We start from the raw sequence: 72,089 nt of genomic DNA, 5'->3' as shown, positions 1-72,089 counted from the left end.
GTTCCCTTTAAAGCTGACTATGAATTCATAAGAAGCATGAATATCAGATTTAGAGGCGATCTGACCGTCCAATTGATATAGACCCATAACAAAGTCCAAAAAGGGCAAACGTTGTGGCTCGTACATGTAAGATGACACCAATATAAATGGGTAGTGGACCTGATTGACTCGCCAGTTGGATGAATGGCTCTGATGGTGGGATTGGACCGCAAATCATCATTGGATTGACAATAATTGACACCCAAAGGCCATCTGTCATCTGATATGGCCTACCTGAATATAGGATCTACCTCATTCTTTGGACTGGGCCCTATTTTAGGCTGAAAAAATAGATGAACGAAGCAGATTGGATCATAAACCATTGTAGACCCCACTTTTGTGTGGTGTGTGTCCACCATGTGTGTCCACCCGCTGAGCACCAGATTGAGAACTTGGTCAAACCAGGTGCTGACCGTGCCCGCTCAAAAAAGAGAAAACTCTCTCTTTCGAAAATTTCCCGCCCGCGAGCGGCTTGCGGACAACGTCCGTTTTTTTCACGAGATGGCCCACCGTTGGCCATTGATCAGATGATCTGGACCGTCCATCTTAAAAAACGGGAGTTTAAACCGAACCCCCAGAGTTTCACATGATGATTCATACGTGCAGCCGCACAAACACAGGCGCAGTTAGGCCGCGTGCAACCACTTTCCGAAAATGGAAATTTTCATTTTTCTCTCTTTCCACGCTGGCGATCCGCGTGCAATGGCTCCTGCAACATCTCGACCCTCCACTTGGCGAAATCTCAACCCTTGGTTTTAGGGTAGCAACCCCCGCTAGCTCTTCTTTCCCTTAACTTGAAAAGGTAGAAGAGATCTCGTATTAAGTGAGCTGCCATGATCTCAACCGTTCCCACGGGGTTCTCTGACCAAATCCTAGCCACCCAAATGTATCAGATCATAAGATTAATGATTCATTGATAATCCGCCATTAAGGGTGGGGTTATCTTCCTCATTGAGCTGGTGGGACCCATCTTCTTGCATGGACCCCACTTTGATTATCTGAAACATTTAAAGGGAGGGTCTGGTGACCAGAAATCCCTCCGTGTAGTTGGATCACGTCCATACATATGAGTTCTATTGATTATTGTAGTGTGAAGGCTCGAGATTAATCTAATTAACTTCTAACCTTGTAACTAATTCAAGATTTGTTGCCAGCCCTTCTAGATGTTGAGAGGCTATAAATAACTCTCTTTCTTTTAGGGCAACCATCCAAAAGGAAAGAAAGAAAAGAAAAACGAGAGAGAGATTGAGTCGGGGCCGCCGCATCTGGAAAACTCTCCAAGTTGTGAGTTGGTTTCTGTCTAGCAACCCTACTGGACAGCTTAAAAGGAGAAGAAAGGAGAAGATTGGTGAGTTGTTGTCCAGTCGGATCTGCACGTTGGTGTCGCATTGTGTTACTGCTCGACCTAATCGAGTCGAGCGCGACTCAGGCGCTGCTAGCCCAGGATTTCTGCTGGAGCTACAGCAAGAAAGAAAGAAGAAAGAGAAGCAAGAGAAGGAGAAAGAAAAAAAAAGAAGAAGAAAAGAGAGAGAGGAAAGCGAATAGGAAGAGGAAGATAGAGAAAATAAGAAAGGGGTGCCATTTTCTTCTTGTCGCTGACTTATTGCCGCACCAGCTCGACTCGGTCAAGTTGTAGGGTGGAGCTGCTGGTCCTTGTAGCAGAAGAAAAGAAGAGAGTAGGAGAGAGAACAGAGAAGGGGAGTTGGTCCCTTCCTTAGATTGTTGTCGCATTAAGTTGGAGCAACTCGAGCAGAGTTGCTGCCATTCTCTCGAGCTCTGCCTGAGTTTGGACATTGCTGGTCTAGGTCCAGCTAGGTTTCCAGCAAGAAAAAGGGAGAGAGAGAGAGAGAGAGAGAGAGAGAGAGAGAGAGAGAGAGAGAGAGAGAGAGAAGGAGAGGAAGAGAGAAAGAGGAGTTGGGTTTGGGGGTTGTCGAGTCGACTTGGCTGAAACTGAGTCCAGCCGAGTCAAGTTGGGCTTGAGCCTAGTCTAGACATTTCTAGTGAAAATAGAAGGAAATCATAAGAAAAGAAAGAAAGAAAGGAAAAGAGGGGAGAGAGATAGGGTGGTCATTGCACTTGCCGAGTCAACTCGGGCGAGTTGTCGAGCTGAGCTTGGGCTACGTTGAATAGACCGCACCTCAAGGTGAGTTAAAACCTTGTATATTAGCCTCCTAGAAGAATGTTATTTATTAAATCCTTATTTTACGATAATTATTTATTTTTCTTATTATCACCTAGTTTCTCTGTCACCTTGGATTCAAGCTAGTGGAGGTGATCTGAGTTGAACTCATTTCAATCAAAATTTGAGGTGAAGACTTACCCTTTGAGCTTCCCACTTAAATTCATTAATCATATATGATGCCTTAATCCTTCCCATTTAGTATCCCCTAAGTTACTTGAGTGAGTTACTAAACTTATTATGAGAATATGTGAATATGTTAATATGTTACGCACTTGATTCCTGTATTAGATAATGAATATATCTCTTTAATTATAGCAAGCATAAATGATCGATGATAACATGCTATCTTTAGTTGGACATGGTTAATTAACTATGTGTTTGCCATTTGTGATTGAGTGATATAAAGAATGAAATTCGTCATGAACTCACCATCTTGCGGTCCATATTTGACTTACGTGACTTGGATCGCACATCTACCTTATATGGCTTAGATCACACTTTACCTTATATGGCTTGGATCGCATATTTTCCTTACATGGCTTGGACCGCATATTTGCCCTTGTGACTTTGATAGATTATTGGTGCCCTTTTATGGCTTGTTGTTTTCCTAGTTATCTTGCGGTGTTCATGTACGATATAATTTTTGGGTGGTCTAGAGTTTGTATGTTGCTTATCTCTTCATCTTGTGGTGTTCAGTCGTGCTGTGATTTTCGGGTGGAGCAGGTGTTCGCTTAATGATTTTCTAGCCATCTTGTGGTGTTCATATATGATATGATTTTCGAGTGAAGTAGATGTTTGTATGTTGTTCTCTCTTCATCTTTCGGTATTCAGTTGTATTGTGATTTCCGGGTGGAGTGGGTGTTTGCTTAGCGATTTCCTAGCCATTTTGCGGTGTTCACATACGATATGATTTTTGAGTGAAGTAGAGGTTTAAAGCTTGATTTTCTAGACATTTTATGGAGTTTGTAAGATTGATTATTTGACTATTTAGACACATCCCCTTTCATTGCGATTTCTATTACATTTCCTTAATGTTGAGATTATGTTAACTAACTTATTTTTGAATATATGATTATAATTTTGAATTGCATTGTTTAATATGTCTCTTCTCATATATTACGATTTATGTTGGATTATGAATGATGAGTGTGTAATCTTAGAGGGTGCTCCTCCTTCGATAGCCATTGACGCTATCAAATCATATCAGTTGATGTAGGTGTAGAGCGAGTCGATGCTGTTCACTAGGTTGCTAGAGCAGATCGAGTAGCATGGGAGCTAGATGGGGTCTCTACGGCCCATATTGAGCTCCACCGTTAGATGATAAATTTCTATTTTTTAATTAATGAACTTTGCTATTTGAGGGTTGTATAAGTTCTGTGTGGGCGTTACATTTGGATTTTTATTATAGTTAGAATGTTTTTAAACAATGCATGGTTTACTCTAACTGCGTTGCTGTTAACTCTGATTAATGATAAGTGGTTCAAATTTACACTGAATTTTATAGGCTAACACTTGAGTTTTTGGAGAACGAGTCATATACTCGGGTTCCAAAAATCGGGGTGTTACAGCAATGAAATGGTTACTTTGATACATTCGAGGTAGCAGGACTACGTCTTATCTTTTGAGAAATAAGGGGCCAAATTAGCAAGGTATGTGGATTTTGATTATGTGAGTAGTGTAGACAGTAGAAGGTTAACTTTCGGTTACTCATTTGTGCTAGCGGGTGGAGTGATCAGTTGGATGTCGAAGCTTCAGTCTGTGGTGGCTCTTTCCACGATCGAAGCTGAGTATATGGTAGTGACAAAGGCATTCAAGGGAGGTGTTTGGTTGAGGAAGATGATAAATCAGTTGGGGCTTTAGCAGGATGCCGTGTTGGTTAATTGTGACAGTGAAAGCACGATCAATTCGGTTAAAAATTCTATTTATCAATCACGTATTAACACATTGATGTTCGTCACTATTTTATCCAACAATGCTTGAGGAAGGAGGCATAACTTTGGAGAAGATTCATAAAATTCGGCGGACATGCTGACTAAGGTGGTTCCCTCAAAGAAGTTCAAGTTATGTGCAACTTCTCTGGGCTTAGCGAAGGCATAAACGGAAGACGGAGTATGCACGAAAAGCGATGGTGGAGCTATGATCCAAGGCATAAGTAGAAATGAGGAAAAAATGAGCTATGAAGATTGGCGAATGAAGACATGGTGGGAATTGTTGATTGGTGTCTTAAATATGTATATCAACAGGTCTGTCGATGACAACTCGATGCCATTGAAGGCTGCTCAATGCCATCAAAAAAATTCAAAATTTTCACAATTGGTTGCTAGATACTTTAGGTGTCCTGCTCGATGCCATCGAGAAAATTCAGAAAATTTATGTTTAGTCACTGAAACGTTTTGGTGTTTAGTTCGATGACATCAAAGAGGTTCGATATCATTGAAGGTTGTTTGATGCCATCGAAGTGACATCGAATGATTGCGCAGAGTTGCATAAGCGTGGGATTTATTTTCTATTTCGATTGTGATTCTCGTAGAGGCTATATATATGGGTGTAATCGGGAATAGGGGGTATCAAAGAGCTTTCTAATTCGTTCCTATGGTTTTAAGGGTGTAGTTTGAGGAGTTTCGATGCTTGTTCGAATCAGGCAATCTCTATCTCTTATAATATTCTACTTTCATAGTGTATATCTATCGCTTTATGCCATGGTTTTTTCTCGGAACGATTTTTTTTTCACATTAAATTTAGAGTGTTTGTAATTGAACTTAATTATGTGACTGGAATACTTTACTTGATTCATTTTTATGTGCCACCGCGAAACATGGATGACATGTATAATATATATATATATCACCGTGGGCCCCATAGAGTTTACTTAGAACGCTTTAACATACCAAGTTACTCAATACACAATTTGCTTCCATGTGGGTTGGGCTAAGTTATGATCTGTACTAGAAGTCACGGGAGAGTCCGCTCTTCCATTGTTCACACTGAATGCGGACTGTTGGCATATCTTTTCTAATCCTTCCGATGTTTTGTACAGGTGGGACCTGTGTAATCATTTTACCATTTTAAGTTTTCCCAAATTTAGCTACAATGTTGGGTCCACTAGTGCATGGCTTGGATCTCCTGTGGACTAGCCAAGTTGGCTAGCATGCCGCATGTATTTGTCAAAGCCCATGCAGATTTTCCTTTTGCAGGAATTTCTTGTCACTGAAAACTAGATAAGGCCCACTGTAATGCTGGTAAGAAATCTGAACGATCCATTTTTCCAGATCATATCAGGACATGGGTTAAAAAATGAGGCAGATCCCAATCTTGAATGGGCCGCATGACAAAAACAGTAAAGACACCAAAATTTTGGATTAGACAAATATTTGTGTGTTTTCAGTTCATCTTAATAAGAATAGGAATGACCTTATGAACGATATGGACGACATAAGAACATCATGGTGGATCCAAGAAGGTTTCAATGGTGGGCATTTCCTGACGTGTGGCTCACTTGAGTTATTGAAATGGCTAAAAATGCTTACGTCCTAACATGATCCTAAAAAACAGATGGATGGGGTATCTCACAAAAATTATGGTAGCCCTACTAACATCACAAAATTGGTTAGGCTTTGAGAATGACATCTAAATAGTGGAGATCCCTCTAACCATTAGCTAGAATATAACACATATGTTCCATGTTTTTTATTTTGAGATTCAAACAAACAAAACGCTACACATGTGAGCGATGGCTTATATTTAGTTTACATGCGCAATTAGAACATGTTGGACGTGCAGAGTCACACTTGACTGTATGCTGATTAAATGCTTGCACCCCTCGCGTTGAGATGGACCGATGAAAACTAGATCCGAAAATCCAACCTTCCTTTCAACCATCAATTATAACAACAATAAGGCGATTTATAGAAGGATAGAAGTTAATCGTTCTTGATGGATAATTTTGCCTTACTTTTAGAACTTTTCATTCACTGATAATTATTGCCAATGTATTTCTCAAAAGAATAAAGATAAACAAATAAAACAAAAAGCGGTTAAAATAATGCTAATTTAATTAATTTGTAGATGATGCTCATTATAATTAACAAAGTAAAAAAAAATAACTAGAGAATAAAATATATGAATACCTGAAACTGTCGAATGAACAAACGGTTCAGGTGGATGGTTAGCTGGATGTGATTAAAATATTTGACCTCTCGAGTAAGAACTTGGTTGATCAAAATCCAACAACAGAAGGTTGTGGATGATTATGCTAATCTTATGATACTGTAGTGTTTGCACCGGACAATAGCGGTGTATGCTAAGATAAATGTAAATATATATGTAAAGAATATAGATTGTATTTGGTGTGAGGCCTTAAGCTCTTAATTGCATTCTCCTTTTATAGGCTTTGGGAGGAGGTGAAACCCTCGCTGGGTTTCTTTGATAGTCTAGGATCCTTCGTAGCTACGGCTTGTAGTCTTCCCATAGGGAGTTCTGTAAATATGAAACCATTGGTATGATCTCTACTTTTACGTAAATGCTCATCTAGATCAGATCTTAAGGACGTCTAAATCTAGCTCGATCAGAGCCATCTCCCTTCCACCTATTATGTCCTTGAATATTTATGGATTTAATAGGACTGGATCCATCAAATCTTGATCTGGCCCTTATCCATTGGTTCCAATCCGCTCAGATATTTGTATAATCTTCGAATCTTTGGAATCTTCGTAATCGTTGCGAGAGCTTCGAACATCTTTAGGAAGATCTCCCATTTTGAAAAGATTATGAGAGACGGCCTTACCGAACACATCCATATCTGTAATAGGATCCTTGCCTCAGTACGTCTTTTATAAACGTGTCACATACATTGCCTCAGTCACATGCCTTAAGGCTATGTATCATTTATCGCTTCATTCCTCAATTGGCACGTGTATGGTTCTGTGCCACTACATTAATGATGAAAGGTGTATCGCCGAAGAAAATGTGGTAAAACATATATTCAAGTGCGAGTACAATTCTGCCAACATTAAACCCATAGTGTTGACATGTGGCAACTTCTTATTGGTCTACGTCGGTATATCGAAATAAGTGTAAACAATTTCCATGTGTGAAGACATTGCAATTGTATTTTTCTTCCTAGAAATATGGGTCCAGGCTAGAGAGCACGCAGACTAGGTATTGTCGGAACCTAGACTAAGGACATGGATTGTCAGTGCTGCTAAGTACAGGAAGTTCTATGTGGGCCCCAAAAGATCACATATTGAGTAAATTAACTTTGTAGGGCCCACCATGAGTTATGTGTCTTATCCACTTAGTCAGTTGTTTTACCAACTTATTTTAGAGTATGATCCCAAAATCCAGCATATCCAAAGCTCAAGTGAACCACACCATAAGAGCCAGGGAATACAACACTTACTATCCAAATCTTGATGGGGCCACAAAGGTTTTGGATAAGCTGATATTTGTGTTTTCCCTTCATTCATGTCTATGTGACCTTATGAATAAATTAGATGACAAATAAATATCATCGCAGTCCTAGGAAGGTTTCAACTATGGATATCACTGTCCCCACTGTTTTATATGGTGGGGTCCACTTGAGCTTTGGATATGCTTGGATTTTGGATTCAACCCCTAAAGTGAGCCATATATATTCATAGTGGGCCAAACAAAGTTTACTCACTTCCATTCCGCTTCCCCGTGACAAATCCAATCTGTCCATCACTTTTGCAAGATCTGACGCAGGGGAGGACGTGAGGTCAAGCACCGTCTTCCTCAGGGGGATGATTGTTCCGAATCCACGAAACTTCTCTAGACTCCTCACAGAGACTTCTTGAATCACGAGAAAGAAAGCAAGCAAAAGAGAAAATAAAGTCTATAAAATTCGAAATTGATTGATGAATGAAATAAATGAGTTCACAACCCTTTAAATAGGGATACCAAGCAATGAGAGAGAAATGAAAAACAAACTATAACTAAAACTCCTAGAATTTGCAACTTATTATTTATAGATGGTCGTGATGTCTACTAGTGTGCAAGGTTTTCGGCCAAAAATAGTAAGTGTCATATTTGGCTTTACCAAGCTGTTCTCCTAATTATTCTAAGCTCTTTTCACGTTGGGCGCAACTCCTAAAGCCTAATGGCTGAAGAGTTATAATCAAACTAAAACTTGCTATTTATAGTAAAAAGGGAATTAAAATAGGGAACCAACCATCAACCCGGTGGTATTTCACAAATCCGGATTGCACAAGGCTAAAGTAGCTCGTTCTACCCCAAAATCATATATTTTATGCTCGATAACTCATTCCGAATTGTGAGATACGCCCAATTTAAAGTCTGATGGTCTGGATCACTTCTGTCGTCGACCGGGCCTTTTCTGATCCATCTTGGTCATGAAACTGTCCGCGACCTGCTCTAGATTAAGATCATAAGAGGTCAAAAATTTAAAAATCAAGCAAATCCAAAACTCTACGTGCCACACCACAAGAAACAATAGAAATTGATCCACACCATTGGAAACTTTGTGGGGCCAAAGAAGTTTTTTGTTAGAATGATATTTGTGCTACACTTTATCCCAGTGATAATAACCTTATTAACAGTTTGTATGGCATATACCAACATGGTTAGCTCTGGGAAGGTTTCAACCGTGGATATTTCCATTCCCACTATTTCTTGTGGTGAGGCCCACATGAGTTTTGGATCTGTTACTCCTGTCGTACCGTGGTCTTTCAAAACTGATGGACAGGGTGGATTTATCAGGGGCATCTTTGTGGCCCCACATGACATTTGGCCATGGAACTTCTTGTGCGGTAGAGGCAGTCTGTGTCTCCAGGCCGAAGTCTTTCAGCCCTGACATGGTGAGATTTGACCGGACGGTGAGGTCGCCCAGCCGGAAAGGAAGCGAATTGGCTGGTATACCAGCCACCACCGATGTGGCTAGTGTGTCGACGTCACCAAGTTTTATGGGTTCCATCATGAGGTACGAGTTATATCTAAACCGTCCATCCACTTGTGGACCAAGTTCTCTGGTGTGTTGACGCCACCAAATTATATGGTCTCCACGAAATGACCACAAAATTATATGGTCTCCACAAAATGACCACGAAATGATTTATGCATTATGTAGGCACCCACCATCCTAATGCAGTTTGGACGTTAAAGTAGACCACCAAAGAAAGTAGTGGATATACAGTTTGCCATTGAATACTTCTTAGAGTAGTTGTACCGTATTCCTTAATATCTTTATAAACCTAATTGGAAATGATACATATTATAGCAAGCAAAAGATACATGGGTTAAAGAAGGATGCTTGGAGTATTTTTTTTAATGGAATTTATCACAGCTGAGAGAGCGGCTGATAGTCATTCAGGAGGTCGATTAAGCGACTGAGTGAAATGCGGTCCAGTTAGCAAGAGGCCTCGAGCAGTTACTGGGACGTGACAGTTTAGAAGAAAGTCTCCATAAGTCATGTAGTACTAAAACAATTCTAACAATTGTCAAAACATGAGAAGCATCTAGAAGACCAGTAGTACTAATACCATTATAGCAACCGTCAGAATGTGGGAAGTATCCAAATGGTTGGGTTAAGGCTATAAATAACAAATGAATTCAACAAAGCAAATCATCTCATACCAACCCAATTAAACCTAATATATGTTTCCATTATACTTTTAATTACCCGTCATTTACATTCTTTAGTGTAATCACTCTATAAGTCAATTACATTTCTTAGTGTAATGTTTTACTTTTTGCATGTTGTTTACATTCCATAGTGTAATATGTAGTGTTAATCCAATAGCTGATAATCTTAGTTGTAATTTGGGTCTACGTTCATACGCTGGATTCAGTTCTCCATTTAGGAATGTGTTGGCTACTCTTTATGACCAATTGTAAGGTTTCCTTTCTTGTTTTTTTTTTTTAAAAAAAAAAATTTATTTACCTGTATTGAAAAGTCCTTTCGTACAGAAGGCAAATGTATAACCCATCATTAGAGGAGGATGAACTTTACCCTCTAAATATTACCTGACCCTTTTTACATACTATGCGAGTGGCTAAATAGGTGACCGATCTCATTCAATCTTGATTATATACTACGTATCTGCTTATCACAGCGCTTGGGGTCATAGATGTTAGGTTTGAATTGAGAAGCAAATTCAATTTTGGCACGCCCATGCTTGTCACGTGACAGAAACTAGAAATTGAGCACTAACAAGGTTTTTGGCACACTCGATGGGACATTAAAGTACTTGATTGCCATACATATACACTGTGCACTGACTATGAAGAAGCAATCAATAGGTTTTGGCATGCCCATTGAGACTATCACTATAAAAAAAACTACTTGGTTGTCAAAAATATTCAGTTTGCACCGACAATTCAGAAACCCAACAGGTTTTTAGCATGCTCGGTGGGACACTAAACTATTTGGTTGCCATAAATATACTTGTGCACCAGCTGTGCAGCGAACATCAACGAGTTTTGGGCACCCCTGGTGGGACCCTGTTTCTAATTTATCGGCGCAATGTTGCCAATTGAAAATATGAATAGAAAAAGTAATCAAATTGCTAGGGTCAAATTCTCCACACCAACCACACCAACCTTTTACCGAGGATGTGCTGTTTTCAAGTGACCCTAAAGTTTTAAATTTGAATAGTAGTTGGATACTCAGTACCAGAAATCAAGAAGGAGCCTCAACCTCTCGAACCGTTTCTCCGGAAGAGATAAGGGTCGCACTCCGAGATGTACACCTAAGTATTCAGCATGTTCAAGAATATTTGGGAACTCAAGTCGAGTAATTCCGTATTCAAACTGAGAACATTAACAGATACATGCCGACAAGCTAGACTAATGCCATGCATCGATTGATGTCTATGATAGCTGAAAGAACGCCTACAGTAACACAATATAATGTCGAGGGAAGTTCTATCAATAATGTGATTCAACCGCCACCTATGCCTCCCCTGCAGCGAAACTCGCCGACCATTCTAATTTAAGAAGTACGGGATGCTCCACTACCCACTGAATTCAGGCGACAAGAGCGAGAGGCCAGGAATTTTGTTCCTGAGGTTCAGAACTAGGGTTTACTGGGATGACAAAATTTTCAGCAATTCCCTAGGAACCTTTTATTCCATGAGGGAAAAAATCGAGTAGGTCTTCATCCACCATCGATGGTTGAACCTCAACAAGTGGATTGCGACCAAATCATGTAGATGGTTTAAGAGGTAGCAGGCCAAGTACTCGATTGTAATACCATCCTTATCTACAATAAGCCATATCCCAAATGGATTGACCGATAACACCCATTGGATCAGAACACCCTTCTCGCTGCAATATAGGATTGGAGGAATGTTTCACCACCCGCCGAGTTCAGGCGACCAAAGTGGGAGTTCAGGAATTTTCTCACTGAAGAAGGAAACCAAAATATACCTGTGGGACAACCCTTCTGTGGGAATCCACCGTATCATGGAAGACAAAACTAGGTAGGCCCTAAATCACCTCCAATGGCTGAATCACGCCATTTGAACTGCAACCAAATTATTTAAATGGTTTAGAAAGTATCAGGCTAAGTTCTCGGCCGTATTACTACCTCGGCCAACCATAAGCCCAATTTGAATGGATTGGCTGACAGTCTCCATTGTCACAATTGATTTTTTTTTTTCAATCAAAATGGTCGAGTTTGATCAAAATAATGAAATTTGCCGTTTTTCGATCATGATGACTGAGTTCGATCAAGATGACTGAATTTGCCATTTCTGGATCATTATGTCTAAGTTCAACCAAGACGACCGAATTTTTCATTTCTTGGTCAAGATGGCCAAGTTCAACTAGGACGGTTGAATTTACTGTTTTAAGATCAAGATTGTCGAATTTGACTAGAATGGCCAAATTTACCATTTTTTGGCCAAGTCAGCCGACTTTGATGTTTTTTCGATCAAGATGGTCGAGTTCCACCTAGATGGCCGAAATTTATATTTTTACACGATTGAGTAATCACATTTATTACACCAAACAATGAATTAACAACGCATTCACCTTTTACCAAATGTGAAGTAATGTTGAGGGCAATATTGTACTGTATTACTGACCGTTATTGGGAAACCCAATTAGAAATGAATAAGGAAAAGATATTGTAGGCTAAAGATTTTCAAGGATGTTTGGGGTGCTTTTTACGGAATAACGATTAACAGGATAACAAGACATGTAGCAATGAGATAAATTCAAAAGCAGACTAAGTAGCTGATAGTCATCCAGGAGGCAAATCAAGCAGTCAATAGTCATTCAAGAGGTCGATCAAGTGATTAATAGTCATTCAGGAGCCCGATCAAGTGGTCGAGTGTCATCTAGGAGGTCGACCAAGTGGCCAAGTCAACAAAGAGGCCTGAAGCAATTACTAGGATATGTGACAAGTTTAGAAAGAAGTCTTTAAAAGGTCATGTAGTGTTGAAACAGTTACAACAACTATTAAAACATGGCAAGCATCCAAATGGCCGGGTTAAGACTATAAATAGCAAAGGAAATTGTCTCTTACCAACCCAATCAAACCCTACCAACCCAATCAAACCTAATATATCTTTCGATTATCCATCAATTACATTCATTGGTATAATCATTTTACATTTCTGCAAGTCAATCACATTTATTAGTGTTATCCTTTACTTTTTGCCAGTTGTTTACATTCCATAGTATAACTCGTAGCGTTAATCAAGTAGCTGATAATTTTAACTATAATTTGGGTCTACACTCGTATGTTGGATTCAATGTTCCATTTAAGAAGATATTTTGTAGCTGCTCTTTGCAACCAACTATGAGGTTTTCTTTTCTATCTTTCTTTTATCTGTATTAAAAAGTCCTTTTATACGGAAGGTAAATGTGTAACCCATCATCAGAGGATGAACCCTACCTTCTGAATATCGCCTAATCGTTTTTACATATTGTTCGAGTGGCTAAATTGACGACCGATCTCATTCAATCTCGGTCATATACTATGTATCTGCATATCTCGGCACTTAGGGTCATAGTCGTACGGTTTGAATTGAGCCACAAATTCAATTCTAGCACACTCACACTTGTTACATGATATAAACTGAAAATCAAGTACCAACAAGGGACATAGGCTTTTTAGATAAATATGATATTTGCTTTTTCCCCTCATCCATATTTGCATGGCCTCGTGAACAGATTGGATGACAAATAAACATTATGGTTGCCTTGGGAAGGTTTCAACGGTCCCCACTACTTTTTTGGGGCAGGGGCAATTAGGATTTGGATGTCTAATTTTTGATCGTTCATGGCTTAAAAATGATCTTGCAGTATGGATCGACGTCAAAGCACCACTAAGGTCGGTGTGTGGCACACCACGCAATCCACTTCCAACGCAGCTCGGGTAGTACCCTTGCCTGTCCAGAAAGGTTAAGCCTACGAGGAGCCACCCTGATATATGGCTTTTATCCATATCGTCCAATCATGTTACATGTCATTTTTAGGTTATAATCCCAAAAATTGCATATCCAAAACCCAAGTGAACCACATATCAGGAATTAGCCTGCCTTAAAAACGTCTTGGGACCAAGTTTCAGATGAAGCTGATATTTGTGTTTTACTTCCGTTTTACCTCCGACGGGTCTATATGACCAATGAAATTGAAAATAAATATTATGGTGGTGGAAACGGATTGCGTACCGAGTAACTCACTAAGCTTATGGTACTGAGTAAACTCAGTGAGGTTTACTATGATTTTTTTTATTTTATCCACTCCGTCCATCCATTTTATCAGATAATTTTATGGGTTCAACTTAGAAATAAAGTATATCCAAAGATCAAATGGACCACACCACAGGAAACAGTGTGAATTGAACTTCCACCTTTAAAAAATTGTCAGGGTAACAGAAGTTTTAGATCAGATTATATTTATTTTTTCCCTTCATCCATATTTGTATGATCTTATGAACAGGTTAGATGACAAATATACCTCACTTTGGGGCCTAACAAGGTTTCAATTGCGGAAATCATTATTCCTACTTTTTCCCGTGGTATGATCCACTTGAGCTTTATATATGTTTCAATTTTGACCCATTAAATGAGCTGCAAAAACAGATGAACGGCATGGATAAACCAAATAAATTCATAATGGGGCCAACTGAGTTTACTCAGTACGGTAAGAGTGTACTGAGTGACTCGGTACACATTCCGATTTCCATGGTGAAATCGGATTGCGTACTGAGTATCGTACTGAGTAAACTCTGTTGGGCCCACTGTGAGTGTATGTAGCTTATCCACACCGTCCATCCACTTTTCAAGCTCATTTTAGGGGTTGATACAAAAATTGAAGCTTATCCAAAGCTCAAGTGGACCATACTACAGGAAACAGTGGAAATAATGATTTCCACCGTTGAAACATTGCTAGACCCTGCAGTGATGTTTATTTGTCATCCAACCTTCTCATAAGATCACAAAAACATGGATGAATGTAAAAAAACAAATATAAGGTTGATCCAAAACTTCTATAGCCCTCAAGAAATTGTCTACGGTAGACATTCTATTCACATGGTTTCAAGTGGTGTGGTCCGTTTTAACTTTTATTTACTTTATTTTTGGGTTAAGCCCTAAAATCATCTGCTAAAATGTATGGACGGATTGGATAACATACATAAAGCATAGTGGACCCCACAGAATTTACTCAGTACGCTTAACGTACTGAGTTGCTCAGTACGCAATCCGTCTCCTTCCATGGCGGGCAGTAGGAAGGTTTCAGTGGACATCGCTAGCTCCTGCGGGTGTGGACCACTTGAGTATGAGACCTGGCTCAGTTTTTTTGGCTCCTAGCCTAAAATAAAATGGCAAATTAGACGGACGGTGTGTATAAAAGCCAATGACCCCTTAAATTCCAGCCAGTCCTGAGCTTGGAGCAGTCGGAACAGTACCCAATCCGGCATACGAGTATCAAACACGATTCCATCTCCAACCGTAACATACGAGCCAATCAAATAAATCCATCCATGTCACGGCATAGAGGTTGATAAAGGCAAAGTGCAGCACCCAATTCACATCCATCCATCGTACGTGTACCACTAATGTGGTACAAATGATTGATGCTTGGCATTTTCTCTATCATACCGATGACTACGTGCATGTCAGTTCAATTCGTCCACACCGTCGGCCACATCATGGATGATACGTGGAGCCAGATCTTATTGGCAGGTCAATCTTTTATATATATATAATATTTTAGTAGTCCAATAAAAAACCAACCAAACGCAGATATTTTTAGCTGAGGTGGACTTAGATATCGTTTGCACTGCCTAGTGTACATAAAATATTGATTTTGTTTTACTTATTATTTTGTTTCAAAATTTTCCACGAATGTAAGACAACAAAGGAAAGACTAAAATAAAATATTTCTTACATTTATATTAACTAATTCTATGTGCATCTCCACCTAACCGGCAATGAAAGGAAATTAACTTGATGGTCACGTGGGCTCCAGTGATTGATCACAATTTCCAAAGAATATCTTAGCCTTTTGAAATCGTTCTGTGAAAAACGTTGAGACTCTGTACAGTGTAATTTTAATTATAGATCTCTATTTATATTTATCATGGATTTTTTTATATAAAGAACTTATTTGCTTGAGTATCATGTGTGATGTGTCATGTGTTGGGATTGTGGCTGTAGAATCACACAGATCTAGATTTAAGATAGCAATACAATGTCACTAAACATATATACAAGAGAACACACAGATTTAACGTAAAAAATTCTTGTGGAAAAAAAATCACTGTACAAAGTGACAGAATTCCACTATGAAAGCATCAATTACAAAGAGAGAGGACTTACCTAATTCGAACAACCTCGAATCTCACCCTTGCTATACCCTTTGATAACCCTAGAACCCTTTAGAATATCTTTAGGAAGCCTTAAAATAATTTAGAATAGCTCTAGACGCCCCTATTTATAGTTTAGGAAACTTCACTTTCGCACTCTTGTAAAAATTGCATCAGATTTTCACAATCCACAAAAGATCCGAACTCGAATCTGCGTAACTTCGACTAGTCGAGCCGAGGCCTCGACTGGTCGAGGGACCCCCTCAACTGGTCAAGCAGCCCGGACACCAAAAAACCCAAGTCACTGGACTTTGAGTCGAACAACCCTCGACTAGTCGAGTGACCCACTCAACCGATCGAGCCAGGCTCTCGACTAGTCAAGCAACGCAGATTTAAGGCATCTGTCAACATCATGTTCTACCAGAGTATCAAAAAGAGTTGGTGCAACACTTGCATGGTACGATTATCCACATGCACGCATGCAGAACCTATACATGTTGCATACAAGTAGCTCAATCTGTACAATTGCAACGGTGGGCCCAAATGCAGATGGGGCGCGCATAGTAAAAAAGTTGCCCTGAAAGGACAGTTCTAGTATCTGATTGGTTTATGACAAATGGATGGTTCAAGTGAATATTGTCAAATGTCTGTTGATCTAAGTTTAGGATGATCAAATCAGTCTGGTATTGGGCCTATGTCCCATCGAAAGTTGTATAGACGATCTAGACGGTTCAATTTGAAATGCGTTCAGCCATGTATACAATTTTAAGATGGTCCCACACAATCTGAGAGAGTTCTCAAATAAAAGTGCAGTTTTATTTGGTTATCATATCACGCACTAACGCGTTTCAATCGTGACTCGCACTCGAGTAGAAAATATGATTAGATTTCAATGCTCATCTATACATTTTCACCATCATGGTTGCCGAGGAACTACGCGGGGCTTGAGCCGTACGTATGTACATTACCATTCAAGCTTTCAGGTGATATGAGTGGGGGCCATCCTCTAACTGTCCAATGGTCATTTGAAATGCCAACTATTCTACGGATATGATCTTACAATAGGGACAAATTTCGTTTTGTGGGCCATTCAGGATGAGGGCCATCATACCAACGGTTTGGATCATTGGATCAGAACTGCAATATGTACAAACCCAACCCAAATTTACTGTATAAATTAACGTGGGAGTGTTAGGAATTAGTTTAAAATTTCATAGAAATTCAATCTTCCAAACTATGGGTCCCAGTTTAAACGCATCATGATTGGAGACATTTATTTAATAGTTAAAATGAAAAAATAAAAATAAAAATAAAAAATCCAACCGTTGCTTTGAACAAAACAGAAGCAAGTGTCCATAAATCAGAGAATAGGATTTTCCAACCAATCTTATTTTGGACGGTCACCTAAAGACCTTGGTGCCATAATTTATTCAGCTTAGTTGGAGTTAACGCATGCGATGTGTAAAATTTTCAAGTGACTTAGTATCAAGAGTCACACACTGCCAGAGTATAAAATAACTCGCCTTCTCAATTACCCCTTTTGACCTTTTCATAAGAGAAATTTCCAACTCTAAATCCCCACCTTTTACCCACCGTCTTTTCCAAACGCTCCCAAACTATACTTTCTCGATCTAAACTATTCTGTACGGACACACTATTTACAAACGAAAAAATATTCTTGCTTCTGTAGATCTGTTGCTACGGATTATAATCGTAGCAACTTGTAACGTTGCCATTAGGAATCACAAGCCTTTGCAAAGCGTACTCCATAGAGCTACACTACCAATGGCTACGTTATAATTCGTAGCCATAAGTCTAAAGTAGGTCCGACCCTCCTACATGCAAGGGTATTTTCATATGAAAATACTGTGTCCGTATATAATGGTTTAGTTTGGGAAAAGTAAAGTTTAGAAGTATTTGGAAAAGACGGTGGGTAAAAGGTGAGCGTCACAGTCGGAAATTTCTCTCTTTATTATAACCATGAAAATTAAAACTATTAATGTGAGAAGGTTAAGTGCCAATTCCACCTGCATTACATGTGGAAACGTCAAACGACTGTGAGATCAGAACCGTTGATTCGGGATCTTAACTGCGTAGATACTGCATCTAGAAAATAAGAGATCGAATGGGCTACTCTTGTATGTAGAATTTGAATTTTTGGTCAATATCTCGTCTGTTCGTTTATTTTGTATAAATGTGGCCAACCCAATGATCAGATGGCCTTTTTTTCGAGATATGGCTAGCTCCACCCAAACGGGATCCCTTGGCCATGGCTGTAATCTCAAACACATGAACTCATTTCCACGTGTGAGGCAACTCAGGCAAGCGCATGGATCATTCCTCATGTTTGAAAGGGAGAATTATATAAAATGCATTATGATTAGAGAGACAAAAGATGAGTAATAAGGAAGATGAAATAGTTAATGTCTTGATGGTGGCCAACAATCCAACAGCTACACTTTTACCTACTAATTGGAATGATGATAAGCATTTCAAAACTTAGCTGTTATTGGAGTTGTGCCACTTAAAAACAATATAAATCTTATCTATTGATAGCATGGATGATATTTAGTGATAGTCATGATATTGACCAAAGATTATGCTAATAATGGGTCTTAGATAAATATGTGATAATGCCATATTTAATATATGGAATATCGCATTCCTCTAGTTGTTCTTGAAAATTTGAGACTAAGTACAATAGTTATTGCTGAGTGAGAATTGTAGGTCATGGATTTCAATACTCTATTATATCATAACCACCTAATCAGTTGTAGGGCAAACCTAAGGTTATTACTTTGTATATGTGGTCATCTTGTTTGAATGAACCATTATTGTATTTTAAAATATTTCTTAAAATAAAGTATTTCGCATTTGAAAATTTTCCCTCAATTTTCCTTTTGAAAGCTGTTTTGTTTTTTAGGGTTTGTTTGTATTCATGGAAAAGGTAGGAAAGGAAATTGTATTTTTGGAGAAACTTTATTTTCTACGAAGGGTCCTTACTCTTTTCAACATCGGGTCAAGGGTTTGAGTACCCAAAGGTGGTGAAATTCTGCTACAGCATGAGTGGGTGGGGTGTGTATGTGTGCGTGCGTTAAAAAAATAAAAAAAATAAAAAACTTTATTTCTACGAAAGTATGGGAAAGGATTATTATTTCGCCTAATTGTTTATCACCAACATTTTCCAAAAAAATTAAGGTCTTTTATTTAAATTATTTGTTTGGCAATAAAATTTTCTTAAGAAATTCTTTTAATTGCAATTCATGTGCCTTTCTATTTTACATTTGAAGCTTAAGTTAATCCAAAACTCAGGAAGGTCACCATGTAATGGATGATCACATAAGCCTAACTCCGAAAAAATACACTTATAGAGTGGTAATCTTTTGAGCAACATCTCGAAACCATTGGACATATGCATGATTAAGAGACTAAGTTTTTTAAAAAAGTACAATCCTATGGATAGATCTCATCAAAACTACCATGAGGGGCTTCACACATTTTTAAGAAATCCAAGGCATTAATGGGGTACATTGTGATCATGGAAAAAAATTATATTCCCTTATTGATCCGACAGTGGATCACACTGGTGTAAGAAAAGATGGATGGTTGTAATCGTGGATTGAAAAAACAAAATAAAAAAATAAAAAAATAAAAAAATAAAAAAATCAGTTGTAGATCACACCATTTGAGAAAGATGGATGGTTACAAAAAGGGTCCAATGATCTAACTTGAACACATTTGTAACTCACATAGTTTCTTGTGGTGTGGCCCACTTGAGTTGTGGATTGGGCTGATTTTTTGTCCTGGGATGTAACATTGAAGAATGATCATGTTGGATGGAGTGGATTGGACATAGAGAGCATGTTGGGGCCATGTGAAACTCAGTTTAAGAGAGTTATCCCGCCCCTTAATTTTAGGAAAATTCTGAAAGAGTTATTTCAGTCAGGATATGGTAGCCTCCAATAGGAAGGATATTGGTGGGTGCAAAAGATCCATGGGTCCCACCATGATTTATGTTTTTTATCCATACCATCCATCGATTTTGCCAGCTTGTTTTAGTAGATGAGCAAAAAACTGAGGCATATCAAAATCTATGGTGGACCTCACCACAGGAAACAATGGTGTTTGAATGCCCCTACTAAAGAGTTTCTAGGGCCCACTGCAATGTTTAGTTGCCATCCAACTTAGTTATTAATTAGGTCACACGGACCCATCTAAAGAGGAAAAACAAATATCAGCATGATCCAAGACTTTTGTAGCCTCCATTTTTTTATTATTTTTTTAACGGTGGGCATTCAATCATCAATGTTTTCTCTAGTTTGGTGTACCTAAGATTTATATCTACCTCATTTTTGGACTCATGCCCTAAAATTAGTTGGAAAACTAGATGGATGAGGTGGATAAAACACATAAATCATGATGGGCTCACAGAGATTTTCCAGCACCTACTCGCACCAAATTAGTATTGGAGGGGAGAGTGGACGGTCCTTACTGTGGGGACCAACTTGATGTATGTATTCTACATCCACACCATTCATCAATTTTTTCATATCATTTTAGGGCATGAGCTTAAAATGAAGAATATCCAAATTTCAGATAGACCATACTAAAGGAAATAATGATGATTGATCACCCCACCATTAAAAACTTCCTAGGGCCCACTATATTGTTTCCGTAATGTTTATTTGCAATACAATCTATTGATATGGTCACATAAACATGGATGAAAGCTAAAAACAAATATCAGCTTGATCCAAATTTTTTGTGAACCATTAATAGTTAATCGCCATCATTTCCTATCGTATGGTCCACCTAAGAATTGGATTTTTCTTCATTTTTTGTCATGCCCTCAAATAATCTGGCAAAACGGACGGACGATGTGGATATAAAATACATACATCAAGGTGAGCCGCATGATAAGGGCCGCAACATCTTGTGTGAGGTCAAATATGCACTTAATCCGCTCTCACCGAAAGGGTCACTACCGAATCTAAGTTGAAAAAAGTGTGGTAAAAGAAACTTTCCTTTCTGAAAGATCTGGTTGAGAAAACAAAATACCAATTTTGTAAGAAAATAGGTTGTGTGGGAAATTGAATTTCCTATCATTTTCTATAGTTTTGGTGTTTACAAATGGTGGAAAAATGGTTTTTTGAGAAACCCTATTTCCTTTCCCACCATTTTGGTGAATCCAAACAAGCCCGTGTTTTTCTTCTTCCCACATAAATAATGATATAAGGACAAAAAAAAAAACATCAAGTTTATAATAAGGGACTTTGGCATGGGGTTTAAGCCCTATCTCAGGGGCATGTTCAAGCTATGTCATTAGCCCGAACCTATGCCATTGACCACGCACGCGTGCGTTGAGTTATGCCAAGCTGTGGACGTGCATGTGCACCGCGCCATGCCGATCAGGTCTAGGTCTATGTGTGAACTAATATTACACTTGCCCGTTTTAAATCACTTACAAATCAAGTTTTCTCTTTGCCTTTCAAACTCTGTCTCTAAATTTCTGCAACTGAGTTAACTCACTTCGGGTCTAAGTTCCACGTGCTGGTTCGAGCCCATGTAAAACGAGTGCACCATTGGGACCAGGTTATAGTCATTGTATCCTGGAAGCTAACTGTCCATGATTCCTATTGCACTTGGGATGCGGTCCAAGGAGGGCAAATTTGCTTTCAAGCCGAGTGACTCAGTCATACCTCAACTCAAACCAAGAAGTCATCTTTTCTTTTCTTTATTTTTTTATTTTTTCAAATATTATCTACTGTTTTTAACACATATTTCCAAACACTAATGATGAGTTAGGATGAAATTTCTTTACCATTGGACATAGCAGTGGGTCCATGGACCTTTACCCTGCATAGGAGTATGGGCTTGCCAAGGATATAGGCTCCTAATTCAAACCCGTTAGGCACTTGTATTGATGAATCGCAGTGTTTGCATTTAATCTAATTGCGCCAAATTTGATGGCTAGTAAGCTGATATGTGGCGGCATCATTATACGGAATATCAAGATGAGATCCCCATGGTTGATGCGATCAGCGGGAGGAGCTTTAAAGTACAAGGAACGTTGCCGCTACAAAACACGTGTCATCATGCCCGAGTAACGGTTGCTGCATGACACGTGTCAACACAAGATAGTTAATAAGCTCCATAATGGCCTAGAAAAAAAGTCATTGCCATTATCTTAGTTGGTGATGATGTTTTTCATTACACACAGTAGAAAACGAATGGCTACACACATGTAAAGTGATAAGCAGAGAGCTCTGATATGCACGATTAGCTAAGGCTATGATCAACAATGGCATATGGCACGACTTGATTAGTCAAATGTATCCATAAGCAAGGTGATAACATAAAATTATGAAGGATTATCTCAAGATATAAATACGATCAACTGAGCTTACTTAACAACCGATTGGAAGAAAATCTCATAAACTAGTCTTGAGTTAGAAATGTAATCGGCCATATCTGTTCACTAGCCACTCAATCAAAACAAGATCTTAAAGGTTGATTCCAATATTTCTTCAATAAACTACCTTACACATTTATAAATTCGGTAGAAAATGAAGAGCTCGAGGCTCACACTACTCCAATACAACACAACATTATTCTTTTCAATGCAACGCTATATATTCTTCATTCGTTATGTATAATTATCATTACAATTATTGTTATTCTTTAATCTAACTCCTCTATTGCTAAGCTAGCTCAATACTGTAAAACTAGCTCAAATTGAGTAGGTTATAATAAGATGGTGATGCATCTTATATCCGCAATCATGTCGTTGTCGTAGAAAGATCTCTAGGTCTTGAATAGATGACCAATAAGGTTATCTTATCATGTGCCTAAAGATTCATCTCAACCATCTCACTATGGGGTTTGACCAACTTATGAATATATTATTGTTTAACTATAGTTTTCTTACTACAGAGCCCAATCAAGCGATGGATAGGTGGTTGTCCCATGACAACCTTACCCATGGAGTCAGGATCTAAGCATCAAATAAATAGATATTCCTACGATTGTCTCACCATAAAGTGAGGACCTGAAGCAACGAGTAAATTGTCACCCTCCCAACCTTCCCACTATAATGTGGTTGTATCAAACAATCGATTATTTAAACAATGACCGACTTGCCCACGAAGCTCAGCTATGTCGAGTAACGAACAAACTATCATTTCTCGATGACTGTCTCATTACAAAACCTATCCATACGATAAATAAATCATTTTTAAAAAAACACCACCCGCCATTAGCCATATAGTGACAAAACCCACTCCTATGCTACAAACAAACAATTGTCGTGATGATCATCTGACCATAAAGCTAGTTATGTAACAAATAGACATTTACCCTTTCCACTAACCACGATTGTCTCACATAATGAAGCTTACTCTATGCAAATGGATTGTTATCCTTGATAACCGTCTAATCACGAAGCCAGTTGAGCAGGCGATCCAACTTCCGACTACCATCTTACGAACATATTATCGTTCGTTATTATTTTTTTTCCTTTTTATTATTTTGTTTTCTAGCCGATAATAGATAAAACTCATTTATTTAATTGATATGCTTTGGCCTCATTTTATTCTTTTTAATTATATTATTCTATTATTAAATGGTGTAAAGTAAATCACATACTTAAATGAAAATAAAGTCTTTGCTTTAAACCCAAAAGACTCATTAAAAGATAAATTCTTACATTCATCAATCACTTGATTATGCATAATTGGTGGGTAAGTAATTAAGACAAACTTCACAGATTTGGTCCTAAGTCGACTATTTCGGTGCTTAAGGTCACAAGTTGTTTGGTTTGAGTTGGAGCTACTATTGGCTCTAGCACGCCCGACACACACACACACATACATAACACATGTGAACAAAATTCAAAACCAGCATGAATTCAAGTCTTTGCACCAGGAGGCTCATCATGCTTTAAGCACAATCAATTGAGGATAAAATAAAATTGATTAATCCTAATACTTGAGGACATGTAAAGAATTAGGGTCTTGATTACATATGCTCCAACTTGCTTTACAAGGTCATTATCTGGCCAACAAAAGTGGGTGTTGTTCGGTACATTCATTAAGGTCCTTTGAAACTCACATTGGCCAACAGATGGATTCATTAGTTTCATATAAACTTATGATTTAGATCTTGGGAATTGGATCATTAGCAAGTGATATTTTTCATTAGGCCCAGTATTCAAAAGGTTTAATTAATGTTTTTAACTGTCATACTTATTTTAATCATTTAAAATAGTTTTGATCACACTTAATGATGATATAATGGTTAAAAACTAGAGGTTCACCTTGATTCGCATGGGCATTGGGTTTATGCTGGATGGCTATGATAGTGGAGGAATTGGATTAGATATGTGTGAATGGGATCATGCATGATATAACCTTGATCATGCATGATATAATGGTTAAAAACTTAGGTGAGACACACCAAAAGTCCAATGTACAATTACGCTTAAAACCTATCATATATCCACTTACATACCAATTGTTGTGGTGTACCTAAATTTTAAAATACCTTAATTTTGGTGTGTTTCTTTATCTTGGTTGGTCAGACCATATGATTGGGTTGAATAACCTAAACACGACATACTAGATGCAACATTCCCATTGGTGCAGCCTACTTGGGTTATGAATCAATTTGGATTTTAGGATTTAAACCTTACATTGAAGAGGTTATCTAATTAGATGGGTTAGATGCCACTCACACATAGTTGTGGGCCTACTCAACTCAAACCTATGATAATCATCTAGATTAAAAATATGAAGTATCATCTAATGGTTAGGACTTAGGACTATATATTGCATAATACATTTGGGTTTTCTACCTTTGGGGCCTGTAGTCCAATGAGATTTAAATAATGGGTCTCTCAGACCAAAATCTATCAAACTTAAAAGATATAGCTAAAGAATATTTGCCTTCTAATTAAAGCAGTACAATAGAAACTATCGTTGTATTTTTCTCTCAAATCACTTTTTTGCTGTTCTTGAAAGGCTAAGGGTTTTAACACGTGCAAGATTTTTGGTACATAATGAACTACATAATGGTCCCATCTCAATAGTTTGGATCACTTAATAATGACTCCACTTAAGCCTCGATGATACAATTCAATATCTCAGCCTCTAACAGTATATTATACCTCTTAAACTAAGATGAACTATGGTGTTCAACTCATCAGGAAAAAAAAAACCCATAGTTTATTGCCCTACATGATTCTATATATGTGGGGTCTTATTTTAGTGATCTTAGCTATTGATTCGATAAAAAAAACACGATTGATTTAATTTCACTACAATAATCTTCAAATCAAAATAAAAAAATACTAACCTTAGATCAATACCTAACAAAAAATAGTTAAATGATATGGTATATATTCAAATGAGGATAGTTATTCCAACATGAGATATTTTCTAGATGTTCACTACGGGAAACATATCTCCACTTTCAACATGAGTGAACTACGACTCATATGGACTTAATGTTGGTCCCAATTTGAAGGTCATGGCTCCAAAATTAAGTTGATAATATCATCTTAGCCATTGGACTAGTGTTCGTTTAGGATAGTCAATAAAAATCAAATTGGTTATATCAAGCGACTAAATAAATTTTCATAATTTAGTGATATGAAGAATGTGTTAATCAATTTCAATGAAGTCGGATGAGAGGATGGACCAAATGTATGTGGGTGTAAATGTGTCAGGTATGAGACTACTTTATCAACCCAACTTAAACTTGATCAATGAGATCCTTAGGCTAATGTTAAACCTACCTTAAGTTAAAAAGTTAAATTGATATTTTGAGTTTTGGAGAAAATTATATTAAGAACCTCCTTTTGAGAATGTATTAATGACAATAAATCTCTACTTTAAACACCAATAAAGTTCTCTCTCTCTATTTCTGCCTATCTTGGATTCTTAATATAATCATTATACTTATTTTCTACCATTTCCAACTACAAAAATTAAGGTGACCTTATGAGATGAAGTTAAGATTTACAAGCAAAACAAATATCTTGCTTAAAATGCAATCCCTTGAAAACCATTCATTATTAGTACCTTGAAAAATAATTATTATATATATTTTACAATAGTTATCACCTATTAAATAGGCTTTTAACGCCTATCAAGTGAAATAATTACTACCGCTTTCTCTCTCTCTTTTTACCATTTGGTTTTTATAGTTGACAAAGGCCTAAACCATGAGACAAATTTTTTAGGTTTGGGCATAACTCTTTTTTTTTTTCCTTGGACCTGATCACAAATCCAACCCAAAATTTAATCGGTGAGAACCGAGACCAAAAGTTTAACTCAATTATTAAATATGTTATAGTAAGGATTCCCTCGACTGAACTCATATCAACTTATTTGCTCCTTTAGCCAAAAGGTAAGAGAAAAACTTTAATTTTGATGACAGTGTGATCGATGATACCTAGACATTGAGAAATTATACCCATTGCATTTAAACAATTTAAATTGAGCTTGGTAAAGGGAGTTATATGTGATAACTTTAAAAATTTTAGAGAATTCTTTAATATTTTTTTCTATATATTACATTACCTTAAATAAGATTTATATAAAGGAGCTTGAGAACAACATATCTAAGGTTTCAAGATTTGTTGAGTTTGTTGCGAGCAACACAGTTACTTATAAAAATAGGCGTGAGGTAGTCAGTAAAGACGAAAATGGATTTTGGATATCTCAATTATGGGCTTGGGAATTTTAAGGGATGATAAAGATTCAAGATTTTGAGTTGTCGATGATAGTTAGAGGTTGTCGGTTGATGATTTGGGGCTCCCAACGATGGTTGCAAGAGACAACTACATTCCATTGTCATCACAGGGAATTCGATGATGATGGTAATGAAGAAGGTGATGGGAGGAGTGTCTTAGATGGGATATGAAATAGATTTATCAGTTGGGGTGTGTGTACCTATAATCGCGATCAAATGGAGTTTTGGAATGGGTTGGACAGTAATGGGTCCGCTAGGATGGAGTTGACAATGTTGTCATAAAGATCTAAAGATGGTGATCTGCAAAAGATAACAACAACTATGATAACCGCGATGACAATAAGGACCGACGACGTGTGAAGAATTGAAGGCCAAAGAATCGACTCAATAATCCGTGGTCCAGATTTATTATTTTGATACCATAATAACATATGAAAATTTAAAGACTTTTCTTCTATTTTTCCTGTATATTTCATTATCCCAGATAGAGTTTATATATAAATACATAATTTATATATGAAAAAAAAAGTAAAAGATTACATCTATCAATATATGGAAGGAAATAAATTGTAATATCAATTTATGGTTATTCATATATGGATATAAATTGAAAAAATATCTACCTATGACTATCAATATGATATCTAAACAGTGTATGATGCTTTATACACACACCTAAAAAATTTACACTTGGCACGTATTAACATAAATTAATTTGACTAAATTGTGGTAACATACGTTGTCGAATCACCACTTTTCTCTAAAAGCTCAAGCCCTCAAAGGATGGTGTATCAATATACATCAATGGACTTAATACTTTAACACTCCCTCGCATGTGCGGGGTAGCATTTTGTACTAGAACATATTGTGTAAGGGTGGAGGGACACACAACTCACACCATAAATGGCCTCTCATGAGAAAATGTATTCTAGTGACATATTTGCTACTTTTAATATTCAAACATATGACCTTCCGCTCTAATACTATGTCAAACAACCACTTACTCTAAAAGCTCAAGCGGCTAGAAGTGGTTGTTTAACATGCGCTGTTAAGTGACAAACCCAAAATCATATTAGTCGAACAATTCTAGTCTTTTATTCGTGCACACTTGTTGTTGAAATATTGTTATAGAAAAATACGCACACACAATTGATGCAAGCAAAGCGAAGCTTGAAAATAAAAGAGTCCAATAAAAATTTCAATGGTCAAAGCAAAAATAAGAGACAACATACACAAATATTTATGTAGTTCAACAATATGCCTACATCCAGGGTAGCAACATGGATTTTCTTCTTCACTAAAATAATAGAAATTAAAAATAAAAAGCTTACTCTCTCCCACATTTTTTCTATATAAGAACTCTTTCACCAAGAAATAACATATAAGAAAACATTCACTCTCTATACATTCTCATCATATAGATAACACAATAAGAAAAAATACATACAAAAAATGTAGAAGAAGTAGACTTTACCATATGTATATACATATGTACGTGGCATGAGTCAGTGTTGAAAAACCAAAATATAAAGTAATATTTTCTAATAGGAAACATCTTATACCTTAAGATAGTGAAATGTCTATTCTCACAATATTCTCTCACTTGAAGAGCAACTTCTCCAATAGTGAGAAAAATACTCTCAATAATAACTACACAAATGTCATTAATCACTAAGTAATAAAACACTTAAGAGAAGTCGTGAACCAAAAAACTTTTCATTTTCAATAGGCTTCGTCAAAATATTTGCTACATTGTTGTCAATATGATCTTATAAAATTAGATCTATTTATCTTCCACTACATTACGAATAAAGTGATACCAAACATTGATGTGTTTAGTTCGAGCATAAAATATCATATTATTGGCTAAGTGTAATGCATTATAACTATTACAGTATATAACCGCCACTTCTTGCTTGATTTTCAATTATTCTAACAACATCTTCAACTAAATATCTTCCTTATATGTTTGTATAGTTGTCATATATATACTCTGTTTCTATACCGAAACTTTATTAAAAATAACATCTTGGCTAAGCACAAACTTATGGGTAATATGGTCCAATAATCTATACTAAATTTGTTTTATCCACATAGCCAAGAAAAATACAATTATGGACTTTGCATATAGTTCAGTCATCTACTCTTTGAAAATCTACACACGTGTCACAACTAAAAGTATAAAGAAATAAATAATTAAAAAGTTTTTTTAAACAATACATCTTTAGGGATCTTACAATTAGTACACTTATAGGAGAATAATTTTCATTATTTTAACATTTTTTATTAAAAAAATTACTTAATCTATAAACACTATCCACATGATGCCCCGGCCCCTCCATACTACCTATGGAATAGAGTGGGTGAGGGGGGTTCGTATGCTCACTACTATTTTAGATGTAGTATCGATATGTGTATGATTTCTTTGACTTGGTTTTGTTTTCTTAGTTGTGCAATACCGTTCCAAGGTGACCAAAATAGTATGTTTAAATACTTAGATTCGCTGCTAGCCGATTAAGCTTAATATTTGTTCACGACCTGCTAGAGTCTGTGGGCTTGCCTTGGGTTGGAGAATCTTAAAATTTTTCTAACCAAATGACTCATGTGGATGGCCTGCAACTGAGGATGTCTGGATAAGAGTCTCAGTTATGAGAGAGGAAGGGATTAAGCACCATCTCTCACCCGCACTATGTGTGGTCTCTACTTTAAAGACTATATGACTTTCAAGGGAATATGATACTTATAAATATGGTATTCTTCTAACCATGCTTCACATAATCCTACGAGAGATCCGGACATGTAGAAAACGAAACAAAAGGAGAGTCTTAGCTTTGCTATGTAGAGTGAAGTGACACCAGGTAGGTGAGCAGAATAAATAAAGTAGCAAATAGAAACAAATATAATTGACAAGAATAAAATAGTAACAGTAACTGTAAGGGAATGCATAGAATGGACTACATTCTAAACTTAAGTGAAATGTGAGAAAGAAAAAAGGAAGTAAAACACCATTTTTGAGTTAAAAAAATAGATAGTCAGGCATCCTAAATCCTGACCCTACTCTTGAGTTGACTGGCTTGTTTTGGCAGATAGACTTTCTGTAGTTGACTTTTAGGGGGGGAGGGAATCTGGGTTCTCCTAAGTGAAAGGGTATTCTCCTGAAGGGTTGGCTTAGGCATATTGGGGATCCTACTCCATTTCTTTCATAATCTCTATCTCCCTCTTCTGTCCCTGTCTGTCTCCCTAAACAGAAGGCTGAAGCTGTATTTATAAGAGAAAACTATTGTCAGTGGTTGGACACTTGGAACAAAATTTTCATGAAGGATTTATTAGACGGCATCTCAATCTTCGGTTAGTGTAAAGGGTGTCAGGTGTTTGTTGCCCAATGGTTGGCCGACAACGCACTTCCCTTAGTTTTGATTCAACGATTGTGTCTGTCTTCCTTTTCATTGGACTTGTTATGACTTTTATAACATTAACAAGTGGGGATCAGGGGATCTAATCCACTTACTCTCATCGAAATGAAATTTTGTAATCTGAATATCTTTGTTTGATGGGCTTTCAGTAGTCTTTTTGATAACTAGGTGCAAATTTATCGGAATGTATCAGGGTAACGAGTCTTAGATATAGTCAACTAAGTGCTCCTGTTGCAGGATTAAGAGTTGGAAATCTTTAAATTGGGTTTGGTAACTCTGTTGGAGACAAGTCAGGGGTTTTATATATGAATTTGCTTGGGTGTCCAACGGTGATCAAGGAGGCTATATGCAGTTTTATCAAGGGTTTGCCAGTTGGTTCAAAAGTAGTGTCTAGGTGATCTAGGTGAAGTGTGTACACAATTTTATTTGAACTTATCATGCTCCTATCATGATCTATAAGTATATGGTTCATACATTTAGTTACTTCATATTGTTATGGAGTATCAGGGAACGTGTAGTACATCTTACTGTCATCTTTATTGCCAAATTTTTGAATTCTTCAGGTGTGCACTATATTGGGAAGTGTCATGAAAAATCAATGTAATTGTTGCTCATTGATATATTACTATGGATTGATTATTCATTGGCCTAGTTAGCTTATATGGAACATGCTTATTATTTTGGGTTTGTTATCATTAAGCACATTGAAATTGGACAATCAACTTGTGGTTAGGGAGAGATATGATCCATGTATTTCAATGCTTGGACATAAGCATATAGGTACTTGGACATACTTGTGACATTCATATTGGTCATCTTACGTGAAAGGGCTGACTTGGCGTCAGGATGGACAATCTCCACTATCGGGGCCTGACTCGTTGTCGATGCCCATTCACCTTACTCGAGGAGCATGTGAGTACATCATAGATAGTTCTCTTAAGTAGGACCTTTGATCGTTTACATTAGTAGAATTGCTTACAAGTACTAGTCAGGGAGGGCCATCATACCCAGGTTAGAGAATACTTGTTATTTCACTAGCTCCGTTAAATCCCTTAATTTAAGAATGTATGGATGGATTGATCCCAATTAATACTTCTTTGGCTCATTTTACAAGGCTACCTAGAAACCACTAAAAGTGGATGTGGTTAAGAGGTTTCATTAGGGTCGTCAAAGTTCACAAGATCCAACATGAGATTCACTTGGTTCACCTAGACATAAGTGTGCAAGATTATCTTACGGTTTGAACCGTCTATCAAATGTTTTAAAGGTTGGTCAATACTTCTATGGTTTTAATAGGTTAATTATGAGTTTTCAACCGTTAACTTTAAGTTTTAACTATCAATGTGTTTTAAAACTTAGTTAATGAACATACAAAGACTAAGATTTGATAAATCAGTCCTTGAGACAACATGTGATTACCTAAGATGGTGACCACTGAGTGAAGGGATTTGAACCGTTGGAGTGGATGGATGAGGAAGGTAAACACGTTTCCTTCACAATAGGATATACGGAAGCCTGTAGGGTATTGGAGCGCCATATTGGTTGCACCTTTTGAAATTTTAATCCTCCCTATATTGAGATAGAGAGATATAGATTTGTGATATCTAAACCTCCCGTGGACATCTGCACCATAAAGAGAGCTAGAGATAAAGAGTGGAGAAGAGATGAAGACGTGGAACCCCACCTCCCGTCATCACCCACACATGTGCACACCCTTGGCTAGTCGTGTGGTTAATTCATCGAATGACTTTAGTTTGATCTTAACCCTTACCAAAGATTAAGACATAGGTTTTCACTCTTTTACACCTAAAATAATTTGGGAAGAGTCTTCCTCAGTCGGGAGTTCGGTAATGAGTTTGTCTAGTGATCATTTCCCACATATGTATGTTTATGAGATGAGAGATGGCATAATCACGATTCACGACTATGATCCATAGAATAAATTAAATCTATTTTTGAACTTTAATTTTCATTGAATTTTACTAAAAAAAACCCAACACTCTCCTCTGTTGTCAGTTCTTAGACACTTATTTTCATTCATTTTTTAAATTTTCAATCAATGCTTTAAACTTAATAAAACAAGTAAAAGCATCACTCTTCCTTTTAAGCATATAAATTCATACTTTTTAGATAAATTATTAATTAAAAATAAAATACTTCGAATCTCCTAAGGATTTGAAAGGAGCCTTTCAAGTATCAAAATGAATTAGAATTAGAACATTCATACTTACAGTAGTAAAAGACAGAAATGAGTTTTATGAAAATTTTTAAATAAATAATTTATATAAAAACTAAACTTCATAAATTTTAAACAAATAAATAAATTACAATCAAGAAGTATCTTTAATCATTACTTACTTATGTGGCCCCACCGCATGTACCAGATTATAGATAGTTTGTTATAACATTGGTAACAATAATATCACTAATCATAATATTTTCGACCAACCAATATAAATCGCCTATCAACTCTCCTTTCACAATTATCATCGTCACTTTTACAATTTTCAATAGACTCTTTTACCAAAAAAATTATAGTTATTTTAATTAATTTTTCTTAATAATAAAAGACTATTTTGCAGGTCTGGTACATGTTGCATACTCAAAGTTGTACATGTAATAACATTAAATATAGTAATTCCAATATTTTCACCCCCCTATCATCATCCATATAAACCGTGTCGTCATCACATAGTTGATATGCTTAAAAATAATATTTGTGTGGTGTCATATCGAATAAAATGCATGAATTTAAGATCCAATTATGGTTCAGGTTCTCTTATAGAACTAAAGATGACAACACTTCTCCATTTTCAGATAAATCACCATTCTCTACTGAGTTCTCTAAAAATCCTTTGAATCAAATACTTACTCATGTGAATCAGTATTAGAATTTTTCTTAATTTATTTTCTTAAGTTTGTAACTTTTATATAAGTAACCATTCTTTCTTTAATTCCAACACTTTCATGTTATATACATTTTAAACTTGAATCATGTATGATCTCTTTCCGTGATATTTTTCTTAATAGATCTCCCTATATTGTCATGACACCACTAGAAGAACCCTTATGTATTTTTTCGTAGAACTCTTCGGTAAGTAAAGTATACATGACCAATTCTATATCAAGATCTATACCATCATTGAAATTTATAATCAAACTATTCTACAAACTTGGTATCGAGCAAAGCAAAAGAGCAACATTGTCTTCATTGTCGATATTCACACTGACTACTGCCAATCAACTAATTAGGGTATTAAATCCATTTAACTATTCTTGCAAAGATAACAATTCATCTTCACATGTACAACTGTTTCCTAAAAAATGTCTTATTTGACATATGCTTCTCTTTATATAGGTTTCACAATTTGTTTCGCTAACCTTTAGCAACGGTTTAATCAAACATAATATTTCATCTCTATAGGCTTCTTTTCTTATTCTTCTTCTTCTTTTTTCTATCACAATTGCATAATCTTCCTTCCCAAATACCATGTTCATCTTTAGTTTTTACAATGCATAATTAAATGTATCGAACTTTGACACCTCGAATATAGTAGAACTTAATTCAACCATTTAAAACACAATTATAACATAAATACAAACAACAATCTTATATTAAAAATAGATTTTTAATCTTTAGCTTTAACACTAATTATTATGGAAAAATACCTGTACACAATCAATATAGGCACCAAAAAAAGAAAAAGAATCAAATAAAAACTAAATAGCCAAAGCAAAAAACAAAAAACAAGAAACACAAATTTACATGGTCTGGCAATATGCCTGCATCAACAGGCAACAAAACGGATCTTTCTTCTTGGATAAAATAAAAGAATTTCAAAATATTGGGCTTGCTTCTCTCTTACTCTTCTTATACATGTTTCCCTTACATAAATAACACCGCAAGATAACATATACCAAAACCTAGAGAAATTAAGCTTAATCATATGTAAGGATGTATGTAAATAGATAGTTAGCATTGAGAAGCTAAAATGTCTAGTATTGTTTTGATAGAGATACCATCCTACCTCGACAGTAAGATCATGCGAGGACTAAAGCCCAGTGGAAAAAGCCAAAAATAAATTGTCCATTGAGTAGGGCCACCATGGTTACATTTCTTATCCATACTGTCCATCTTTTTTTTTTCTTATTATTTTATGACACGAAGCATATCCAAAGTTCTAGTGGACCGCATGACAAGAAATTGTGGGCATAATGACACCTACCAGTGGCTCACATAATTGTTTATTTGTCATCCAAATTTTTCACAATGTCACGCAGACATGGATGAAGAGGAAACACAAATATCAGCTTGATTCAAAATTTATTTGATCCCTAAGAAGTTTTTAACGATAGGTATTCAATTTACACTCTTTCCCTATGATGTGGTCTACTTGAGTTTTGGATATGTTTCAATTTTAGGCTTGGGCTCGAAAATTAGCTGCTAAAATGGATGGACGGCATGGATAAAACTTATACATCACAGTGGACCCCACAGAGTTTACTCAGTAGACAATCCTCGTTGAAGAAAACATGAAACGTATTAGTACCAAAAACTTACTAGGAAAATTCATGCCTCAGGACAGCCGCCTCCACAATAGTACCATATTATAATTTTCGTTTTACCCATTTATTAAATGTCCACGAATCAAGAAGGAATTTTGGTTCATCATACATTCTAAATTTGGACCCATATTTTAATAATTTAATTTGGTTTATTTGCATACTTCAAGTAAAATTTTAAGTAATTTCGGAGTGGCTGCATATACCATGAATTTGAAGGTTGCCCTTCTTTGAAAATCTCATGTTGTCATCAGTTGGTGGACACTTCTTGAACGATTGAAATGAAAACCATCCAATGCTCTACTTTAATAAGTGTCTACGAATAACTGGTTAAGAGTGTTCAACGGATGTGATACTACGATCGTGATTTAGTTACAGTCCGCTCCACCATTTGGCCGGGTGAATTCCTGCGTACGAAGTATCATACGCTGAAAGAGTATCAAAGAACTCTCCGTACAAATCGATGGGATAACTAGGACTATCCTGGGCCTGGCCTGGGGTTGGTTTGGCCCATATTTTGAGCCATTGGGCCTGGGCCTATTCAAAATTTTGATTTTGTGGCCCATTAACAGCCTTAGGGACAATTTTGAACTTAGGTATTGGTGGAAATTAATTTTCAACCACAGCCGTCCAAGAGGTGGTCCATTCAATTACTTACCAAAGTGTGATTGGGTGGTGACCCCACCACCGTAGATGTGTATAGTGACCTAATGTGGAGGGATTTAATTGGGTCATGTAATATTATCAGAAATGGCCCCGGTCAATCAAATATGGACGCAGATTAATCCCCTGCATAGTAAGATTTTATCAGTCCACGTGCTGCTGTTAGAGGGATGTAAATTTAAGTTATGATGACATGGCGAGATGTGATTGGTGGGGCTGTATCCTTTAAGAGATGCACCACTCAACCTAAAACCTTTTAAAAGGCCCGCGTCTATCATATCGTCGCACCAATCACATCTCACCACATCACCATCTAATGCTAAAGGTGGTGCATGCTGGACCAGCTAATGGACTCAACTTTAGCACTAGCGGTGTGGTGAGACCCTGACCGTGGGGCCCACTTAAATTTATTCATTTACAAATTATCACAGGTATCAATTGACTCAGTGATTGGATCATTAGAGTTATATTATCATTAGCCTAAAGCCATAATTACCAGGAGTATATATATTAATGACGAAAAATGCATTTTTTACTTTGCTATACTACTAATATTTGCATTTGTATTTGCAGCCTTGATGAATCTAAATCACATCATTTTCTCATTTTGACTTTATGGAGGTCCAGACCTTATGTATGGTTCCTCACAATACCTAATTGTGGGTACCAAAGATCATTTTGGTAGCGAAGGAATCTAGCAAATTGGTGTTCCAATATCTTCTTGTCATTTTTACTCCACTCACTCTCTTTTATTTTTGTCTTTTTATTAAAAAGAAGAGAGATGAGGTACCTAAAATAAATATTTGTTTCTAAGGAACCTTCTACCAAGAGATTGACCATTGTATGTCCATGCCGTTCATCCGTTCCTCTAGCTTATTTTTTAGCATGAAGCAGGTATAAGTTTCAAGTGGATCCACTACAAGAAAACTTGGTCAGTGATGGTTAAAAACATTTTGAGGGTTATAGAAGTTCTGTATCAAGCTGATATTTGTGTTTCAACTTTATCCATGTCGTATAACATTATCAACAGGTTGGATGGAAAATAAACATTAGTGGACCCCGGTAAGTTTTTAATAGTGTCATTCAATAATCATTGTTTCCTGTAGTGTCGTCCACTTTAGACTTTTATCAGCTTCATTTTTGGGACCATGCCTTAAAATAAACTGGAACAACGGATGGACGGCGTGGATTTATAATGCATAGATCCAAGTTGTCACCAGGGTCAGGTCCACATGGCTGGCTCCGGGTCCCACCTAAGTCGCATCACTACCTAACAAGCATCCCGGTCAAAGATGACGTCGAAAAAGGACGTGTTTGGTCGAGTAGCCCTTTGTCTCATGTGGGGCCCACTTAAATCTCCCCATGTCAGCCATTTATGGTGTACAGTAGTCCTGAGACCCACCAAACAGGAATTTGGTAGGTATACCTGCCCATACAACTTTGAAATAAATGACGTTAGCTGACCAAACAACTCTAAAAGAAGCATAGATTTTCAAAGGAGGAGGGATCCGGTGAATTGAAAATTCAGGCATTTTATGGCATGAGTATAAAAACGAGGCAAATAAGTCCTAGGTGATCCACACCATAAAAACAGTGATAATTGATTATCCACCACTAAAATCTTCCTAAGGTCTATCTGACCTGATGAGAAGGTCACATAGACCTGGATGAAGGGAAAACACGAACATCAGCTTGATCCAGAAGTTTTGTAATCCACAAAAAGTTTTTAATGGTGGGTGCTCAATCACTGCTAGTTAATGTGATATGGTCCACTTGAGATTTGGATCTACTTTATTTTTTTAGGTTATTTTTTATGATAATATGGCAAAATAAATGAACAAAAGAAATATCCAACACATAGATCAAAGTGGGCCCATGTTCATGACCTCAATAAAGCTTATCGTTCCGCCTAACCTGATGGGGAGGAAGAAACCTTCCAACCTTAATGTTTATACACCATCCAAACCGTTTATAAGGTCATTAGTATCAAACTTATTTGGTCATATGATTGTTTTAATGGTAGTGGTCATTCAATCCTCACTATTTCCTCTCATATGGCCCAGTGGAGTTTTGGATCTTATTCTTGTTTGGTATCATGCCTTAAAATGAGCTGGCAAAATAAATGGATAAGATGAATTTCTCACGAACATCAAGGAAGAGCTACCTAGCTTTTGAATGCATGAACTTTGTGTAAAATGCTATAGGAATCTAGGCCGTGGAAATTTTGGAATATTATGGTTAGTATCAGAGAATGATAATAAGATTAACTAAGTATGAGGGAATGAACTATCATAAGCTTTACGCAACTAAGATAAGATCATGAATTAAATATATATAATTGAATTTTCAAAGGAACTAAGAAGTTGAGGAATTAAAAACCTATATCTAGGTTCTTCATAAAAAATTAAGTTAAATATGAAATCTAGAAACTATAAATCTTAATACCTATAGAAAAAATTCACGCAGCATTGGTGAGAAATCCACTTGGCTATGTCATATGGGCTGCAGAGTCACCATTGAACGTGTTCTCCATGACTCTCTTCCTAATAGCAGCCAATTGTCCGATCAAGCCTCCAACGTCGAGCCACCACGGACGTTTGCGGTGGTATGGTCACCACGCAATCCTCATTTAGTTGGCACCATTTACCAAGTGGCACTCGACGCACACCGGATCCTAAAAGGTGTTCCGTTTCGTTCCCGCTCAAATCTCAACGAAACGGTCGCCGGTTACAAGATACGACACAGGGAAGAAACACACAGAAGTTCGGTGTATGCGCTGATGTTCGAGGACTATGAACAAATTACGCTCATGCACTTCGCATATGTCTGCTACGGCAGTTTTCCAACCCAACGACATTAAATCTGCTAACAAAATCCATACCTCTGTTAATTCAAATTCCAAAAATGTCACTTCTATCTTTTCCTCTAATCGTCTCTTAAACCATCTTTCAAAATCCGGTCAGATCGATGATGCGCGCCAATTGTTCGATGAAATGCCACATCGAGATGCATTCAGCTGTAACACCATGATTGCTGCTTATGCCAGCTCCGGTCGACTGACCGAGGCCCATCAACTGTTCAACGAGATCCCAAACCGTATTTCCATATCTTGGTCTTCTCTCATTTCTGGGTATTCCCGTTATGGGCGTGGTTCCAAGGCAGTCAAGTTATTCTGGCAAATGCAGTCCGAGGGGCTAAGACCCGATCAATACACGCTCGGCAGCATCTTGCGAGCCTGCTCGAGTGTGTCTGAACTCCGAAGAGGCGAGCAGGTCCATGCCCATATCGTGAAAACAATGTTCGACTCCAATGTGTATGTTGTTACAGGTCTCATCGACATGTATGGGAAATGCAAGCAGATTTCAGAAGCTAGGTTTCTGTTTGATAGAATGCCCGACAGAAAGAATCATGTCTTGTGGACAGCGATGATCACGGGTTACTCTCAGAATGGCGATGGCCATAGGGCGATCGAGTGCTTCCAGGCAATGCATACAGAAGCTGTCATGTCGAATCAGTTCACATTTCCAAGCGTTTTGACGGCTTGTGCCATGGTTCGCGCACTTGAATTTGGAATGCAGGTGCACAGTTGTATAGTTCGTAGTGGGTTTGGTCCCAACGTGTTTGTTGAAAGCGCATTGATCGATATGTACGCGAAATGCGGGGATTTGAACAGTGCAAGGAAGGTTCTGGAGGGTATGGAGGCTCAAGATGTGGTTTCTTGGAACTGTTTGATAGTTGGGTGTGTGAGGCAGGGCTTTGAAGAAGAAGCTCTGTCCTTGTTTAAGAATATGCATGTGAGGAGTGTGAAGGTCGATGATTTTACATACCCGTCTGTTCTCAACTCATTAGCTTCTTTTATGGACGTCGAAAATGGGAAATCCATTCATGGGTCAATAATCAAATCCGGTTTTGAGGCTTCTAAACATGTGGGCAATGCTCTCATTGATATGTATGCGAAGTGTGGGAGCTTGGAATATGCGCTCGGTGCATTTGACAAGATGCCTGAGCGGGATGTCATATCTTGGACTGCACTGATCACGGGTTATGGACAGCATGGGTTCCATGAAAATGCACTCAAGCTGTTCAGCCAGATGAGAATTGAACGTATCGAATCGGATGCGTTTGTCATTGCCAGTGTTTTGAGTGCATGTGCTGGATTAACATTATTGGAATTCGGACGACAAGTTCATGCGATTTTTGTTAGATCTGGATTCAGGTCATCTCCATCTATAGATAATTCTCTAGTGACAATGTATGCAAAATGCGGGTGCATTGAGGATGCTCATCAGGTCTTTGACTTGATGATGATTCGGGACGTTGTTTCTTGGACAGCATTGCTTGTGGGTTATGCTCAGAATGGAAGGGGAAAGGAGTCCATACATCTCTATGATAGAATGCTTGAGAGCAGAACGAAACCTGATTATGTTACATTCATTGGCTTGTTATTTGCGTGTAGCCATGCTGGTCTTGTGGAGGATGGCCGTCGCTATTTTGAATCCATGCATAAAGTCCATGGTATAAGTCCAGGATCTGAGCATTATGCCTGTATGATCGATCTTCTCGGGCGGGCTGGGAAGATGGATGAGGCTGAGGGGCTACTAAACCGAATGACTGTCGAACCAGATGCAACTGTATGGAAAGCATTGCTTGCTGCATGTAGAGTGCATGGAAACATGGAATTAGGAGAAAGGGCAGCATGGAACCTTTTCGAATTGGAACCCAGAAATGCAGTGCCATACATTCTTCTGTCCAATATCTACTCTGCGGCACAAAGATGGGACAAAGCAGCCAAAATTCGGAGGTTGATGAAGGCAAAAGGAGTAAGTAAAGAGCCAGGGTGCAGTTGGATGGAGGTGAACAGTACAGTGCACGCATTTATGGTTGAAGATAGAAGCCACCCACGGACAGCTGAAATCTACTCTAAGGTCGATGAGATTATGATCTTGATCAAGGAGGCCGGCTACATGCCAGACACTAATTTTGCACTTCATGATGTTGACGAAGAGGGTAAGGAGATTGGTCTTGCTTATCACAGTGAGAAGTTGGCTGTTGCGTTTGGGCTTCTTAGTGTGCCTCTCGAGGCGCCAATTCGGATAGTTAAGAATCTTCGAGTATGCGGCGATTGTCACACTGCTCTAAAACTCATCTCCAAAGTTTTTGAGCGGCGTATTGTCATGAGGGATGCAAATTGCTTCCATCACTTCAGTGAGGGGAGGTGTTCTTGTAGGGATTATTGGTAGAAAATCTGCATTTCCGAGTTCCCTTGATATTGGATGTGGACATTTCCTGGAGCTGTTTTGGTAGTTGAAGGCACTGCTGTAAGCTGTAATTGGTCCACCACTTGCCAAGCCTAAGGTACTTGATGGATCAAAACTATCACCCTTCTTTTTGCCAAGACTTATTAGGTGGGCCCCACCGTGTATGTGCCACGCATTGAAAACAAGGCCTCCTTGGTCATCAGGCATCCTTTATCCATACAAAGAAATGGATGGCTGGAAAAGAAAACAGAGCAAAAGTCCCCGTTAACAGATGATTAGACCATCCTGATTTTGAAGCAGTGAAACAACTCATCGACCTGGATCTGGCAGGATTAGGATTTGATATCCAAATTTTGGGAGCTCCCTTTTGCAGGGAACCTCCTATGTTCTATAGCTTATGAAGGTACTAATAGTGGAAAGCCATGTTTTAATGTCGACCGCAACCTACTCACGCATTGAAGAGGATAGTGCAGCTTGTAAAATGGTATTGACCTTATCACCTGTATGTGTACTTTGTTAATGTATGCTTCCATGACAAGGGAGGCTGACATTAACACAATCAGATCCATTGAGAATCAAGATGGAGTTGCAGCTTAAAAACCAGAAACTATCAACTGCTATGCCATGAATGGATTTGGTCAATCGGTTAGCTGTAATAGCAATAGCAAGATTATTGGCCCCCACAGACACAAGCTTGCGGAATTGAGACTTAAAGATGTCATATACAAAAGGTTTCAATATCCTTATCAGTGTCCTCTGAAAAGAAATCTTGAAAGATTTTATCATACATATTCCACAAACATGGAAATTGAAATGGCTTCTTTGCTACATGTCCTAGGCTCCTAGCAGTTGAATTGTCAACCTGAGTTGATGTTTGTAGCATTGATCCCACATCTTGGAACATGAAGATTGGGGATTGATCTTTTCAGTTGCATTCAAGGCAAGGTAGAAGGGATTTAAACAAATGGATGCTACTGATCTGGTAGCCATGGAGCCCTGCTAAAGGAGGACAGCGCCAGGCAGACTACTGGGTTATTGCTGGGGAACTTGATCTTTTTGCAATCAAATCCTTATTTTCTTTAGTAAAATGCTTGTTATTCTTTCAAAAAAGAGAGGAAAAAAGAAGAAGAATATACCTAATACTAATTGGATGGAAATTAATTCAGAAAGAGCTTTTGATGGAAATTAATTCAGAAAGAGCTTTTTGATATGGTGACTGACCAACTATTATGGCACAGTAATTGGACAATTAGGATTTATCTGTTTAGACTTCAGATCCAGAGTGGGACCTGTGATTGGTACAGCTTGGATTGAGGAGAATCTTCCCACGTGTACCATGGCATTATTGGTTTATGGACAGCCATACACTTCAAAACCTTTGACACATTGTCAAAGTGATTTTTGGTACAGAGAATTACATTGGTTTGATTTCGTTAATTGGACATTCAAGGGTGGGCGGTCAGTCAACTAACAAGTTTCCATCAATCAATCAGAGCATGCGAAGGATGCATGATAAAAGTTGTGGCCAAAATTTTTCACACCAGCTGTTAGCCTGTAGCAACCGTCTTTGGAAATTTGAATTAGACAATATCATGGTGAAAATATTGCACGATTCCCAAAATCAAGCCAGTTTTTAAATTCCTGCAATTCATCTTGAAGATTTTATTTAGATGTTAAAGAATAAGATGGGTGGATCATTGGCCCTTTTTCTGATGATCTAGACCATTGTCTCATAAAGAGCCATAGTAAGACGTGGGGGGGGCGGGAACCACAACTTCATTGGATGAAATGCAAACCATTGGAAGTCCATTAGATCAATGGTTTGGATCAATGAACCATAAGCTTCATTTCTACAGATGAGAAACGATTCTTCCTGCACAGAAATCAGCACCCACAAGTCTCCAGCTCGTTCCATAGCCAAGCTGGTAAAGACCTATCCCCAAGCTTCAAGCCCATATTAAGTTCCTTAGGTGGATCCTCCGAGGATACCCAAAAAAAAAAAAAAATCAGCACAAACAAGCAACAGTAAGAGACAAGATTGGGTTTTCAGTAGATTCTCCATCATCTCTCCACACTCTAGATACGAAGAACAAATAAACAGAGAACTACATTTCAGTCGTGATGCTCAAAAAATTAAAAAACAACCCCCCATGATATAGACCCAGCTAAGACATAACCGGTGAACTATTCATCTACCACAGTTTGGCATGGTAATACATCAAATAAACAAACCTAACATAGATATTCATTCCGCCCGTGGTGGTCTGATACATCATACATTCCGCAATGTGCAGGAATCTGCTAGGAAAGCCATTGACCGACCAAAACACCCCAACACGGATCTGCTACAGCCCATAAACCTTCACATCTCTCTGCTCTCATGTCCAATCTCCAGGCCAAAGGCCAGTGTGCTTTTAGGCTGAGCGCTTGGGGCAAGCAAGCAGCAGCTGGGGCAAGGGCTATCACGCCTTTGGATTTTGATATACTAAAATCACCAGAACTATGCTTCCCTTTTACAACTTTATTTCTTCATGTGCTCGGGAATGAGACGCTGAAGAAGATCCGGAGGAGCACCTGCCAGCTCTAAAGAAGTTGGGTGTGTGGGAATACATTAGATTGAGTATAATTATAAAAAGAAACCTGATAAAAAGGAAATAAAGGCAGGGTAATCTTCACCTTGAGGCGTGAAGTTGAATAGAGGGGGAAAGGGGCGTCCATTAGGCAGGTGTGCATTTGGCTCTCTCAAGTCATCAAAGAAGGGGTGTGCGCATGCCTCCAACTGCAGATTGTAACAACGTTTATTCTTATAGTTAAATTCCTCACCCAAAAAAGAAGCAAAAAAGAAGAAGAAGAAGAAGAAGAAGAGAAGGCTGCAGATAAAATGAAGTAACATTATAAAGAGAGGGCAGAGAAAATACTAGATGAAAACTCTAATGTGAATTCAAATATCCCAAGAGTATAATCAATCCCTGCCAGATTAGAACCTTCATATAGAGACAATCATCAAGAACAAATACGTTTAAAGATGGAAAATGAAACTTACAGCAGTGCAACGCAAATTTGGTGAATACTGGAGCAACCTTGATACAAGATCAACTGCCTCAGGAGGCATCCTCTTGTGAAAAATCTGCAAAAATAAATTTTAAGTGCGCCTAACTGATGATGATAATCATGTCATGAACATATATATATATATATGTATTGACCAGTTAAAAGAATTAAACAAGAATGTGTTGCTTAGACTCAACACACACCTTGTGCCATGGATGAGCTTTGATCTGAGGAAACTTGAACTCTGTGTAGTTTGGATTCATGCACTTGATCTCTTCTCTAGTTGGGGTCCCAAGAACCTGGCATGACAACATAAGTTACTCCAGAGTACAAAATATTTTGCAAAGCATGTATACATCACACGGAATCAGCCAAATGAGATCAGACCTTGATGATTTCCACCAGCTGATCGACACCGCTTTCTCCAGGAAACAGAGGCTGCATGATATCCGTCAACCAATTAGACATTAGAAAAGATTATACCTAAACGGTCAGATCAAAAACAAAAAATAAATCAAGAACATAACACCAAGACATCTTTCAGAGGGCAATATAGCAAGCAACTTGCACCCAGGCATGCCAGAAATGAGTTCCAGAATGGGGCATGGTTGACGCCAAAAGAAAAGGCAATGGCAGAGCCAACTAAAATACACAAGGGAGATAATTTGTACAACGTTTATTTTGAATGTAAGGTCAATATGATTATGCTGCAACTGCATGTTATCACCATCCAATTCTAGAAATACAAGAATGAGAGTGGGCAACATCAATAGTAACAAGAGGTCACATGTTATCAGTCTGCCCTGTATTTGTTTCATTTGCTTGTGGTTTCTTTCAATAAAATCTTTGTCACCATTCAAATTTTTTAAAAAGAAAAGACAAAAAATAGTGGTATGTGATGCAAAATTGCGTCTTACTAGAAGATGATTAGAAGTAAAACTGAACATTTGATTTATAAATGTCGGGCTGAGGAAAGCATTGTATGCAATGTGTTATGCAAGCTGCCCCTACAGGCCACCGAAATTATAGGACGAGAAAGCAGAGGTACCCTCATCAGCTATGTAATCGCTAATAAAGTAGATTATAGGAAGACAAATACAGAGATAACAAACCATTATGATATTTCAATGGTCAATTGGCATGTCTTCCACAATAAAGTAAAAGGTGACCTTATTCTCGTCAATTATGCTCAATGTTAAAGAGTTTCAAAGGAAACTGAAACCATCAGGTCAATGAAAATCAATAACAGAGACAACAATGGGTTTTTCGGAAGCATAGGAGGCAAGATACAACTCTGCGGTACCAACCCTACAAAAGAACTAAGTAAACACTACTAAAGAGTTTCAAAAGAAACTGAAACCATCAGGCCATGAAGTAATCAAAATAACAGAAAAAAAAAAACAATGGGTTTTATGGAAGCATGGTAAGCAAGATAGAACTCTGCAGCTCCAACACTACAAAGGAACTAAGTAAAGACTACCAAAGAACTAAGTACATGCAACTCATAATACTAGCGTGCCAACCTGCCCTAGAAGAAGCTCAGCTACGACACAACCAACAGACCACATGTCAATTGCTGTTGTGTATTCTGTAGCTCCAAAGATCAGCTCTGGAGCTCTATAATACCGCGAACAAATGTATGATATATTAGGTTCTCCCGGCACCTGCAGTTACCTAAAAATGTTAGAATTTACCAATTCACGAGAATTTATTCAAATGCAGAGAAACATAACATACCAACATTTTGGCACTTCCAAAATCACAAATCTTTAGTTGATGAGTATGGGGATTGACCTGAAACATTTATCACATTTTCGAATAAGTACTTGGGAAGCACAAGATTCTGAACTAGATTGTTATAAAAATAAAATTTAAAAAAAAAAAAAAAAAAAAACCACACACACACACACAGAGAGGGAAAACAGAAAAAGAGATACATTATTGAAGTTCAAGACACTTCCGAGCACCGTAATCGGTGTTCTATGGAAGCAAACCTCAGCACTTCTCAGCTGTCATCATAGCTTTCGACAAATTGGTAATCTATTGTTAGGGAACTTTATAAAAGTCAGGAATTGAGTGCGTCCATACTGTGCTAAATTGGATCTCACTGATTACGATGCTAAGAGTAATTTCTGTGAATTATTGCATTTTTTGTTCTGTTTTGGATGCATTCTATGAACTACTGCATCAATGTCATAAAATGTGAATGGGTTATAGACTTATGGTGGCATGAATCTTATACTCAGGGAGTGCAGTTTCAGCATCTTGTGATCTCTAGATGCTTGAGGTTCTAAAATAGCTCATTTCAAGATCCAACGAGTGTGGTACCAAAATAGATCAACCAGAAATCTTTTATGAAGTCCATGGTCAAGAGCGGCATTTGCTGCAGAATGGCCAGACCACCAAGCACGTCATGGGCAACAACTCCCAGCAGCTACATGGATGAGGAATAGAGGATAGCCATGCTCTGTTAAAAACCACTTCCACTTCACTGACTATTGCCTTTAGTGTATTGAAATGACAAAAAAAAAAAAAAAAAGTTTGTTCGAGAACTTTGATACCCAACCGAGCTTTAACAAATTCGCCCCTGTTTAGAGTCCACAATCCTCTAAAATTGTTCATGGATGGATCTCAAGTAGTAATGAAGATCTTGGGACTCTTCACCATCCAAGTAATCTGGACTAATTGATTTGACATGATCAGTTCTACGTGAGGTGTAGCTGACCTCGCCCTTGTCCAGTAACCATTCTGAGGGGGGTTAGACAATCAATAAAATTACTAACAGCACCCAAAGAAAGAGTATCAAAATGCTTACCAATAAATTCTGTGGTTTAATGTCACGATGACACACACCGATAACACCATGAAGGTAAGCTAGTGCACGACAGATCTGCCAAAGAAAAAGAAAAGTTCAGATAGAAGCAAAGAGTTCGCAGAGAACCTTTGTAACATGATTAAGAATCACAGTACATAAGAGTAACAATTCTGCGGTGCATAAAATCATGATAGCTTAATTCATTAAAATTAACCTGATAAGTATACAGTTGAACGTAGATGAGGGGCATATGTTGGTTCATCTTGCTGTAGTGCTTTGCAACTCGGTAAACAGTTTCTGAGACATACTCCAGGACAAGGTTAAGGTACAGCTCATCTTTGTCAGTGGTTGAAAAGAAACAGTGCTTTAGTTGAACTATGTTAGGGTGTTCCACCAAGCGCATAACTTGGAGTTCCCTGTTCTTGTATCTCTTATCCTGCAGTACCTTCTTTATAGCAACTGCTTCCCCTGTTTCCAGGCACTTGGCCTAAATAGACCAAAATTAGTAAATGCTTTGATCATGCCTAGTGAAAAAATTTGGCATGAAATTCAAAAACCTAGCTTCCATCATGAGGTGGACAAATTAAATACTACATACCTGAAAAACTACACCAAACGAACCAGTGCCTACTACACGTTCTGCCATGTATGAGATTGTCTGGCATCCAAATAACAAACAGAGTATTAACTTAAGCAAGTTCTTTATGCAAAAATTGGATAAGATTTAAAATTGGCTTAAATTAACCAACCATAAACTGTTAACAGGGCAGAAAACTTGAATGAGAAATATAAAAGCATCAGGTGGCATATATTGGACCACAGTTGCCAAACTGAGAAACGGAGGAAAGGAATAAATAGAAGTTAGAAAATGCATGAAACAGATGATTTTGAAAGGAACATGATTGTGTTGGCCATATGCTTCAATTTGTTCTTGGGATGCTGTAAAAAGATTTGAAGGAATTCGAGAAGCTGATTCTTCCATGTTAGGGGGAGGATGATATGTCATCATCTTCGCTTCTTCTGTTTCTATTTCTTTCAGCTTTTGCCCCTTAATAAATTTCATCCCACATCATCATCATTATCTAAGCCCTATCCCAACTAATTGGGGTTAAAAAAAGGAAGGCAGAAAACAACTCTGGAAAATAGGAGTGAGAAACATAGGCATTTGCAGGGGGGGACCAAGGTAGCTATGTATCGGTTAGAGCTCAACAAAATGGATAACTATCAGACCCATTAAAGGTAAAGTTTATGAGAAGCAGTCTCTAGCAAAAGGGATGCTGCACCAAACGAAAGTGGACATGAAAATTAGCGATTTGGTTACATTATCATTGCCATGCATAAATAGCATAAGTGTAACACAAGAGATGATATAGCACCAAAGGAATCTCTTTTATACTATATAATATTTTTTTAAGATGCAAAAAAAAAAAAAAAGAAGAAGAAGAAGAAGGAGGAGGAGGAGGAGGAGGAGGAAGAAGAAGAAGAAGAAGAAGAAGATGACCTGCTTTGGCTGACTAATATATATACAAAACAACATATAGAATCAGGCCAATGCAAAACAATAAACTAGGGAAAAAAGATGACCTGCTTTGGCTGACCATTTCGACCACCAATTGTTGTTGCAATTATCTGACCTGTTTCTGTCCCATTACCATTCACAACAGTGGCTTCCAACTCCTGCAAAATCCAACTTTACCAATCAGATCATATCATTACACGAAAACGCCATTTACAGGTATTGATCTAATAACCCCACATACAAAGATACCTGGATAAAATGAAAAAGAAAAATAAAGAAAAAAGGAAAGGAAAAAGAAATAAAGAAAATGTACCTTATCATCATGGTGGTCAGCTTTATCTTCTCTGATTTTCATTTCACGCATTTCCTTTGGAAGCTGATCAACACCAGCCTTGTCAGTTCTATCAATAGCAGCCATATTGGATGAGCTTGGATCAGGTTCCAGCAATGTAGAAGCAGTATGCTGATCTAAACCCATAGTTGTCGCTTCACCTACACGGGGTTCCTCCTTAGGAACCCTCCCTTCTACATCTTGATCAACTTTCACTCTTTTGGTGCCAGAACCCCCACCCTGGTACAAAATAGAAGGAGAAATTCTTCTGAAATTTCAACAACCATCAACCTATTGATTGTGCAGAACTTGTGTGTGTGTGTGTTGTCTGTGGATACTCTTAGCTGGTTGGATTTTTTCTCTTGCTTTAGTGATGGAAAGCTAGCATTTACCCAAAAGAAAAGAGCAAAGAGCTTAGGGGCGTCACAGCATGAGCTTTATAGACCTTGCAACTGAAATGACCCCAGACCCACCCAGGCTTTTCATGGAAGTAAGAAAATTTTATTCAAGAAACAAGAGAAATACATGGAGAGGTCATGCTTTCCAAATACAAAGTATGGCCTTCCCAGACCTTACCTAAGGTGCTAGCGAAATCACTATCCCCTATAAAAAGTAAGCGTAATGTTTATCCTAGAAGTTAAGTCATGAATAAAAATCCAATAAAAAAGATGAATCTCATAAAATTAAATGAAGCCACCATGGTTTGAAATGATAGTTTGCCACCCAAGAAGCCTTCCAAAGTCTGCATGTTAAAGGCTTTAAAAATATGATGTCTAAAAGGGCCATCAAAGATATTAGGTTATTAGCCAAAATGCGAGTAAACCCAGCATGGGCATCTTTCTTTATTGGACCCAAAGTGACATAAGATTTGCAGATGCGTAGCTGATGCAACTGATCACCGGAAACGAACATATAAGCACAAGTTATGCCTCCCGAAACTGACTCTGGCCCTTGCAATGTCTAATGAGGACCTCCTTTTGCACTGCACCCTCCATGAAGCTTCAACTGGCTCTCTTTCTCTCTTTTCTTTCTTTCTTTCTTCCTTTTTTTTTTTTTTGACATCTGGAAGATCCAATATTTCCATATTGTCGACAGATTCTTGGTTTCAAAGACCTATTACGTCGGATTGTGTCAACATCCATTGAAGAAATTGAATGGTTAAGAAACAGAACTCTCCTCTTGTTAAGTTGTTCTCCAATAAGGATAGAGTCCTGCAAATCTAACAAAGGAAAATCCCCTTAGAGATCGCAAGTGCTATAGACACACAATGACTGAACCAACTTAATTTGGAGGTCACATCAAACATCTCAAAAAAAAAAAAAAAAAAAAATCCCAACAGATTCACATCCCAAAAAAAAATCTCAGGATCAATGGAAAGTGTCAAGCTAGGCCCTTTAACCACTGGGGGTCATGACAATCTGATTGCTCATGATTCAGTTCACCTGTGGATCCAAACACAGTTTGAATTCAACCAAGAGGAAATGATAAAAATAGCGATATTTCCTATTACTTCCTCAAATTGCAGCTGTTCTGCTCAACATGATTTCAAGCCAGGTCCCTCAATATGAATGCCAAGGAACTAAATCCACACAATGTAATTTCAACCACGTCCCTCAATTCGATGATACCTAATATTCAAAATGAGATAGTGACCCTCAGATTGGCAGTCCTTTCAGATCCAACTTGAAAATAACATCATCACAACTTAGAGCCCAGACCTTCAATATGAATGAATGGTAAGGGAGATAACTGTAAATTTGGATGCTTTCCATCGAACAGACTAATAATTGCAATCCAATTCGATACTGTATCCAAACACTCCCCAAATATTTGTAATTCAACTCAATCAACTCCCAATCACCAATCGCCCATCACATTGCAACAAAAAATGGAGCCCTAATTAACACAAGTTACCAGACAACATCCCAAAACTATCAAACCCGAAACAAATCATAAAGCTAAGAAAAACCAAATATTAATAATAATAGTAATAAATAATAATAATAATAATGATAATAATAATAATAATAATCTATGATACTGATACAATAAATAAATAAATACCAAAAAAAAAAAAAAATGGCAAACAAACCAAAAATAACTCAGAAAAATCACAGCACGATCATCCAAAGAAAAGGAAAACAACAGAAAAACCCTAAAACCAAAAGCGAAAACCGCATACTAAAAAATCACAAGAGCGAAAACCCTACTAATTAAGAGACAGAAATGGATGAAAATCTAGGGCAAAAGAGAGAGTCAAAAGAAAAAAAAAAAAAAGGAAAATGAAAAAACTCACGGGATCTGAAACAGATGAACGGCCTGAAGCAATGCTCTTGAGGCGCCGCATCACATGCATGGCTCTTCCCCAAACCCCAAATTTCTTCTTCCTCCTCTTCTCTTCTCCTTCTTCCTTCGCTCAAACCCTAAAAAGCCCTTCTCTCTCTCCTCTCTTCCATTTTAATAGAGAAAGCCCCAAAAGAGGAAAGAGGAAAGAGAAAAGGAGAGAGCTAAAAAGAGAAACAGGGAAAAGTTAAAAAATTAAAATTAAAATTAAAAAGAAAGAAAAAAGACGTTCTTCTTTCTTCCTTCTTCTCGAACCGAAAATGTCTCAGCTCTTTCGTTTTCTCTCTCTTCTTCTTTTTCTCCCTTTTTTCTTTTTTTTTCTCTTTTTTTTTTTTTACTTCTCCTGTTCGGCGGTCAAAGGCCGCAACTCCAATCATTCCAATCGGGTCCGTAGTACGCCAGTCAAAGGACGAACCACAGCCGTCGATTGGTGATCGTGCGTGCATCGGACGGCACGCTGAAATGGCGCGGTTTGACAGGGGCTTGTCAGGGTGGACTTCCGGAAATGCCCTTGTTTTGTGGGGGAAATTGCCAGCGGTCCAGCACGAGCGATATGTGCGGGAGCTATCCCTGTGGAGCTGTTTACGGTTGCGTTTTGGCTGGATTTCGGAGCGTTGGAACCGGTCGTTAGTTTTCTCGGCTGGTCTCCGTGATAGTTCGTCACCATTCTCAAAATGATGGTGACAAATAATCCTCGCATCTGGAACACATGTATCACTATCCAGGCCATCCAGATTGTAGGGCACATTCCGGATGGACTATATATCTAAAATGACACTGATCAAGAGATCTTAATCGTCAAATTAATCACTATCTAGTGGACGGTTAAGATTAAAATTGTGAGGAAGCCGATGATTGCCGTCGTCTTCTGATGCTCGTTCATAATAGATTAAAAAAATTGGATGGTTTAGATGACCATACAACTATGCCTTGTGATTTGCCAAACAGTCCAAGAGTCGACATGATTTTTTTAAATAGTGGCAAACTATCATAACGAGTCTGTGTACTTAGTTTTCTTTTCTTTTCTTTTCTTTCTTTAGGCAACAGTCCAAGGAGGTTTTATCTTCATGGCACTCGAGTGTCTAGTGCTATGGCCATCGCGATGGTGGCCCAGCATAGTTGAACGGTCAGATTTGATTTTTTACTGGATAATGATGAAATTTCGGTCCCTATCAATGAGAAAGATGGGCTTGATCTGATCCTTACACGTGGCCCATTTCATCATTGCTGATAGAATCTGCCCACCACAGGACCAGCCAGACCGTACAATCATGAGCCTTTGGAGACACATGGGACCCATGGATTTTATCATGGATCACACCTGGCCTTGCTCCTGGAACGATGAAAGCAACTGGCATTTTTTGAATTGACCAAATGTTTTCACGGCTAGACAAGGTCCACGTACATCAACACCAGCATTGTCTAAATGATGGCCGCTTGTCCACCGTACACGTGGCGTGTACAGATGGGGATGCGGAGCAGAGAGTGAGGCCCTCACCGCCCATGTGGTGTGGTGACGCGGCAGGGTTTGATTGGTAGGGTGAATTATCATTGTTTTTATAATGCTGCTATTATAGCAAATGGCATTGCTTATCTTTTAGGATTGTGCATTTGACCAGCAATTACTATGTTTGTTGATTATTATAGTAGGCCATCGAAATAAGTTCTAGTGGAAAACATACTATTAGATGATATTGTCATTCAGTTACAATCACTAACACAATATCCTGGTGCTTTGCAACCTGTCTGTATTCAGTCCTCCACAGCTTGGTGAGTTACATCATCTTATCATTTCACAAATCTTAAAATAATGTGACCAATAGGTACTTTGCTACTCATGTTGATAAACATAACATATGATTGCTGATTATAGAAAACCCCAATTGATTTGAGCATAAAACACATACAACTTAATACAATATCAAATTTGAGTAATAGAAGTAGATTACACATGACTTGATTTTGAACTTTGGATCAGCAATGACACAAATTTCTGATTGATAGTACACTTTCAATTAATGGGTCGTATGGTGTCTGTAGAATAGATAACAAAAAATTAATCAAAGGTTGTAAATAATAGTTTCACATATATACAAAAATAATAAAGTAATCAATAACTTGTACATGTCGGTTATCGTTATAAAGACTTCACCTATGAAAGAATGGAAGGATATTACCACAATAATTGAGTAAGTATCGATTTGTAAATTGAGCCCATTCTTCAATGGATGACATGCCAATATGGATTAGTAAAACTCAAAGTTAAAGTACATATTAATTATGTAGAGGTTAGGTGAAATGTACTATGGGTGTTTGCACTAAGGAGGTAATAATAAGGAGCTTAAAATTGGCAAGCCACTGGCAAAACAATTATAAATAATGTGTTGTTTTTTTGATATTTTTCTCGTCAAACTTAGAATTCAATAATGATTTTAAACCAATTAGAATTAGATTATTCTTTGTAATGTATCTAATAGACATATTAGTCGGTAGTAGAGGTAATTATGATTTAAATAGTAAATTGTATACGAATTATATATGTGTTCAGTTCCCAATAAGTGTCATGTGTAGGTTACTTTTATTATATACTCCATTTCAGTAATAGCAGTAAATCATGTGCAAGATATTATCATCTGTTTAAATTCATATGTACTTATCTAAACCATAAATTTGACATTAATAATGTATCCCCATATAACTTAAGCACATACTTATCAACTAACACAAATATCATATTCTTCCTTGTCCAAAACATAAGTAGAACAAAATACAACAAGGATAGAATATAAAATTAAAGGAAAGTAAAAAAAATTTACATAATAATAACAACACATGCCCAATTTATATTAGAAAATGTAAATGGTATTGAGAATTTCTTAAAGCCGCATTGGTTACCTATATAATGAAAATTTAAAGAGTCTCATGTGACTTCAATTGACAAAATATTAACACAAGCCACACAATCTAACATGGTTTACTTAACTATGAAATATCGTGACAGACAGTTTTAATTAACCTAGTAAGCCTAAACCAATATTTGCAGTCACTCAAGCCTTTAGTGTTATGATAGATTAAATAATACAATTGCGTATTGCTCATCCAAAATGTTACTTGCAAAGAAGAATTAATTGTTGGTTAAACCCGGCACCTGTTTCAATACATTTAAAAGTTTAGACATGTGCAATATCCTTTCCATCTGTCACTTTCGATTGAAAACATTCTTACAATATCAACGACCCTACTGATTTATGTATCAAATAATGGATGATCTAACTTAGCCTTTCCTTTTGAATTTACTATGTTGCGAGTACTTTAAAAATCAACAGTGTTAAGTGCCAAGTTACAAAAAGCCTTATTTATGTCATTCGATTATCAAATCTAAAAGTCATTGTTACTAAAATCATCATATGATAGTTATAAAATGTCCTAGATATGCTTATCTGATTCTGATTTCTAGCATTCACATTTGTTGTCATCAAAATCATCAAATGATAGGTGTGACTTTCTGGTTAATTTACACATATATGCTCATATTTTAGTAATTTCAAATTATGAAAGTTAAACACTCAAATTGTTCAATACAATTACTATGAATATTATCAGCGTGTGGATGTGACTATTTATACATAAGAAACATGTATTAAGAATTAACAATACATTTGGAAACATAATGCAACACATCATATATTAGATGTATATGGACAATATAATTTGTATTGATTGACCTAATATACATGTTGAATGTCAAATAAACATCAATGTGGGCCTTAAAAAAAATTAACAGTGAGAATCATTATCACCGCTGCTTCACGTGGTGTGGTGTGGTCCACTTGAGATTTGGATCTGCCTCAGTTTTGGAATAATGCCATGAAATGATAAGTAAAAATGGATTGACGGTGTTGATAAAACCCATATATCACGATGGCCACTCAAAGCTCCTTCCCATTCCCAGCTGCAGACGGGCAGGGTAGGACGCAAAGGCAGTTTGGCTAGTGACGTTGCAACTAGCCAGGTGGCAAGTGGTTGGTGTCATGTGGGCTCACCATGATCTATGTGTTTTGTCCATACCGTCCATCCATTGTTACACAATATTTTAATAATTTACCCCATAAATGAGGCAAATCAAAATCTTAGGTGGACCACACCATGGGAAAATAGCAGTGATTGAACATCTACCATTGAAAACCTCATGGGGCCCACTATAATATTTATTTGACATCCAACCTGTAGATTAGGTCATACAGACCTTGATAATGGCAAAAAATAAATATTAGCTTGATCCAAAACTTTGGTAGCCCCAAGAAGTTTTTAATGGTGAGAGTTCAATCATCACTATGTCGCCCACTTGAGATTTTGATATACCCCAATTTTGAGTTCATATTATAAAATTGTTTTTAAAAATGTATGGACGGCATGGATGAGACACATATATCATGTTTGGGTCCATAAAGCACAGATAGGAGAGTAGCCAATCCATTTAGGACTCGGGTTGATCTAAAGAATTAGACAGATTTAATGGGAAAGTAAGTTCATGCGCTGGAAACCTAGGTAAGACCCACCGTCATGTTTTATAAGAAATCCACCCCATCTATCCTTTTTGTAAGATCATTCTAATACTTGAGAGAAAAATCGAACAAGATCGAAGATTCAAGTGGGTCGCACTAAGGGAATTTGTGGGTAGGGAAATTCCTACCATTGAAACCTCCTTCGATTTAAAGGTGATGTTTACATGCCATCCATACTATTCATAACGTCATTCGTACTAGGATGAATTGAGAACACAAATATTATACTATTCAAAACTTCCGTTGGCCCATGAATATTTCAACCGTAGGCGTTCCCCACATTTTTAGTCAACTCGAGTATTGGATCCGGCTCATTTTTTACCTCATATCGTAAAATGAGCTAAAAAAGTGATGGATGAAGTGATTTTTTATTTTTTAAATATGATGGTGAGACTCACCTAGATTTTCGACCGAGGAACCTACCATGAAGTACATGATGAGGCTTAATGGAGTGTTTTACTCGTGTTTTTATTACAGGATGAAATCAGGAGTGTGTATTGAAAATTGATGTTAAAGGCATGGATTTTATGATCCAAAGTCTCCAGAGCATGGGATAGACTCCAGAAAACCAATAGTGAAGATTTTACACGCTTGGGATTGAGGAAAGCAAGGCAAAGGGGCTTAAAAGGGTCCAGAATGCAAGATCATATGGTTCCCGCCATTCGATCAGTTCAAAACTTCATACATGGGATGAGGGCCATAAATTAACCGTACATATTAATTTTCATCCATTAAAGATCTCGGAAAGTGAGCCAACTGACAAATCAGCCCGTTAATCTCCAATTTGGGGCCCACCGGATCTTTGGAACTGCTTCAAACTTGGTGTTGACGGTTGAAATTATATGACAAAGAAGATGGACGGATTGGCTTTCTCGACCGTCCCAGCCATCCGGTGTAGTGCCAGCGCACGTGCGCTTTACGCACACACTCACGCATGTGGGGTCTGTTGCAACATTCTGGAGGAATCTGCACCGTCCATCTTCTTTGTCATATAATTTCAATCGTCAACACCAAGTTTGAAGCAGTTCCAAATATCAGGTGGGCCCCAAATTGGAGATTAACGGGCTGATTTGTCAGTTGGCTCACTTCCCGAGATCTTTAATGGATGAAAATTAATATGTACGGTTAATTTATGGCCCTCATCCCATGTATGAAGTTTTGAACTGATCGGATGGCGGGAACCATGTGATCTTGCATTCTGGACCCTTTTTGGGCCTCTTTATCGTGCTTTCCTCAGATCCCAGGCATGTAAAATCTTCACTATTGGTTTTCTGGAGTCCATCCCATGCTCTGGAGACTTTGGATCATAAAATCCATGCCTTTAATATCAATTTTCAATACACACTCCTGATTTCATCCTGTAATAAAAACACGAGTAAAACACTCCATTAAGCCTCATCATGTACGTCAATTTAGGCAATTACTGGGGTCTGATATGCAATATTTGACCCTGATCACAACCCCCAACCAGCATTTTGCTAGTCCCGAGCAAAACATGCGAAAAATAATTTTAGAAATAAAAGACCATTCCTGTACTCAAGTGACTTGTGAACAGATAGCTGAGATGTGAAAATTCTAAGATTCATGAATGGTAAGTAGAATTTTCTCCTGAAATCAAGCTCACAGTAAACTTCATAATCAAGTTCAACATATTAATCCATTAATTAGAACATTCCTAAACATTGAGTTCCACAGGTGTATAGTATAATCTCAGCTTACAATCATTAAGAGTTCCAATAATCAATTTCATGCTAAAATTGGTAATTAACAACAGAATTCCTGACAACCAACACTAGCATTTTAGATTAACCTTTCAGCCTTCATTTTTTTTTTTTTTTTTTTTTTTTGATTTTCTTTATGAACAGTACGCCAAGGAAGGGAATCAAATCCTCACCTACAGGGAGCAAACCTATGGTGAAAACTCGTCGCCTCATTTTTTTTATAAGTCAACTATGGAGAATCAAATCTACACCTATAGGGAGCAAACCTATGGTGAAGATTATGTGACTTAGCCTTTTAATTCTTCTTTTTACCAAGTTAATCATTCAGTTATCGAACCAAAACTTAATGTGCAAGCGAGATGTGATATGTGAAATCATGACTCAATCAATGTTTACAACGTCTAATCATGGATTAACAATTCAAAATTGACTGTGAAATCAAGCAGATGGCCGAATCCAAGAGTCATTAGTTACCAACATCATGTATCATGGTTTAAAATTTTCACAAATTTTGCTCAAGACCAAGAAAATACTGATTAGGTACCCTAATCTCCCACCCCCAACCGAAAATCTACATTGTCCTCAATGTAAAAGAAATAAACAAGCAATGCACATGGGACAACGAGAATAAAAGAGGAGTGATGAAAAGATAATACCTGGATGGAGAATCAAGAAGCTTTCTCAAAATTGGTGAAAAATTTCAACGTAAAAGCGAGTTAGCACAAGAGAGAAATCAACATAAGTAAAAATAACAAAAAGAAAAACAAAAGAAGATCCTACCTATACCACTTTCGCAGGTGCTCTCGATTGCATTTAGCGCATGCAACAAGCCTTTAAACCCCTAGGTTACCCCTAGTGGACGAGTTGTAGTCTCGTGAGGGTTTGCAGTAATGTTACCCACAAACATTGAAGTAACTAACTAAGAAAAATGAAACTGACTGAAATAAAAAGCAAGACAATAAAGCAAACGGCTGGGTTGCCTCCCATGAGCGCTAAGTTTAACGTCTTCAGCCAGACAAGAACGGACCATGAATGAAATAATCTTTATAACCAGGGTCCGCCAAAGAAATTACCTCAACACTTTCATTAACCGATCCCAGACAAGTGATGTGAGTTCCCATGAGCTGTGCTATCTGAAATAAGGCAACTGACACTGTCGTCAAATAATTTAAGGACTTCTGCTCGAACGACTTCTTCTATGTTAGGATCACGCTTCCTTTGCATGTTATGCGATATTACCACAGCATGATCCATCCATACAGTGGGGCATACTCCCTGGATTTTTTCTATCTTCCGTTCAATTTCTGCCTTATATGCTCTAAGAACATTAAGCAGCCTGCTCGCCTTTGTCTTCTCAGAGTTACAAACTGTGCTGTCAGGAAGAGTCTCAGAGGGATGAAGAGGTTCCACTTTCGCTCTCCATTTTTCAGTCTCCAATATAGGAGTAGAGTCGAGCAATGCATTGACTTCATGGATGAGACTATCAATGTCAAAATCCATGCTCGATTGTGCTAAGCAGGTCTCAAGAGGATCTTCAAAAGATGTACGGAAGGAGTCCTGCACAAGGCTCTCGATCATGTCCACTTCAAATATGTCATCCAAATCTGAGGGTTGTTGTCCTGCATTAAAAACATTGAGTTTAATATTCATGTTACCAAAGGACAATTTCATAACTCCATTCCTGCAATTGATAATAGCATTAGATGTGGCCAAAAATGGACGACCCAAAATGACTGGGATCTGACTGTGAGGATTCTGGACAGGCTGAGTATCTATAACTATGAAATCCACTGGAAAATAAAATTTATCAACCTGGATTAACACATCTTCAATAACACCCCGGGGCACCTTGACAGATCTATCGGCTAGTTGTAATGTTACCTTAGTCGGTTTCAACTCACCAAGTCCTAGCGCTCATAAACCGAATATGGTAACAAATTGACACTCGCCCTAAATCAAGTAATGCCTTCCCGATCTTATGATCTCCCATGCCGCAAGAAATGGTGGGAGCTCTGGATCCCTAAATTTAGGAGGGGTGTTATGTTGAATCATGGAGCTGAGTGCTCCGCAAGGAAGACTTTCTTATGAACATTCGCTTACGCTTTTGAGTGCATAAATCTTTAAGAAACTTAGCGTAAGCGAGGACTTGCTTGATAGCGTCAAGCAACGGGATATTGACTTGCACTTTTTGAAACACATACAAGATTTCATCAAAGTAATTTCTTTTCTTTATTGGTGACAGAAGATGAGGAAAGGGTGCTTTGGGCACATAAGGTGGCACATTAGTGGCTCGTGGAGAGTCAGAGAGCTTTTGGACTTTGGATGCATTGGTATGGCTCTGTGCTTCATCTTGATCTTCTGTTTTAGAATTTGATTCATCCCCAGGCATCTCTATTCTGTTATCAATCTGCTTGCTTGACCTAAGGGTAGTGATCGATTTGGCCTGTTCATGATATTGCCCTTGGTTGGAATTAGAGCCAATCTCATACTGTCCCTTTGGATTAGCCTCAGGTTGGCCAGGGAACTTGCCCTTCTCTCTCTCACTCAATGTGGCAGCTAGTTGACCCATTTGTGCTTCCAGCTTGGCAATGGATTGTGCATTTGCATGTAAGCTTTGCTGGTTGGCCAGTAAGGTTTGTTGGGTGTCTTTTTGGAATTGGAGAGAACTCTGCATGAAAAGATGGAGTGTATCCTCAAGAGATGGTTTCCTTGATTGTGTAGGCAGTTGTTGATATTGTGGAAACTGTTGAGGTTGTTGACTGCCAATTTGGAGGTGCGGTTGCATGGGAGGATTTCCAGATGGTCCTCCTTATTGTGGTCCTTTTACCCAAGAGAAATTTGGATGTCTAGCCCACCCTGGGTTGTATGTGTTCGAGTAAGGATCATTCCCAGATTTTTGAAAAGTGTTCATAGCATGAACTTGTTCAGAGAGAAGTTCTGGGAATGCTGCACCAGATGGACAAGACTGCATAGGATGGGCAGGACTGGAACATGTGGCATATGCCTCGACTTGAGTTGTTTGTGGTGGTCCATTATTTAATACCAGAGCATCAACTTTCTTTGTCAGGTTATCAAGCTTGGCACTCAGCTCTGGTATGACTCCTATCTCATATATACCACCTCTCTTTTGTGGTTGGGGACTTTTGTCACCTCTATTTGAATAATCCCATTGCTGGGAATTTTCGCACAAGGTTTCAAAGAAGCTCCACGCTTCGACATCACTTTTGGTCATGAATGACCCTCCACTGGTGGCATCAACCATGCGACGGTTCTGTGGTGTCAGACCGTCATAGAAGTATTGAACTTGTTGCCACTTCTCAAAACCATAGTGAGGACATTTAAGAAGCAAGTCCTTCCATCTTTCCCAACATTCATGAAAGTGCTCGCCCTCTTTTTGTGTGAAGTTAGTAATTTCTCTACGGAGGGCATTGGTTTTGTGAACGGGGAAGAACTTGTTTAAGAACTTCTTAGACAGTTGGTCCCATGTAGTGATAGATCCAACTTCTAGAGAATTCAACCATGCTTTCGCCTTATCCTTCAAAGAAAAAGGAAACAGGCGTAGGCGGATCGAATCGTCTGAGAAGTTTTAGAACTTAAAGGTGGAGCAAATGTTTAAGAATTCTTTCACATGATGATATGGGTCCTCCTTGTCCAATCCATAAAAGGATGGCAACAATTGTATGACTTCAGAGGTTTAAGTTCAAAGTGTGTTGCCGTAGTGGTTGGCAACACTATGCATGAAGGCGCATTAAATTGGACAGGAGCTGAATAATCTTTGAGAGCTTTAACTTCAATCTCATTCGCCATTTCAACAGGATTATTTCTCAATCTTTCACGAATTGTTCTTTCAATCTCAGGATCAAACGGTGCTAGTTCTATATTCAGAGATCTACGTCCTAGCATAAACTATGTTATTGCAATGTAAGAAAGAAAACTAAACTAAGAAGTAACCTAAGAGAAATAAAACTAGACCTAGGACCTATGAGTTTCTTAAACAAGTTAAAACTATGTAAATAAGAATGGGAAGAAAGAACCCTGAATAGGAGATGATTGATGTCTGAAGAATAGGGAGCTCCTCCTTCACTTCCAATTTGGAGATCTATGTTAGAATCTAACTTAGAAATTTATGTCAGGATCCTACAAAACAGGAAATAGGTTAGTTTCTAAAATCAAGAACAGAACTCTAAGTTAGAAAAAATCCTAAGCTATGAATTATGATAAGAGAGAATCTTAAATCCAATTGGACCGAAACAGTCCCCGGCAACGGCGCCAAAAACTTGATGTTTTATTTAAAAAAGTGATGAATGGAGTGATTTTTTATTTTTTATTTTTAAATATGATGGTGGGACTCACCTAGATTTCCGACCGAGGAACTTACCATGAAGGGCTTGTCAGGAAATCCGCATCCCCTTGAGCAGATTGCGTATTGACTGTGCATATAGCTAGGTATGCTATGTAGGGTCCACCGTGATGGTTGTGAGAAATCCACTTCATTCATATATTTTGTGAGATTATTTTAAGATATACCATCAAAAATGGGGTGGATTTAAAATTATAGTGGGCTATACAAGATGGAAAACTAGGGAATGACTTTACTATCATTGAAATGTTCCTAAGCTCCACGTTGATGTTTATATACCATTCAAATTGTTTAAAATGTCATTCATAATGGGATGAAGTAAAATCATGAAAAGTTAGCTTATAAGAAGCTTTTGTGGCCGAATGAATGTTTCAACGGTAGTCACTAAATCCCCAATGTTTACTTTCGTGTAGCACACTCGAGTTTTGGATTCACTCCAGTTTTGTTCTAATATACTAAAATGATATTGCATATTAGATAAACGGGGTGGATATAATACATCATCACTCAATCACCATTTAAATCATCGCAAATAATTTTCATTTTCGAGTAAATCAAAGAGGGAAAGCTAAAGAGATACTGATAAATTCAACATCGAAATTTGGAGATCATGAGTCTTACCGAGTGTTTTGAGGCACGTTTGCCAAACCTCTTTTAATCTCAACTATCTACCAGATCCAATGAATGATTTTCAAGTTCGCATGAAACTAACTATGAACCGATGCGTAGGTGAGCATTCCTTATATATATATATATATATATATATATATATATATATATATATATATATATATATATATATAGGTAAAAGGTACTATGCGCTCGACCTCACGTTAAGCTCCCATGAGGTCGAGCTGTGGGCCCCACCGTGATGCGTGTCGACCATCAACACCGTGAATTTGATGGGTCCCCTTTAAATTATGGGATATCCCAAAAATCAGCCATATAAGGAACTCAGGTGGGCCATACCAGCTAAAATCATGTGAAAACACCGTTAAAACATATAAAAGCACTTGGTGGGGCCCACCTGAAATTTGCATGCGTCTGAAACTTGGTCTGAACCCTCATCCAAGTGGGACACACATAATGGATGGACTGGATTTGCAAACCACATCTCGGTGGGCCCAAAAAATGAGATTATGAATGTTTTAATAGTGCACGGCCCCTCTCCACTTCTGTATGTGGTGTGGCCCACACAAGTCACGGATTGACTTGATTTTTGAGACCTAGGCCCACAATAGAATGGTGCATCTGACTGATGGGGTAGATGTTCGAAACGCATCACGGTGGGGCCCACACGGCTCGACCTCATGGGACGAACTTGTGAGGTCGAGCGCATAGTACCTTTTCCCTATATATATATGAGAGAGAGAGAGAGAGAGAGAGAGAGAGCCTAGAACATGGCACGAGCTTTGGAAGAAAACAAAGAAAGGGAGGGAGAGATGGAGAGGTAGAGCTTAAGCTTTGGGAGAGAATGAGGGCAAGAGTTGGAGTATGAAGCTGCGGAACTACATTAATTGCCTCATGGTGGAAGCGACATTAATGACCTGTGGGCACCTCTTTAATTATCCTCATTGGACCAATGGAATATGTCAGTGGGGTCCCACTGAGGTCGTTATGTCCCCAAATACATCGAATCCACTCCCATCTGAAGGCCATCAAATGGGAGTGTTGCGGCATGAGATCTAGTGATGTGGGTGGGACATTGACTGTGGGGCCCACCTCAATGTATGCGTTGCAAACTATTCCATCTATTAGTTTTGCCAACTCCTTTTAGGGCATAAACCTAAAAATGAATTAATCCAAATCTTAAGTGGACCACACCACAGGAAATAGTGGTAATTGAACACCCACTATTAAAACTTTCTAGAGTTGGCCATAATGTTTATTTGCCGTCCAACCTGGTGATAAAGTCATATGGACTTGGCTGAAGAGAAAATATAAATATAAGCTTGTTCTAAAACTTCTAGGCCAACAATAAGCTTTTAATGGTCATTCACCACTGTTTCTTATGGTGTGGTCCACCTAGGATTTGGATCTACATTCTTTACCTCCATATGATAAAATGATCAAGCAAAACGAATTATGGCTCAGATATATAATGCATGTATAGAGATGGACTCTACCATCAGGGTCCCACCCACATTGCTAGAGGAGAGTCATGGCCAAGGAAGCCAGAAGGACAGTGAGTAAACTCTGTGGGCCCACCATAATTTATGTATTTTATCCACTCCATTCATCCATATTACTGGATAATTTTATAACTTAATTCAAAAAATGAAGCATATCCAAACTCAACTAATCCACATGACAAGGAACAGTGTGAATTGAACTTCTATGGTCGAAAACTTCTTAAGGCCACAGAAGTTTTTGATCAAGTTGATATTTGTTTTTTCTCTCCGTGTGATCTCATGGACAGTTTGAATGACAAATAAACGTCATTGTGTGCCCTAGGAAAGTTTCAACAATGGAAATCATTATTACCACTATTTCCGTGGTTCACTTGAGCTTTGGATATGCTTCAATTTTAGGTTCAACCCCTAAAATGAGCTGAAAAAATGGATGAACGGTGTGGATAAACCACATACAGTCACGGTGGGCCCAACAAAGTTAAAGCACACATAGTAACTCGGTACCCCATTCCATTTGGGTCGTAGCCAAGTAGCGTCTATCAAATGAACCGTAGGGATTGCTCAATCGCTGTAATTTTCAGGACGTGCTCTACCGCAATGGGCCTTGTCCCGATGGAGGATTTTTTTATTTCTGAATGTGATGGATGAATCAGCTGCCATTTGAATTTTGAAAAGCCGCTGTCAGCTAAAACTGTAAGGCTTGTCAGTATTTCAAGGCATCTCTGTCACGACTCATGAGAGCGGGTTAGGTGAGACCCGGCCTCATCTAAGACGGTGTGGCCCTTAACGTGGGGCCTACCTTTATGTAGGTATTATGCATCCACGCGGTCCATGAGTTTTTAAAGATCATTTTATGACGTTTTGGAAAAATTAAATAGATCCAATTATCATTTGGACAATACCACATGAAACAGTGTTGATTGACCATTAATGAACCATAAAAGCTTAGGATGTATTTGTTTTACCCTTTATAAAGGCTTATTCGACTATATCAACAGATTGGATGATAAATGAATGCCATGGAAACATTAAAGTGCGCCCTAATTAGTTTTTAATGGTAGTACGGTCAATCAGTACTGTTTCTTATGATGAGGTTAACCTGATAATTGGATATGCTTCACTTTTTTTTTTTTGGATAACGCCCTAAAATGATATGGAAAGATGGATGGACGGCGTGGATGCATAATACAGGCCCCCACGGGATAAGGGCCGCAGAGTCTTTGGTGGGGCAGGGTCTCACCTAGAAAAGCAAGCAACGGTCCACAATCACTAGACAAAAGCCATATGAGTGGATGGTAGGATGTTCTTGGGAGCGGATTAGGTGCTACTTACCGTGTGGGGGCCCACCTTGATGAATGTGAATGTGTTGTATATCGCCGCCCCATATGTTTTTTCAACTCTTTTTAAGGATGTTACCCAAAACTTAGGCTAATCCAAATAATAACTATTAAATACCTTTTGCAAGTTACAGAAGTTTTGGATTAAGCTAATCTTTATATTTTTCTCTTCATTAAGATCTTTTTGGCCTTGGCAACGAGTTGGATGGCTAATAAACATTTTAGATCTACGCAGGTGGGCCTGGAAAGTTTTCAATGGTGGTGTTCAATCACCACTGTTTCCTGAGGTGGATCTGCTTAATTTTTTGGACCTCATCCTGAAATGGCTGAAAAAATGAATGGAGATCGGATTAGGTGAGACCCCAGGTCCACAGAGGTAGGTGGGACACCCTACTTTAGGGCCCACAATGATGTATGTGCCTTAAATCTACACTGCCCAGCTGTTAAGAAAGGTCATTTTACCGCATGAACCCAAAAATGAAACAAATCCAAAACTTGTGGAGATCATATCACAGGAAAAGTAGTGATTAAATCCAACCATTAAAAACTTTATGGGGCCATCAGAATCTTTATTTTCCATCCAACTTGTTGATAAAGTCACAAAGATTTGGATGAGATTCAAATCTTTTGTGGCCCACATGAAGTTTTTAATAGTCCATTACCACTATTTCCTGTATCATGGTTCCCTTGATATTTGGATTCGCTCCATGTTTTGGATCATCATGCCTTAAAATAATATTTTAATATGGATGGACTGCGTGGATATGGTCACATACATCATAGTAGGCCCCACAGTCAGGCGTCCTACCTACCTCAGTGGATCCAGGGTCTCACCCAATCCGCTCCCAAATGAATGGACAGCGTGGATATACAATATATCATCAAGGTGGGCCCAATGTTCTTTGAGCTATATAGCCTCAACCGTGTGGCCCACCTGATAAATATACAGTCCATCTCTTCCAAGTGTTCAATGATTTTGAGCCATGGCCCAGCAGATTAGTGACCTTATTGCCATACGCGTATGCCACGTGGACGACGGGAGATCGAGGTCGCACTTCCATTGTAGTGCTGTTCATTTCAACGCAAGAATTGTTTGGGAGCTGATAATGCGGCCCTCCCATCCTTTGAAGATGACTTCAATTCAACATGTTTTGGTTAATACGTCAGGCATCAAATGGGTAGATTAATATTAAAAAAATTATGGTGTCACACGCAATTACGTAGGCAGGATGGTATGACAGATCCATCTACTCAAAGTATACGTGGCAGCCTTATGTATCAATCGGATCCATCCATCCGTCCACTGAGACTTAGCATAGATAGATTGTGGTTCAAAAATCGGGAGCCAATTAGGTGCAGCCAGCCTCACCCAAGGCGGTCTTAATCATTCTACATCCACACTAGCCGTCCATCCATTTTGCCCTATCATTTTAGAGCATGAGCATAAAAAAATGAAACAGATCCAAATCGAAGGTGGACTATACCATAGGAAAGAGTGCTGATTGGCTATTAAATATTAATTGTAAGCCATAAAAGTTTTGGATCAAGCTAATTAATATATATATATATATATATATATATAGAAATGGTTCTATGCGGTCTAGTTCTCATGAGGTTAGGCTGTGTGGGCTGACCGTGATGCTTGTCGAACATCTACCCCATCAGCCAAATGCATCATTCCATGACGGACCTTGGGCATAAAAATCAAGTCAATCCATGACTTGTTGGGCCACACCACATACAAAAGTTGAGAGGGGTCATCTTCCCATTAAAACATTGATAATCATTTGTTGGGCCCACCGAGATGTTGTTCACAAATCCAGCACATCCATTATGTGTGTCCCATTTGGATGAGGGGTCTGACCAAGTTTCAGACGCATCTAAGTTTAAGGTGGGCTTCACCAAATGCTTTTATATATTTTAGGCATGGCTTCACATGATTTTAGTTGGTATGGGCCACCTGAGTTCGGCATACAGTTGATTTTTGGGATATCCCATAATTTAAAGGGAACGCATCAAATGCACGGTGTTGATGTTCGACACACATCACGGTGGGACCCATACAGCTCGATTTCCCATGAAGTCGCATGGAACCATTTCCATATATATATATATATATATATATATATATATATGAATCATACTAACTTGCGCACCTACGCACGTGCGCACCTTTACACACGTCTTATGGGCATCTAATCTGAACAGTTCATGTGATGCAGAATCCCATAAAACCCCAAGGGACAAATTTTCACCGTACAATTCTAGTGGGCCTCAGCAAAATACTTTATGGTATATTCTCAATGCTCCTTATTTAATCATGCTCAATTTGTGAGCTTGTATTTGAGCCACGGGGGTTTTATGGGGTGCTGCATCATGTGAACCATTTAAATTTTAGACTCACGTATAGCATAATGAGTTCTTAAAAAGCTTGCACGAGTTCGGTGCAAACTAATGCACGGTTGAGCATTATATATATATATATATATATATATATATATATATATATATATATATATATATATATATATATAGGGAAAAGGTACTATGCGCTTACCTCACGATAAGCTCCTGTGAGGTCGAGCTGTGTGGGCCCCACCATGATGCTTTTTGAACATCTACCTGCACCATTCCATCATGGGCCTAGGTCTCAAAAATCAAATCAATCCGTGACTTGTGTGGGCCACACCACATACAGAAGCGGGGAGGGGCCGTGCACCATTAAAACATTCATAATCATTTTTTGGGCCCACCGAGATGTGGTTTACAAATCCAACCCATCCATTATGTGTGTCCCACTTGGATGAGGGTTCAGACCAAGTTTCAGCAGCATTCAAAACTCAGGTGGGCCCCAGCAAGTGCTTTTATATGTTTTAACGGTGTCTTCACATGATTTTAGATGGTATGGGCCACTTGAGTTCCGTATACGGCTGATTTTTGGGATATCCCATAATTTAAAGGGGACCCATCAAATGCACGGTGTTGATGGTCGACACGTATCACAGTGGGGCCCACACAGCTCGACCTCACAGGAGCTTATCGTGAGGTCGAGCGCATACTACCTTTTCCCACACACACACACACACACACACACACACACACACACACATATATATATATATATGTATTAGCTCCTATAGCTTGAAACTTATGCAGACTTTTTTAAAACTCATTACGCGTTATGCAAGTCTAAAATTTGGGGTCGAGTCCTTACCTCAGTGGTAGACTCTGAGGAGTTTCAACACGAGGTCTTGGGTTTGAGTCTAAAATTTGAATGATCCACGTGGTGCATTAGTCCATTAAAACCCCGAGTTCAATTTTCGTAAAGTCACACAAATCTGCACAGAAGAAAACATATATATATATATATATATATATCTATATATATATATATATATATATATATATATATATATATATATATATATATATATATATATCCAAGTTGGATTTCAAACCTGTTGGATGATAATAACATTAGGGTGGACCGTAAAAAGTTGTTAACGGTGGGTAGGGGTGTACACGAACCGAGCTAGCTCGGTTAGCTCGCTCAACTTGACTCGAAAAAACTCGATTCGACTTGGTTCGAAGCTGAGTTCGAGCCGAGTCGAGCTGATTTTTTAAGCTTGAAAATGAGTTCGAGCCGAGTTCAAGCGAGCCCCAGCTCAACTTGACTCGGATCAAATCCAGCTCGAATCGAATCAGTTTAGTGACTTGGTTACTTTGCCATTGATGTTGCTCACCAACTGTTTAATAAAATTGTAAGACCCGTGTCCTAGTCTGTACCGTTCCGTTGGCTTCCGCGGTCCTTTCAGTCGAATTCCGGTAATCCTCGACCCGTATCCGACGTTTGCGGGCGATCCTAAACCGGGTCCCGCATACCGAAGTCGGTTCGAATCGAAATCTGTACCATTACGAGCGCACCGTCGAAGAGGTTCCAATGCCGCGTCTTGCATACCGATCCAGACACAGGCTAGAAGATGTGGGCCCATGTTCATTTCGAGAAAAACGCCGTGCGTGCGAATTTCGAGAGAATCTCTATAATGTGTCCCATCAATCAATCAATCACCCAAGTCAAGTCACTCCATACCCCTAAGTACAACAACCCATCCCTCTTTTCCCATAAGTCAACTCTCTCTCTCCCCTCACCATTTCCCTTTACAAAATTTCAACTACAACCATACCTCTTTTACAAATTTTCAAATAAACCCATACCCTTCCTTACATCATCCCATCCTTTTGATCCATTACTTCCTTCTCTCTCTCTCATTTCTCAAATCTCCCAAGCACCCCACGTCCAACCTCTCTTCTCTCCCAAACAACAACAACAAGTGTGACCCACTTTCCCCACCCTCTCATCTCTCATCCCCACCATCAAAACTCCATCAACCACCATCAAAAGTGAAGGTAAGAAGCATACAAGTCCAAGGAGCTAAAGAAAAAGGCCGATAGGTGGGTGCTCTACCGTCGATTTGTATTTGAGGGTCCACTTGTAGGTGGGACTCATTATGATGTATATGTTGTAATCATGAGGGACCTATAGTGGCGGGGTCCCTCCATCACCGTATCTCTCTCTCCCTCTCTCTTTCTATCCATTTTGATGATGTGGGCCCCACTAATTTGTGTACCTTCCATCATGTATGGTGGGACTCCACCGTAAAGTGCACCTACATCCGACTGTCCAGGGTCTGGGCACACCCAGATCCATAGCTCAACTGGCAGACCGAGTGGAGATACCTCGTTTCAACACTTGAGGTCTTGGTGTCGATCCCTAGCAAGGGCGGCTAGCATGGTGGGTGTGTACTGACGTCACCAAGCTGGTGAATGTGGGCCCCACCACATGATGCATGTGTTGCATCAAAACCACCCATCCAGCGTCTAGAGGGTCTGGACGCTGGCACTTTCACACCTTCACACACACACACACTTATATATATATATATATATATATATATATATATATATATATATATATATATATATATATATATATATATGATATATTATTATATAATATAATATATTATATTAAATGATATGGTGGGCCACTCCTACGTGGGACCCACCTTTAAATTGTAAGGAGATCTACACCGTCTAGTGGGTCTAGACGGTGCCATGGGACCTGATATATGTGTTTTATCCATGCCATCCACACCAAAGGATGGTGGGACCCCACACGTGGGACTGTTGCACACGTGCAGTACGGACATGGGCCCACCAGCGGCCATCTGACATATGTGTTTTGTCCAGCCGTCCATCTGGACGCTGGACATGCAGTTCATTTCAAAATAAAATAAAATAATAATAATAATATATAATAATATAATAATAAAATATATTTATATATATTAATCTGTGGTGGGTCCCACGTGGGTACTCACCTGATTGAGGAGGGACTAACTGGCATATCAGATACCAGCAAGTCCTGTGGATCCCACGCTGGATGGGTCCATCTGCACCGTCCACTCCGTGTACCCCATCGTGATGCATGTATTTTATCATGTCCGTCCATCATCAGGACATGGACCCCACCATGGCAACGTGTGGGGCCCACCTTGACCTGGTACGTTTCATCCACACCGTCCAACCGTTTGGCAGCTTGTTTAAGGCTTGACACTAAAGTGGACCACACTGCCCAAACAGTGGAATGGAATGCCTACCATTGAAACCCCTTTTGGGTTACAAAAGTTTTGAACTGACATGATATTTGTTTCCTCACTATTCAGGTCTTTATGACTTTGTTTAGGTCTTTGTGGCCTTATGAACAGTCTGGATGGAAGATAAATGCTATGGTGGGCCCTCTAAATTCTAATTGTGGAAATCATTATCACCACTATTATGTGTAGTATAGTCCCGATGATCCTTTGCATATGACTCTTATACACACACACACACACACACACACACACACACACACACACACACACATAATGCTTTAAAATGACCTCTAACAATGGATGAATGGCCCATTCAAATCGGCCCATTGATTCGGCCCCTTTGATCGGCCCATTTGAATTGGCCCCTTTGCTTGGCCCATTTGTACCGGCCCATTTGATTCGACCCATTTGATCGGCCTAATCGATTCAACCCATTTGTACCGGCCCATTTGAATCGGCCCATTTGATGTAATTGAGGCCCATGATGATGCATATTAAGCCCTTATGCTAGGCCGTGGACTCCTATCCGGTTGACCTTATGAGCGACATTCCTTGGGAGCAATGTTGGTTAAAGGTCCACATTGACGGGCAATGATGGTTGGACGTCCACATTGTCACCTTCCCATAGGCCTTGTTAGACCCATCCTTATCATTTTCTAGTAGGTTAATCCAAACGTTTGGCCCCCATTGATTTTAATTGATCTATCATTGGTCGTCCATCTATGGACCCCACCTTACGTCGAGGTTGATCATCGATGTCGATTATTGGTGCCGATTGTCAATACCGGCTACCGTTGCCGATTATGAGTTTACGACAGCATAGCATCATGATACATATCCATACACATCATCCGTATGTTTGTTATGAGATGTGATTGGTCATTTCATATGTCATAGTGCAGGTGGTTTATGGGACTCCCTGATAGGCGGAGTTATCCCACATGAGCGCACGGTATGCGTAGGATTGATGCATGATTGGACTGCATGACTCATGTACTTTGCATTGTGTGATTGTGATTACTGTATGGCCTAGCGACATCAGGGTCATAACCTCCACAGACATATCGTGGATGGTCAGATTGGATACCGAAAATACTGTTTCTAGCATCGGGGCGCCATAGATGTCCGTGAGTGAAAATTTCTAAACTCGATGGTACCAGAGGATGACTCCAACGTCGAGACCGAATAGATACATGAGCGCACGAGGGCCATATACCAGTAGGCCGCACGAGGGTCGTATACCAGTAGGCCGCATTTCCCATTGTGTCGTGGTAGGTTGGAAAGGGGTGTGACCTTACCCGCCTGAGTGAGGGGGCAATTTCTAAGTTGAGTTTGACCGGCTTGAGGAATTGGTCCGCTATCGACGAGCCAGGCCCGATATTGGCAGGCGGATAGTGAGGTCTCTTCCACTCTCCCAGTTGTGCGTCCAGATAGGGGCGGCAAGATGGCGTAGAATGTACTAGATCCCGGTGATTATCCAGAATGAGAACTGTACTGATATATGATGAGGATTAACATACTTGAACTACATCTCGCATCGCATGGTCTTGACATGGCTGATAGCATTCATATCTTGCACCGCATAGCCTT

The 72,089-nt window shown here is 38.4% G+C and overlaps 2 protein-coding genes and 1 non-coding gene across 4 annotated transcripts; 2 read left to right on the top strand and 1 right to left on the bottom strand.

Moving 5' to 3' along the window:
- The first annotated feature begins 38,044 nt into the window (after positions 1–38,044).
- LOC131248524 (pentatricopeptide repeat-containing protein At2g03880, mitochondrial) lies at positions 38,045–41,128 on the top strand. The gene has a single exon (XM_058248834.1). The coding sequence runs from the start codon at positions 38,203–38,205 to the stop codon at positions 40,648–40,650; it is 2,448 nt and encodes an 815-aa protein (XP_058104817.1). The 5' UTR covers positions 38,045–38,202; the 3' UTR covers positions 40,651–41,128.
- A 1,565-nt stretch (positions 41,129–42,693) lies between these two features.
- Positions 42,694–51,030, bottom strand: LOC131248526 (shaggy-related protein kinase theta). Of its 2 annotated transcripts, XM_058248836.1 has the most exons (13): positions 50,681–51,030; positions 48,367–48,624; positions 48,119–48,211; positions 47,133–47,192; positions 46,749–47,021; positions 46,535–46,609; positions 45,457–45,513; positions 45,243–45,383; positions 44,107–44,157; positions 43,923–44,018; positions 43,712–43,795; positions 43,345–43,447; positions 42,694–43,251 (listed from the first exon to the last, which is right to left on the bottom strand). In XM_058248836.1, exons 1-13 carry the CDS (start codon positions 50,738–50,740, stop codon positions 43,190–43,192), a joined length of 1,413 nt encoding a protein of 470 aa, XP_058104819.1. In that variant the 5' UTR covers positions 50,741–51,030; the 3' UTR covers positions 42,694–43,189. The 2 variants fall into 2 exon arrangements, with proteins under 2 accessions (XP_058104819.1, XP_058104820.1); XM_058248837.1 differs by lacking the exons at positions 48,119–48,211; positions 48,367–48,624; positions 50,681–51,030 and adding an exon at positions 48,036–48,043.
- A 9,303-nt stretch (positions 51,031–60,333) lies between these two features.
- On the top strand, positions 60,334–60,440 carry LOC131250286 (small nucleolar RNA R71). The gene has a single exon (XR_009173213.1). It is a non-coding gene; the product is annotated as a small nucleolar RNA R71 (small nucleolar RNA).
- The last annotated feature ends 11,649 nt before the right edge of the window (positions 60,441–72,089 follow it).

The sequence above is a fragment of the Magnolia sinica genome, chromosome 6, assembly GCF_029962835.1.
Source record: "Magnolia sinica isolate HGM2019 chromosome 6, MsV1, whole genome shotgun sequence".
Taxonomy (NCBI): Eukaryota; Viridiplantae; Streptophyta; class Magnoliopsida; order Magnoliales; family Magnoliaceae; genus Magnolia; species Magnolia sinica.
Note: the sequence above shows the minus strand (reverse complement) of the source record. Positions and strands in the feature narration are given on the sequence as shown.

Coding starts and splice junctions, on each gene's coding strand:
- LOC131248524 (XM_058248834.1), top strand. CDS start 38,203: ATGAACAAATTACGCTCATGCACTTCGCATATGTCTGCTACGGCAGTT.
- LOC131248526 (XM_058248836.1), bottom strand. CDS start 50,740: ATGCATGTGATGCGGCGCCTCAAGAGCATTGCTTCAGGCCGTTCATCT. Junction 47,193..48,118: donor GAAATGGTCAGCCAAAGCAG/GTCATCTTTTTT, acceptor TTTGGATGCCAG/ACAATCTCATACATGGCAGA. Junction 45,384..45,456: donor TTGGAAGTGCCAAAATGTTG/GTATGTTATGTT, acceptor AGGTAACTGCAG/GTGCCGGGAGAACCTAATAT.